This window comes from Brassica napus, chromosome C4 (assembly GCF_020379485.1).
Source record: "Brassica napus cultivar Da-Ae chromosome C4, Da-Ae, whole genome shotgun sequence".
NCBI classification, from domain to species: Eukaryota; Viridiplantae; Streptophyta; class Magnoliopsida; order Brassicales; family Brassicaceae; genus Brassica; species Brassica napus.
Window position 1 is genome coordinate 17,495,815 of NC_063447.1, and position 57,238 is coordinate 17,553,052.

At 35.0% G+C, this 57,238-nt stretch overlaps 3 protein-coding genes and 1 non-coding gene across 4 annotated transcripts; 3 read left to right on the top strand and 1 right to left on the bottom strand.

The window, feature by feature from the left end:
* Positions 1-13,808: 13,808 nt before the first annotated feature.
* On the top strand, positions 13,809-15,839 carry BNAC04G15550D. Its single transcript, XM_013845734.3, has 2 exons — positions 13,809-14,220; positions 14,943-15,839. Exons 1-2 carry the CDS (start codon positions 14,038-14,040, stop codon positions 15,618-15,620), a joined length of 861 nt encoding a protein of 286 aa, XP_013701188.2. The 5' UTR covers positions 13,809-14,037; the 3' UTR covers positions 15,621-15,839.
* A 22,814-nt stretch (positions 15,840-38,653) lies between these two features.
* On the top strand, positions 38,654-40,199 carry LOC106405341 (glutelin type-D 1). The gene is made up of 3 exons (XM_013845902.3): positions 38,654-38,941; positions 39,086-39,806; positions 39,896-40,199. Exons 1-3 carry the CDS (start codon positions 38,746-38,748, stop codon positions 40,047-40,049), a joined length of 1,071 nt encoding a protein of 356 aa, XP_013701356.1. The 5' UTR covers positions 38,654-38,745; the 3' UTR covers positions 40,050-40,199.
* Positions 40,200-40,920: 721 nt separating this feature from the next.
* LOC106405169 (dirigent protein 10-like) lies at positions 40,921-42,320 on the top strand. Its single transcript, XM_013845759.3, has one exon. The coding sequence runs from the start codon at positions 40,999-41,001 to the stop codon at positions 42,160-42,162; it is 1,164 nt and encodes a 387-aa protein (XP_013701213.2). The 5' UTR covers positions 40,921-40,998; the 3' UTR covers positions 42,163-42,320.
* Positions 42,321-55,392: 13,072 nt separating this feature from the next.
* LOC125586517 lies at positions 55,393-55,499 on the bottom strand. Its single transcript, XR_007323049.1, has one exon. It is a non-coding gene; the product is annotated as a small nucleolar RNA R71 (small nucleolar RNA).
* Between the last annotated feature and the right edge of the window lie 1,739 nt (positions 55,500-57,238).

Sequence of the window (57,238 nt, forward strand, 5' to 3'; positions counted from 1 at the left end):
AATAAATTGTTATCTAGGATATTGACGAATGGTACTAATTTAATAGTTAAGTAATTGGTGCCGTCTGGAAGATGTTATATATTGTTGTTGGCTAAAAACGCCAAAACGGTTTTTGTCTTAGGCATAGCCGGGCGTTTAAGAAAAGTTGATTAAATAATAATTGTCACTAAATTAAATAAATGTTTTGGTAAGTGAAGCAACCCAATACATTGAATCCAATGGAAGACAGAAGACAATAACTCTTTTTATAATCCGCCGGTCTTATCTCAGATCACATGCTTATCAAATTTAGTGGCTTGTCGTTTCCCATCCATGTCTACGCTGCGTGTATGCATAATGCATACATTAAATACAAACTTGAATTTTAATTTATCCATTCATTCCTGTTTTTATCACGTATTAGTTTAACATTATACCTCTACTAAAAGAAGAATAAATTTATTAAAGCAGCTTCTATTTAATTTTGTGTGAATTATCTCACAAGGCTACATTAAGAGACCGGTTTAAGTATGTTTTCATATCATACAACTAATGTTATTAACTTGGTTCTGATATTAGTGATATATACAGTAAAAACTCTATAAATTAATAATGTTTAAACTATAATAATTTATTAATTTATAGATTTATTAATTTAAATAGATTTTTTAGATTTATATTAAAATGATTTAAAAGATGAAAAATATTTTATTTCATATTATCATATTATTTAAATTATATAAATTTGTATTTCATCTATTTTAATTAAATGATTGTATATTTTATGTGTGCTGAATATGTATGATAAACTATAAATGCTTTATATTTTAATTAGATTATTATATATCTTATTATCCTATAAAATTATATCATATTTTAAGATTTTTTTTAAATTATTAATTTATGATTTATGATAAATTATATAGTAGTTATTGATTTGAATGAGATCATATATTCATATACTTAACTAAAAATAAATAAATATTATTTTTTGGTTATTTTATTGAATTATTTTATATTTTACACAGATCTAATTTAAATTATTTTTTTATTAATTTATCGTATTTATTAATTTATCAAATATTAATTTATACAGAAGCATGCCACCTCGTGGAATCTTAAAGCATGAAACAGTATAATGTTAAACTAAGTGTTATTTTACTCAGGTTGAAAGCTTTTTGTACGTAAAAATGTTCGAAAGTTTGGTATGCACGATTTTATATACGGTATAAAATGAATTTTCTAACCATTTTACGTTGTACAATATTCTTATGAGGATGCAATTAAGAACATAAATATATTATGTGGATAAATGTATAATATACCTCTGAGGTTCAAAATAAAGAACATATATATATTAAGGTGAGTTTTTTATAGGATCATGTAAACATGTAAAGAAACATGATACTAAAACTACGATCAATTAAAATTCAAAAAAATAACTACGATCAATTCTCTTTAGATTTTTTTGTACAATATTAAAAATGAACAATACTTAAATAGTGTAGGTAATATAGTAAACATCTGTTTACAGAGCAAAATGGCCGTATTAAGTGTATAAATATGATCAGATAGCTGCCGACAAAAGAAAAAAGAAACATAAATAGATAGAGGCCGAAAAAGATAAGGCTTGAGTTATACGAAATAGTTAGATGCGGAAATAGTTGGGAGTGTGAAAGAATGGCATGTTCATAAATAATGAAATTAGGCAATCTAAGGACTTTGTTCATTAATTTCGCATTTAGCTAATGTTTAGTCCTCTATATTTCCTATTTCTGTATATAAATGCGAATGTTCCAACAAATTATATTTGAAAATGTTAATAATATATGTGAAACCTCCTACATACAATGCAACGAGACAACAAAGGTTGTATCTGGCATTATTCTTATTCCTCACAGTCCCACGTTCTCCACTGTCCTTCCAATAAAAATCATAAACATTTATAATAACTTTAATTTTGTATATAGTTTTCGGTGTTTTGTATACTAAATAAATTATCCGAGTAGCTAGCTAAGTCAAGATGTTAACCAAAAACTATGAACATGTATAACATATGTACGAAAATTGTGTTGTTTGATTTGTTATTACCATATCGGGTTGATGGTAAAGACGAAATAGTAGAACATGTATACCATCTAAATATAGAAACACAACAAAAGTGTAACGACTTGCCCGTCTAATGGGCCATCTACGTCCGCTCACTCGGCTCATGGGATATGTTCCATCTGACGGTCGGTGTATTAATTTTTACAAGGCCCGAAAGTCTTGTTTACTGACCATGTAATCACTACATAATTTTTCCCCGTGTTTTGGTCTCATTTGCACAGTACCGCGAATCACTTTCCGGTAGGTCATCCATCCTTACACTACTCTAGTTCAAATACGTTTTACTCTGGAGTTTTAAACGGATATGTGACGGTAAAAAGAAATCAACTTTGGTGACTTAGGTAGCCAAATCAATCCTCTTAAGTCTTTCCATATATCACAACTCGGGATGTTACAATTTACCCCCTCTCAAAGAATGCAATGTCCTCGTTGCTCCCCACGACAGGTATCACGATGCTTCTCGGATCAGAACCGAGATAGCTAACCAGCTCTGATATCACTTGTAACGCCTCGTCCGACCACGACTAATGGGCCATCTACGCCCGCTCACTCGGCCCGCGGGCTCCATCCCATCTTACAGTCAGTGCATTAATTTTTACAAGGCCCGAAAATCTTGTTTACTGACCCTGCAATCACCACATGACTTTTTTCCGTGCTTTGGCCTTACTCACACGGTATCGTGAATTACTTCCCGATAAATCATTTATTCTTCCACTACTACAGCTCAAGCACGCTTAACTCAGGAGTTCTAAACAGATGTGTGACGAAAAAGGTAAATCAATTTTGATGATATAGATAATCAAATCAATTTTCTTAAACTTTTTCATATATCACATTTCGGGATTTTACAAAATGTTTTACCAAAATTCCTAGTAAACATATCAGTTAAACTGATAATGCCAAAAATATTTTGCAATTTAACAATTCATGTGGATGACGAAACTCATGTTGCAATCATTTCTGTAAGTTTGAACATTAAACATTGGTAATGGTACGTGTAGATATCGGTTTAGTTTCTCACATTAAGTTTTAATAACAAAATAACACTGATCATTAAAATTTGGTAAATGATGAAAATTCTCTCAAAAGTTAATGGATCTCTCAATAAGAGACTTTTACTTTCTCTCCCCTCTTTTCCTAATTTTAATTTTTTCCTAATTATTTTTATACATAAGAAAATGATAATATATTCATATATAACTAAATATCTATATTATTAAAACTGAAATACCGTTTGGTAATGTTTAGAAACAAGGATACCATTATAAATGAGAATTGTTTGAAAATATGAATAACATTATAAAAAAGAAGTATATTGTCATTTTAGTAATTTCATTAATTGTCTTTCCATATTTCAGCTAGGTTAGCAATTTCATTAATTATATTGTTTTAACAATACATCACATCATTAATTATATTACCATAGTAAAAAAGTGCAGATTTTTATTTATTAGTTAATCAACATTAAATTTGTGCAAATTATAAAATAAAAAATGTAAAATAACTGGGTTTTGCATATGGTTAAACGTTCATTTTAGTTTGTCTTACTTAATTTTTTTTTTATTTTAGTTTCAATCTGTGAAAAATTATGTAGCAAAAAACATAATTCAAAAACATGTTTTTGTGAATAAAATAATAAATTAAATCAAAATAATAAAGATGTATTACATTTATTGTCACTTAATTTTTCACTTCATATAATTATTTTACTAAATGAACAAATCTTTTTGTTTCACTTAATTTAGCCAAACACGTAGAAATAGTCATTTTTATTAGTTTATAGAATCAGCTAGGCACGAATATTGACTATTAATTTAGGTACGAGTTGTTATTTTTGGGTATCGTTTTTTAGAAATTAGTTCCCGCTTGAATATTCTAAATTTATGTGTGGGTTTTGAGTTGAGTCATTCTGGGTCAGGATGAGTTTAGTTTTGATGTATAGAAACCTAAAAATATATAACACTAATTTTGAAAACAAATATCAATGTATAAAAATGTAAGAATCAATATCCGCACGGATGCGCATATCAATCACTAGTTAATTACTTATTTAACAAGTCAAAATATGTGTATATGTAGTTCAGTTTCTCGGGCAGTTCATAAGGAAATCTAGGAGCCTCTCGTGGTTTCATAGAATATTTGATAAAACTATACGTTTTCTATCACTGTATAAAATACTAATCCAATTTCTTATCTATTTATAAAATAATACCCCTTTGTTTTGTTTTGTTCACTCTTGAATTCACGTAGAGCCAATGATTGTAACCATCGTGCAACCTCCGCTGATCAAGTATTTTAAAAGGTAGGGGCCAACTTGGTTATCTTATTTATTTTGGGAGCATCCATGCGGATACATAGCTTTTGAGTTTATCTATCAGAAGCCAGAGAAGTTCAAAAAAAAAACTATCAGAAGCCAGAGTACATAACCCTCTAACTTACTCTATTATTTTTCCTAACTTACTCTAATTAATTATAACTAAAAAGGAATTTTAAGAGTTAGTGATGTAGTTATTAAAAATTGATACTTTAGATATTACTGATTCGATGAATTTACTACTTGAAATGAAAAACTTAATGCAGTGGCGAAAAAGTCTAGCAACTTGACCTAGATCTTTCGTTTAAAATAAAATGATCTAGGCTTGGAAATATCAGTACTTATACGACCAATTAAGGGTCGGATTTGTAAGGGATGTAACTTTAAAATTTTTGATGTAGAAAAAAATCTGTAGATTTTTTGTTGTGGCTTTAGATTTTATTGCTGTAGAATTTTATGGAAAGCACTAAAAAATTGCTTTGGATATTTGGTTCTGCAGAGCACTTGTACAGCTGTAAGTTATTTCAAGAGCTGTGGTTTCAAAAGAAAAATTAAAGATTGATTTCTCTGAATTTGGTGCTTTAGAAATAAATAGGGATGTGGATAGCACCTACAGCAGCTACCAATCACCCCCTAAAACAGTTGATTTACCTATGTTGAGAATATATTTTTGTTTGCGTCAATTTTCATTTTGTTAGTGTTTGAAATTTTTAAGAATACGAAGATAATTCTTTTGACAATTTTATACTTCCAACTGGTGTAGAGTAACAATTTGATGGGTAAATATATTTTCTAGAACAGTATACATAGAACTTCGATATTAAAACTTAAACTAGATCTCGATCCGCGCAATCGCGCGGATTTTTGTTTTCATTTATTTTTATATAAATATTTTGTTTTCAATTCTAAATTGATATATATTATAATATATATATGTGTCTATCAATTTTTAAAACATAATAAGTTTACTGTATATTTTTTCATTGAATAGATTGTTTCAAACTTTCACATGTATTTGTATCTTCTTCTCAGAGCCGGCTCTAACTCATGGCAACATGGACAATTGCCATGGGTCCATAGATCCAAAATTTTTAATGTTATTTTACTAATTAAGAAGGTCTATTTTTGTTTATTAAATATCAATTAGTTGGTGAAATTATAATAAAAAACGTGAATGATTAAATAAATATAATTTAAATACAATAAGAACAAAAAATTAACTTACACCATTCTCAATTTTTCTATTAACAAAAATCTAATTTATACACAAAAACACATTTTTATTTTTATTTTCTTTGAATACCACAATTTTTTTATTTAGTTCATGGAAATGGAATAAATTAATACCTTAGGTCATTAACTTTTTTAAGACGGCACTGCTTATTCTATATATATATATTTTTTTTTTGGATTATTATTTCATTATTAAAATCGTAACTATATATATAAAGATTAGTAAAATATTGTTATATTGCCATATTCAAAGATATTGTAACATTTCACAAATTTAGAAAGTTTATAAAAATTAAACTTTTTGCTTCATAGATTTATATTATCGAGTAAATAAACTATATAAACATTTAGTTTTTTTTTTAATTTTTAAAATAAACTATATAGTTTAAAATTTGTTTTCATTGGTTTAGGGTAGTAAAGATTAATCATTGTTAGATAATATGATTTTTGTTATTTAAAAAAAAATCTTTATAATTTTAAAAGTTAACATCGACAAATATTTAAATATTTAGCATATAGAAGTATAGCATTACAACATTAAGTTATATCTATTTAATTTATACTATCTATAAATCCAATGGATCATCTATTGTTTAAAACCTATTGTTGATAGCCCAATAAAAATTTCTGGTAGGCCCAAAATTTAAATAATAAGATTAGATATTAAATGTAACATGACTTTCTATGAATAAGTCCATTAGGTCCATTTTTAAAAAATCACACATGAATCAAGGTTGTAACTTCTGTTTCAAGGGGGGGTTATTGGTAGTTAAATTTTGAAGGAGTTATAAAATTTAGAGATTCTATTGTTATTGGTTTATGTATTCTTACAATCTTGTTAGAATCCTTTGTTATTGGTTTATGGACTTTTAAATTCTATATAAAATCCTTTGTTATTCAAAAAGTTTAGTTTTTATTGATTTTTTAATTCTAGTAAACTCTCTTGTTATTGGGACATAAATTCTCTCTAGTTTTACTCATAACATTCAACTTTATAAATATCATCTATACTCATAACACTACAAGAAAACATAACCTTAACGAGGGCGGTTTTCCTCGTTATTTCGTCGTAAAAGAGGCTTTACAACGAAATAGCGAGGAAGCGCGTTTGCTCGTTACTCGTCCGTCGTAACACATATTTCCTCGCTAATTCGTCGTAACTTAGCGAGGAATATATTTCATCGTAAAGACGAAGTAGGGCGATTCGTCGTAAAGACCACGTCAATATTCCACGCAAGGACGTCGCTACAATTCCTCGTAAATACCTCGAAATGAGTTCGTCGTATCCTACATGTAAATACCTTGAAAGAGTTTCCTCGCAAAATACACGTAACAACCACGAAACAATTTCCTCGTAAAATACTCGTAAACTTTTCCTCGTTATTTCCTCGCAAATGTTTCCTCGTAAAATAGTCGATAACTGTTTCTCGTCATTTACTCGTAAGGTTTCCACGTAAAGAGGTCGTATATTAGCTACGAATTTACTTCGTTTTAATTATTTTTACAGAATTTAAAAATATAATTAAAAAATAATTAAAATTATTTAATTTAATAATAAATTAAAATTTAAAATAAAAATAAATCAATATGAAAATATTTTATATATAAATAAGTTTTGAATTTATATAATACAACAACCAAAAAAAAAAACTAAGGGTCGTTCATCGCCCGGTAGAATTCATCACTCCTCCTCTTAACATCCGCCTCGTTATGTACGTCGGATGACTCGCCTTGAATGGGATGTTGTTGTCGCATGTTCCTCAACATGGACTCTCATTCCGGATTTGTGGCCGCAATAACGTCCAAGAAGCCCTCGACTCCACCCATACGAGATTTTGTCGCGGTCAACTCGTTACGCAGCTGAGCGGACTCTCTACGCAGCTCAGTGACTTCATCATCCCGTCGCTGACCATAAGACGATGTCGCTCTTGGAACATCGTTGACGGAACCAATACCCAACGTCCGTCCCTTTTTTTTAGGGACAACCTTAAAAACAAAAAATAAATATTGTAAGTAAAAATTTAAAGTTAAATTAAATGAATAATAAAAAATTCATTTTTTTGAAAATTTACCTCCTCGTAAATCTTATCCACGTCAAGTGTGGATAAGGTGACGGGTAATCCGTCGGTAGACTGCTGGGTCAGCTGAGTCTGGCGGTCTTCAACCCGAGCAACTACGTCGTTGTAGATTTGCTCGGACTTACCATCTACAAATACGCCCGCCTTGTTCTTGTGGGTCCTCTCGTAAAGTTCCATAAAAGACGGGAGATGTCCCGTCTCTTTGGCCTAAAAAACAGTTAAGAAAGTTAGAATAAATTAATATATATATTAAAAAAATTATTTAATAAAATATTTAATTACCATTTCCAAACGGACACCGGCGTGGGGTTTTTGGCCCGTAGTGTGAAGCATCGGCCCGTTTCCGTGCTCATCGACCGTGTTACGGGAGTTAGAGCAAGCCTGGGCGATTCTAATGGAATCAGGAAGGCGCCAATAACGGATGAGGCCATCCCACACATCCGTGGTGAGCTCAGCGGGTTTGCCACGCTCATACCCCTTCACGATCCAGTCACCCTTCCAGTTGGAGACCGTGTCCAACAAGCGAACTTTCGCCTTCGCGTTAAACTTCTTCCTCACCCTCTCAGTGATCCCCAAGGCCCAAGTATATTTTTGCTGTAGGAAAAATAAATTAACAATTAGTTTTTTAGAAAGTATATATATAAATCATGAAAAAATTAAAGTATATATAATTAATTAATAGAAACTTACAGCGTAAATTTTGAACCACGTCTTTCTGACGTAGTGAGGCGTCTTACTCCAGTTTGGATGTGGCATGGAGAAGTAACCCTTGATCGTGTCGGTTACGTCTGATGCAAGACATCCGTCAACCCCCCACCTGGAAAATACAAATTTAAAATATAAATTATTTTTTAATGTTATAAAAGAAATTTTAACGAATTAAAAAAAATTAATGCAACATACCACAAAGTTCCGTCCGGTCGGTCTGGGTCGATGACTGGTAAACCTTCTCTGCCTGGCAGACTGAGAATGTCCTCTACAGTGTACTGCGAGTAAGGAGCACTCGGAGGCACCATCAAATCAGGATGAATATCGACGGCCATCGGAGGAGGCACAGGAGGAGGCATCGGAGGAGGCACATGAGGAGCCGATGGTGCAGTAGAAGAAGTAGACCCACAGACTCTCTGAGTGTACTGAGTCTCGGGGACAGTCTCCTGGCCCGAAGAACTGGGAGCGGAAGAAGAGGCCGGGTCTAAACGACTACCCGGCTCACCGAAGATCTCTCTGTAATGGGCAGTAAGTCTTCCTTTTCGAACCTGGGAAAAAAATGAAATTTTTAAAATTAACATCAACAATATATTTCCCAACATTATCCACATAATCAACACTAAACAACATAAAATCCGCAAACCTATCTAAATTCCCTATACTAACCACCTAATCTATCTTAAACTAACCAAATTAGAGAGGAATCAGAGAGGCTTACCATTGCTACGAAATGGAGAGGAAGTAGAGAGGAAGTAGAGAGGAAAGAAAGAGTGAGCGCTCGGGTGTATATATAAGATTACATATCGTCGCAAATTCCTCGTAAGTTTACGACGAAATAGCGAGCAGTTACAAAGGCCCGTCTTTTTTTTTACGAGGAAATTGCGAGGAATCACAAAGACCCGTGTTTTTTTATACGAGGTATTAACGAAGATTTACCTTACGAGGAATTAACGAGGCTTGCTTTCCTATAAATATACCCACAACTCTCACTCTCAAACCACACACAAACTCCCAAATCACACCTTATCTCAAATCACAATCCTCAAAGAAATCCTATTCAAATTATAAATATTTGAAAAAAATAGGAAAAGGAGAAGATATTAGAATTCATGTGGGCGAGACTTACGTATTATAATTGCTGGAAGTCTTGCCACATGTTAATCTGGTATTTCTCTCCTTTTCCTTTTTTTTTAAAGTTTGTACACTACGAGATATTTACGACGATTTGTACTTACGTGGAATTAACGGGTTTATGTATAAATCCGTTTACGTGGTCTTTACGACGATTTGTGCTTACGTGAAATTAACGAGTGTTTTGTTTAAATCATTTTACGTGGTAGTTACGACGATTTCATCCTACGAGGACTTTACGACGATTTGTGCTTACGTGGAATTAACGAGTGTTATGTTTAAATCCCTAGAATCCGAAACCCGAAACCCGAAACCCAAACCCTAAACCCGAAACCCCATACCCGAAACCCGAAACCCCAACCCCCAAACCCGAAACCCAAAACCCGAAACCCAAACCCCCATCTTTAATTTTCTACTTCATATATTCCAAACCCCATATTTAATTTTAAGTTTCGTCGTTATTTTTAACGAGTGTTATGGTTAAATCCCTAGAACCCCAAACCCGAAACCCGAAACCCGAAACCCGAAACTCGAATTCCAAAACCCGAAACCCCAAACCCCGAACCCCTAAACCCGAAACCCCAAACCCAAAACCAAAAACCCGAAACCCGAAACCCGAAATCCAAAACCCGAAACCCCAAAACCCGAAACCCCAAACCCCAAATCCGAAACCCGAAACCTGAAACCCCAAACCCCAAATCCCATATTCCTTATTTTCTACTTCATATATTCCAAACCCCATATTTATTTTTAGGTTTCGTCGTTATTTCCTCGTTGTATTACGTTATATTTACGACGATTTCTGAAGATAATCTGAATATCGGAACGGGAACTTGTCCATTGCTTTTAATATGTAACTCGCTTCTTGAGCAAATATCCGGAAAGTCCAACCTCGATTTTATGTTGTCTTTTGTCTTCCCTGGGACATTCAATATTGTATTCATGATGTTCTCAAAGAAATTCTTCTCTATATGCATCACATCGAGGTTGTGGCGCAAAAGAAGATCCTTCCAATATGGCAACTCCCAAAATATACTCTTCTTGTGCCTGTTGTGATGAACACCGTAAGAATCTGGCATATTACGAGGGACATGCCAATTACCACCCTAACGAACTGTTTCGTTAGCTCCGTAGTAGTCGATTTGCGCTTCAATTTGTTCTCCAGTTAGATATGGAGGAGGAGTGTCTCTCACAACCCTTTTGTGCCTAAACAAATTCTTGTTTCTTCGGTAAGGATGGCCAATGGGAAGAAATCGACGGTGACAATCAAACCAACTTGTCTTCCTACCATTTTTCAGTTGAAACGCATCTGTCGTTCCATTACAATATGGACAAGCTAATCTCCCATGTGTAGTCCATCCAGGCAACATCCCATAGGCAGGAAAATCACTTATGGTCCACAAAAGCATCGCTCGCATCGTAAAATTCGTCTTCGTTGAACAGTCATACGTCCTCACCCCTGTTGACCACAAATCCTTCAACTCTTTTATCAGTGGTTGTAGGAAAACATCCAGGGACATTTTTGGATGGTTCGGACCAGGTATTAATATGGTCAAGAATAGTAAATCCCGTTGCATGCACATCTCCGGTGGCAGGTTGTATGGAGTAAGAAAGACTGGCCACAATGAATATTGTCTCCCTGACATTCCGAACGGACTAAATCCATCTGTGCATAATCCGAGATACACATTCCGGATATTGCTAGCGAAATCTGGATGTACTTTGTTGAAATGTTTCCAGGCTCTTGCATCTGATGGATGAGTCATCTCACCATTCGTCTGAGTATGCTCGGCATGCCATCTCATCTTTCCAGCAGTCTGCTCTGATTAATACAATCTTTTCAATCTGTCTGTAATTGGTAGGTACCACATCCGTTGGTACGGTACCCTATTACGTCCCCGTCCTTGCGGCTTGAATCGTGGCTTCTTGCAGAATCGACATTCTTCTAGCTTCTCATCATCTCTCCAATAGATCATGCAGTTGTCGATGCAAACATCTATCATCTCCGAAGGCAACCCAAGACTATAAACCAGTTTCTGAATCTCATAATAAGAATCAGCAGACACATTGTCTTCCGGCAAATACTCTTTAAACAAGTCCGCCCATTCGTTCATGCAACTTTCAGGTAGATTGTGATCAGTTTTAATATTCATCATTCTAGCAGCTAACGACAATTTAGAGAGACCTTCTCTACAACCACTGTAAAGTGGTTGATTCGCCGCGTTTAACATTTCGTAAAACTTTTTTGCATCTATATTAGGTTCTTCATCTTCATCATGAGCTACGAATGCATCAGCTACCATATCATGAACCCTATCATAATCTACCATCTCCTCCTGATGGTAACTATGTTCATTATGCAAATGATGATCAACCGGTTCTTTTTCCTGAAAATTGCTATTACTACTACTAGCTTCGTTCTGATCATAATTAAAACCTTCTCCATGTTGAAACCATATATAGTAATTTGCCGTGAAACCTCTATTTATTAAATGCTTCCAAACATTTTCACGGTTTGCCAGTTTCGAATTGTTGCATTTCCGACAAGGACAGAACATCTTACCACTTTCTTGGGCGAGCGGTGTTGAATCTGCTTGATGCATAAATGTCTCCAGACCCGCAAGGTATTCTTTCGTCACTCTCCCGTTAGCATCTCTATGCATATACATCCACTTCCGCAACTCGTAAATAGTCCCGGAGCCAGCCATTTTTTTTCTTTCACGTTTTTTGTTGTTGGTGTGTTTAAAATGATGTTCAAACATCCATATTTATAGGAAAAATCGAATCTGGTAGTTGTAATTTTCCTATGAATTTACGACGAAAATTAATTAGGTGGGCAAAAAAAACGTGTAACACCTATAAAGTTGGTGGATTCAAAAATTTCCTCGCTAAATACACGTAAACTATTTCCTCGTAAATACCACGCTAAGTTTACGTCGTATTTACGAGGAAATAGTTTATCCTCGTAAAATACTCGTAAAGTTACATCCACTTTACGACGAAACAGTTTTGTCGTTACATTGCGAGGAAATAACGATGACTTTAGTTTTTCACGTAAATTCCTCGTAAACTCGACGCAAATTTACGAGGATTGTTTTTCCTCGTTAAATTTCGTCGTTAAGCATGTGTTTTCTTGTAGTGTAAGATTCTTAGAATCTATGTAACAAAAAACATAAATATACAAACACAAAAAGTTGTGTATTACATTTTTGTTGTCATGTGAAAGATAATTGTAAAAAGAAATTTAAAGATAAAAAATTTATTAAAGATAACATAATCAAGAATCATGAAAAAAATCATAGGTTGACCTTAGAAAATTTTAAACAAAAATCAAACTAGACAAATTCAAATATTAAACAATAAAGAAATTATTTTAATATCAAATAACTATATTTCTTGAAATAAAAAAAAATTAATTATTTTTATTGAAAGAAAAATCTGGAAAGAAAAACATATATGGAAATTCATACTATTCAATCATAATCAATGACAATTTATGTAATACATATGGCAAGAATTCATCAAATCTACTTAACTCTTAAAAATCTTTGAATTTTAAAAAATTTCAGATTCCACTCAAATTTCATTTCCAATAGGCCCCCTAATATATAAGATACTTACCAATGTTTGCTTAAGTTTAGCAATAATGACCACTAAAACGCGTTCGAAAGTTAGCATTTAAAACGCGTAAGTTAAGCGTATTATTGTACAAAAACACAAATCCTGCCGTTAGAAATTCCATTTCAGTCTTCTGTCATGTAAATCGCCAACTTGGTGTGTTACTCGTTAATACAAAATAATGCTTGCATTGTATGGAAATACATAAATACAACAAACATTTTATTGAAACTAATTTAAAGCCATACGAAGCGGGAGGCATTAAGTTCAAAGTAACAGAATAATAAAACAAAAACTAATGACAATGGAAGTTGCTGACTTAAGATTTCATACATGTCAATCAATCAGAGAGTGCTGTAATAACATATATCATATATGACATAGTATAATATATATATAATCGTTGACACTGTATATAAAAATTAATCTCTCTTAAAAGATAATAGATTTGTTCTTTTAAAGTATATTTCTTGAAATTTAAATAAACATCAATATAAATAATTAAACATCATTAATGTCCACGTTATGTACAAAAATGCCATGCATGATATATAGGTATAAAAATGGTAAAAAAACTGTCATGCATGGTTATATGTTTACATGTTGTGTATAAATTGTCATGCATGATAGTCAAGAAAAAGAAAAAGAAATATTAAGAAACTAAAAACGGTAAAAGTAAGAATAACGAATTATTTCAAGGAAGAGACAAAGTCCCCGGCTGAAGTGGGAGAGGTTTTAGGAAAGAAAGCTCAGTGCTGCTCAGAGAGAAAGGACAAATATGGAATCTAACCAAGTTTTCGAGTCAAACAAAATTAATCATTTTCCTTTTTTATTATTTTGTTTTTATTTTTTTGCGTATGACATGACATGAACGCCCATCTCCTTGTCCTCTCTTGCTGTGGGTTCTTCTTCTCAGCTATAAGAATACCCACAACATTTCCCCTGCAACGCCCTCTCTCTACTCTCTCCCCTTTCTCTCGCTCCAAGAATCTAGACAAGAACAGACAAAACAATATGGAAGAGTTGGGTTCTATTTGGTTTTACCAAGAGGTTTGTTCTCTTAATAATTTGCATGAAGATTATGTTCATGTCTTCGCATTTTTATGTATGAGCAATTCTAGAGTTCTATACCTTTTGAATTTGGCTTCGTCCTTCCGAATTATTGTGTGTCTGTGTAATTAAGATGTGATTAAGATAGTTAATTGGAGTTTTTGGTTTATAATAATTCACATTTGGTGTTTTTGAGTATTGTATCTTCTTCTTCTTTTTTCTTTCCGACATTTCACTTTTATTTCCGACATTATAAAAACTCTAAGATCTATGAAAATCTATAAGAACAAACCATTTCACCTACAATAATGTGACTTGTTGTACTTTTCTGCCATTTAACTCAAAATACTATTTTTCTTTTGTCTTTTTTTTTTAATTATTATTATTTTAAAATTTTAATTATTTTCAAGCCCTGACGTTTATATATATTTATGATTAATGTATGTTTGGTTTACATTTAGTAACGTTTTGAGTGAATTCTTGACCCCATGAACGCAAGGTTGTTATCTCACATCATTAGGAAAAAAAAAAGCCATTGCATTTAATAGTTTATCATCTTTTTCAATATACTATATATTTTTTTTTTTGGAGCAAATTCAGTATACTATTTTCTAGATGTTGATTTCTTCAATGATTCGGTTCGTTTTTTATTAACTAATTTCTGACTTTTAGTATTTTTTTTCATATAATAACTACTTTTAACATTTTGATATTTATTACAGAGTATGGATGAATTAAGACAAAAGCTTCAATACACTTCCTTTGAGCTTGAAGCTGTGAAAACAAAAGCCAATGAAGAATCAAAGCTTCATCAAGAAGAAGTGAACAGTCTTCTTCGTCTCCTCAAACTCGCTCGTCAAGAAAGAGACGAAGCTAAAGATCAATTACAGAAACTCCTCGCGATTAAAACTAACTCGAGCATCACTGAGTCAAACTCGCACGGCTCTTCACCGGTTGACTCGTTCCTCGAACCGGTTTCGTCTTCCGAATTCTCCAACTTCAACATTTTACTGGAACCGGTTCACCAAATGAAACTCAGTAACCGACCCGTTAACCGGGTCTATAATTCTCAGCAGAGACCGGTTAAGGTTGATCCAGCTGAAGCTTTGATGAATGAGATCATAAAAGGCAAAACTTTACCGGAGAAAGGGAAGTTTCTTCAGACTCTGATGGAGTCAGGACCGTTGCTTCAGACACTTCTTGTCGCCGGTCCTCTTCCAAGGTGGCGTAATCCTCCGCCGCTTCAACAGAGTTTCAGGGTCCCGCCGGTTTCGAACTCGTATGATATCTTGAAAGGTTGTTCAACGAAGACAACGACGTCAATGCTCAACTTCAGAAGTTGTTCTGTTCCTGGAATTGCTACTGGATTGGAATTTGCTAAGAGACAAAGATTTCATTAGTATTTTTCTTCTTGCTCTGCTTTGTTTTGGTTATTGAGTTAGCCGCCTGGGATTATATTATTTGTAAAGATTTTATAAATGGGGTTATGAGAGTTTGTGTGTAAATTGAAGTATAAACGATTTGAGATTCATGGATTTATGTATTCATGAATCTTTATTTCAAGCAATTACCATACATTGTCCTGATTCTTGAATCTCTATAAATTTTGCTTTAATCTATATTTTAGTATATAGACGATGTAAGTTTTTAAAAATAAAATTGACTCGATCTATGTTCTCAAAATACATTTATGGGTAAGAAATCTATCTGAGGTAGAATAGTGAAATAATGGATGACATGTCAAAATTGATGTGCATTACGTAAATAAAATTAAAATTATGTGAGAATTACATAATATGTAAGAAAGTTTTTCGAGTCTCTAAAAATATCGACCGTGGCCGGATAACGTACTGATGTCAATCAACCACATATTGAATAGAAGAAGGTGACTTGTGATTTGTGAAGTGGAGGCGGTCAGAGAGTTACAAACTTGCAATAATATTTTTATGAATAAACATTAGTTTCAGTGCTTATGTTTTAATTTGGAAACTAGATTCCGCGCGGATGTTTGTTTTCATTTTTCTATACATAAATTATTGTTTTAGAACATAAGTGTATATATTTTTAACGTTAACCATATGCTTAAATATTTATATAACTATTTCAAATACAATAATTTTATAATTTACATGTTATAATTAATCAATTTTTTAAAACCGTATGAATTTGTCAATTCTTATTATATTTTTATCTTATTGTATTTGCATTTAGTTATTAAGGAAATTAATATATTTATGAGAAAACATATTTGAAAATTATTTTTTATTTAATTTATGTTAAATTCTGACCCGTCTTTCAAAGCTGAATTTGTTTTTACCAATATTTTTTATGCTTATTCATTTTGATAATATATTATTGTCTATACAAAAGTCTAAGATGTGTTAATTTTTAGACATTTATTATATAGTTTGCTAATTTTAAGCCATTCTATCATCATATTATATTTTAAAATAAACAGTTTATATTTATGAAAATAAAATTTATAAATTTATCAATTGAATATACTTTTATCATATTTATTTAAGTATAATAATTGTATTTTAACATGATCAAGACTATAAAGTAGATAAAGTAGGATATAATTTATTTATTTTTCATTTTATAAATGATAAATTAAAATAAATTAAGTTATTGTTAAAATATTTTTACACAGATCTATTAGAATTTTAAAATATAATATATAAATGAAAATATATCATATTATGAAAATATAATATATATTATATTATATTTAAAATGAAAATATATTATGATTAAAGTAGTTACAAAGATTTTATATTATTAGCTTTAAAGAAATACATGTTAATTTTCTTACATATATTATATAGTTTGCTAATGTTAATCCATTTTACCAACGTATTAGATTTTACTTTTGAACATATATATTTTATACTTACGAAAATAAAATTTATAGTTTTATAATTTTAATACAATTTTATTATATTTACCTCAATATATTAATTTTCTTTTAATATGATTGATTATGATTATATAATAGATAAAATATTATCACTACAAGAAAACGTGCCCATAACAACGAACATTTACGACGAAAATATTTCGTCGTAAATTTACATGATGTTTACAACGCAATTACGAGGAATCCAACTTTCGTCGTAAACGCCATGTAAATTTACGACGAATATATTTCGTCGTAAACTCCTTGTAAGTTTACGACGAATGTACGTGGAAAGAAAAATACGTCGTAATCATTACATCGACATTACAACGGAACATGTTACCGTTATATTTAGGCGAAAACGTGTATTCAATGTGCTTTAACTTACCTAATTTCGTCGTAAATTCGTTGTAAATAATATGTTAAAACCATGTAAAATCCATGTAAAATATTCCTTGTAAAATCGTTGTTATATTTCAACTACCCAACTCGAAAATTTCTATATATATATGTCATTTCCCACAATTCTCTTCCTCACAACACACAAATGGGAGAAAAAAAATCAGAAAAAAAAATCAGAAAAAAAGATTTCAAAAAAAAATCTAAGAAAAAAATGGCCGGTGACGGTAGTATTTACGAGTTACGGAGTTGGATGTATTTGCACAAAAATTCCGACGGGAGGGTGACGAACACATTTCTGAGCGGGCTAGAGACATTCATACACCAGGCGGGCTGTACACCGATCACACCGGAAATCGGTAAGATGTTCTGCCCCTGTCGGAAATGCAAGAATTCAAAATTTGCACGTAGTGAAACTGTATGGAAGCATTTAGTAAACAGAGGATTTACACCACAGTACTACATTTGGTATCAACATGGAGAGGGTTATGGGGGAAATGAAGCTAGTAGTAGTAATAATAATTTTGAGGATGGTCATCATAGTGAAGAACCGAATCATTTGCATAATGAATATAATTATCATCAAGATCATGAGCAGATGGTAGATCATGATAGGGTTCAAGATATGATTAGTGATGCATTTTTAGAAACAACTACAACAATAGCTGATGGAACTGGAAATGTAGAAGAACCTAATTTGGATGCAAAAAGGTTTTATGAAATGCTAGATGCTGCAAATCAACCAATCTACACTGGTTGTAGAGAAGGTCTCTCTAAATTGTCTCTAGCAGCTAGGATGATGAATATTAAAACGGATCATAATTTACCTGAGAATTGCATGGATGCATGGGCGGAGTTGTTTAAAGAGTATTTGCCAGAAGACAACGTGTCTGCTGAATCTTATTATGAGATTCAGAAATTGGTTTATAGTCTTGGGTTGCCTTCGGAGATGATTGATGTTTGCATCGACAACTGCATGATCTACTGGAAAGAAGATGACAAGTTAGAAGAGTGTCGATTCTGCAAAAAACCACGATTCAAACCGCAAGGCCGTGGGAGGAATAGGGTACCGTACCAAAGGATGTGGTACCTACCAATTACAGACAGATTGAAAAGATTATATCAATCTGAGAGGACTGCTGCGTCGATGAGGTGGCATGCGGAACATGTCCAGAGAGATGGTGAGGTTGCACATCCATCAGACGCAAGAGCGTGGAAACATTTCAACAAGGTACACGCAGATTTTGCTACAAATATTCGGAATGTCTATCTTGGGTTATGCACCGATGGATTTAGTCCATTTGGAATGTCTGGTAGACAATATTCTTTGTGGCCAGTCATTCTTACGCCGTACAATTTACCGCCGGATATGTGCATGGAACAAGAATTTCTATTTTTGACCATATTAATCCCTGGGCCGAAGCATCCAAAACGGTCTCTTGATGTTTTTCTTCAACCGTTGATAGAAGAGCTAAAGCAATTGTGGTCAGAAGGGGTGAGGACGTACGATTGTTCCTTGAAAAACAATTTTACGATGCGAGCAGTTCTGCTGTGGACGATAAGTGATTTCCCTGCTTATGGGATGTTGTCTGGCTGGACAACACATGGAAGATTATCTTGTCCATATTGTCTTGGATCGACGGATGCTTTTCAACTGAAGAATGGTAGGAAGAGTTGTTGGTTTGACTGTCATCGTCGCTTTCTTCCACTTGCCCATCCGTACAGAAGAAATAAGACATTGTTTCGGCACAAAAAAATTGTCAGAGACGGTCCTCCTCCATATCTCACCGGCCAGCAGATCGAAGCAGACATTGATTATTACGGAGCTCAGGAAACAGTTAAAGTTGGAGGAAATTGGCATGTTCCTGGAAATATGCCTGATGGGTATGGTGTGTCTCACAATTGGCATAAGAAGAGTATATTTTGGGAGCTACCCTATTGGAAGGATCTTCTCTTACGCCACAATCTGGATGTCATGCATATTGAGAAGAACTTTTTTGAGAACATCATGAATACATTACTTAACGTCCCTGGGAAGACAAAAGATAACAAAAAGTCAAGGATGGACTTACCTGATATTTGCTCAAGAAGTGAGTTACATATCAAGAGCAATGGAAACGTTCCTGTTCCCATCTTCCGGTTGTCATCAGAAGCCAAAACAACCTTGTTTGACTGGGTTGCATCAGAAGTTAAGTTTCCTGATGGTTATGTTTCAAATCTGTCAAGATGTGTTGAACGAGGTCAAAAGTTCTCCGGAATGAAGAGTCATGATTGTCATGTGTTTATGCAACGACTACTTCCATTTGCTTTTGCCGAGCTCCTTCCAGCAAATGTCCATGAAGCACTTGCAGGTAATTATAAAACGTTAATATATATACATATGTTATGAAATGTTATTAATTTGATTACTTTTGCAATATACAGCCATCGGCGCTTTTTTCAGAGATCTCAGCACACGTACGTTCAAGGAAGAAGTCATCGAACAACTTCATCATAACATTCCGATCATATTGTGCAACCTGGAGAAGATATTTCCTCCTTCATTTTTTGACGTCATGGAGCATCTAGTTGTCCACCTACCGTATGAAGCATTGCTTCGTGGACCTGTTCACAACGGATGGATGTATCCGTATGAGCGACAGATGAAACATTTGAAGGGGAAAGCAAGAAATCTTGCAAAGGTGGAAGGTTCAATAGTTGCGGGAAGTTTGACAGCCGAAACATCTAACTTCACATCATACTACTTTGCTCCAACTGTTCGTACGAGGAAAAGAGTTCCTAGAAGATATGATGATGGTGGAGTACCGACATCATATCCAATTGATGGTGTTCCTGACATTTTCTGCGAAATTGCACGGTTTGGTGGTAAAACGAAAGAAGTATGGTGGTCATGTGAAGAGGATAAACATAGTGCCCACACTTATATTCTGCTCAACTGCGAGGATGCAGTGACCCGTTACTTTGAAAGGTAAATATTTTTGTGAATGTTAATTATATGAATTGCAGTTAATTATGTATGACTTGATTATTTGTTTAATTTGCAGCATGTTTGTATCTCAAGTTGAAGAAGCAATACCAGGAATATCTGCAACTGATGTGGACACACGTAAAGATAAGCACTTTGTCAAGTGGTTAAAATCACAGGTACGTAATATATCTCATACATTGATTAATTAAGTAAGTGTTTTGATACTTCAATATTAATTAAGAATAACTGCTTTTTGCAGGTTGATTATGACGATCCTTATTATCCCGTATGGTTTCACGAATTGGTTCAAGGTCCAGTTGCAAAGGTCACCACATCACCTATGTATTTCACACGAGGATTTACCTTTCACACATACGAGTATGGGAGACATCGGGCAACGAGTAACTACGGAATATGTGTGAAAGGTGAAACAGACTTTTACGGGATCTTGCAGGAGATTATTGAAGTGGAATTTCCGGGGTTATTGAAGCTAAAATGCGTCCTCTTCAAATGTGAATGGTTCGATCCTGTTGTGAACCGAGGGATTCGGTATAAAAAATTTGGTGTTGTGGATGTCAATTTTGGGAGAAGATACAACAAATTTGAGCCTTTCATTTTAGCTTCACAAGCCGAGCAAGTTAGCTTCCTTCCTTATCCTCGGCTTCGAACTTCCGGGATAAACTGGTTAGCTGCTATCAAAATTACACCTCGTGGACGCATTGTCGCTGGAGAAGAACCGCCCTTGCAAGAAGAAGACGCTATCAATGAAGTTGAGGTACCAGAACAACCAACTGATGAAATCCTTTTGATCGACCCGCAAAACTTTCAATATGAAGATATTCCCGAAGATGCGACAGATGAAGCACGTGAAGACGAGTTCGAGAGAAGCGACGATGATGATTGTAATGATAGTGATGAGAACGAAAACGATTTAGAGTGATGTAATATTGATGAGAACGAAAACGATTTAGAGTGATGTAATATATGTCTCTGATGTTGTATTTCTCTATTGTAACGTATGTTTAAAGAAATATTGTTTTTTTTACCATCCTAATGTATGTGTAACAAATGTTGTTTTATATAATATGTATTTGTGTTAATTTAAAAAAAAATTATTTGGAGTTTTAGGGTTTTAGAGTTTAAGTTGGAGAAAGAGCACAAAGTAGTAGATGAGAGATATGATGTTAGATGATATGTGACTTTGGGGTTAAAGGGATTTCATTCTCGGTGTTTAGGGTTAAGCGTTGTAAAATCGTCATAAATAGTTATCTATTCCACGTAATTTTGTCGTAAATGGAAAAACGCGGGCCTGGTAACTTCGTCGTAAACGTGGGCCTGGTAAATTCGTCGTAAATCGAAAAATGCGGGCCTGGTAACTTCGTCGTAAATGAAAAAACGCGGGCCTGGTAACTTCGTCGTAATATTACGTCGCGTTTACGACGAAACCTTTTCTATATATTGGGACGCCGAGACGAGGCTGCCTCGTCCATTCCTCCCAAACTCCTCTTCTCTCCCTCTAAGGTACATTCTCTTTCCTCCTTTTTTTTTTTTTTTTTAAGTTAGTTTCGGTTATTAATTAGTTAGGTAATTAGTTTAGGTGATTATTTAGATAATTTGTTTATGTGATTAGTTAGATGACGGAATACTATAGTTTAGGTGATTAGTTAGGTAACGGAATAATTTTTTAATTATGTCGTCATAATTGATTAAATTTATTTAAATTGTTTTTAGATGGCTCCTAGAAGGAAACCAGCAGCACCTACTTATGCCCAGTTGTTTGGCGATGGTTCCGGTACATCTTCTTCCGGTCCATCGTCTTCCGATGCAGTTCCAGACTCTCAGACTTCTCAGAGAGTTTTTTCGAGTCCTCCTCTTCCACCGCAGATGCCTCCACCTCCTCCTCCAGCGGCTGCACCTGAGCCTGTCCCAGAAGGTGCAGTTCACCCGGATTTGCGTGTGCCTTCATATGCTCCCTTCGCGAGATATACGGTGGAGGATTTGCTTGCCCAGCCTGGACGGGAGGGTTTGGATGTTCTAGACCCCGATAGACCCCGAGGAACTTATTGGTAAGTTATTAATTTTTATTACTTTAAAATTTAATTAATTTTTATTTTCTAACGGTTAAATTATTTTTTTTCCAGGTTTGGGGCTAACAACCGTGTTAGCCGGAGTGTTTCGGCGACGATTAAGGGTTACTACGACGAGGCATACCCAAACTGGAGCAAGACACCAAATCACGTTAAGATCACGTGGTTTAAATGTTTTGCAGTAAGATTTTAAAATTTAATTAAATTTTTACTTTTAAATATATATATATATATATATATATATATATTTTTAATATTTATTATTAATTGTAATTTTTTAAAAAATTTTATGTTTCAGCAAAAGTGGCATTGGTCTTTGGGAATCACCGAGAGGGTGAAGGCGGAATTCGTTGCAAAGGCAAAGATACGCCTCTACAACACAGTCTCTGATTGGAAGGACAAGTGGGAGATCTACAGGGAGTTTTTGTGGATCCTGCATCTGAGAAACTCTTCCGAACAGTGGCTGGTCGGATTGAAGAACGGGAGACGCAACTAACCCAGGAGTCTCCCGATGGATTACCAGTCACATTGTCCACCGAATAGGTCGACAGAATCTTCGAAGAGGTAACTTAAAATTTTTGTTTACATTATTTTAAATATTTTAACATAATTAACTATATTAATATATGTTTTGATTTTATAGGTGGCTCCTAAAAAGAAGGGACGGATAGTCGGTATAGCCTCTGTTAACGAAGTTGCAAGGGCAACTTCGTCATACACTTCGAGACGGGATGAAGAGACTGCTCAGATGAAAGCTCGAATGGATAGCCAGCAGGTTCGTTTAGACTCTCTTGAGGATTTGCTAGACGTGATGGCCGTGGGAAACCCGGTTATGCAGAGAATGTTGAGTGAGAGACGAGCCGCTCTTGGAATGCCACCACGAGATCCCCAAGAGTCCGATCCAACCCGTCAACAGCCGAGCAACCCCACCAACTACTTCGAGAATATGTAGTTTTTTTTATTTTTCTGTTTGTATTATGAATTTAAATATTATTGTATGACTTTTTAAAATATGTTTGCCAATTTCATATTTCGTTTTAAAATTTAAATTATTTTAAATTCTGAATATTAAATATAAATTAAAATCTATTATATACTAATTAATAATAATATAATAAGAAACGATGTAAACTCCTCGTAAACATTACATGGAGTTTACATCGAATGTTTACGAGTGATTAACATCGAAATATTTACGAGGGTTTTACATCGAAATGTTTACGAGTGATTTACAACGAAAGTATTTACGTGTGCTTTACATCGAAATAATTACGTGGGCTTTACGACGAATATTTACGTGGCTTTTACGACGAATCATTTCCCTGCGCTTTACGAGGAATATATTTCGTCGTAAACGTAACGAGTCGTTTACGACGAAACCTCCGTTACGTCGGACGTTTAACAACGAAACGTCTTTCGACGTTAATTCTTCGTAACACCCGGTTTACGACAAATTTACAACGAATACTGCCCTAGTAAAAAATATGTTTTCTTGTAGTGTATAGAATATTTTATTTTCATTTTATAAACGATAACTGAATATATTAATGTATAATAATATTTCAAACTAATTTTGAAATTAGTATAAGTATTTAAATATAATTTCGAAAATGAAGATCTTGTAAAAATCTTTTAAAACAGATTTGTTAAAATTTTAAATTAAAATAAAAAGATATCAAAAGATATTATGATTAAAGTATTTTAAAAATTTTATGTATTATTAGTCTTAATAAAATACATTTAATAAGATTTCTAAGTGATGGTGTAAATTAAAAAATCACACATGAAAGAAGTCATGAGTTCTATTTTAATATATAAGAAGATATGACATTGTTTCCTAAATAATATTTTGTTTAATATAAACACAAACGTCAAATGTAAAGTACTTTCCGTTCATTTTCGATTAGTAAAATATAAACGTCTGTCTAAAGACTCTAAACTACCTATTATAACAAAATATAAACATCAATATGTATATAACTTAATTATGATGGAAATATACAAATTAGTACCTATTTTTAGCTTGGAGATCAGTTGTGTGCCTAACTCTTAGGAGTTGTTAAGTATAAAGATCAAAGATCATAAACGTGGGAGAAACAAATCAGAGATAGAGGAGACTTGGTCTTGTGTTTGGAAAAATAATAAGTAAAGACAATACTGTTTATGGGTTGGATTGTGACCAGTGTTTGTGGTGGCTTTTGGTATTGTTCATATGACATATACAAGTTAGGCGAAAGACATGTTTTGTTTCCTTAGTTGCATCTGGCATGAGCGGCCATCAACCACTAGTTTGAAAGAAGATGCATTGCTCTATGGGAGACAAACCATGACAGAGGAGACTTGATTTTTGGTAAAGAAAAACTAAGTAATGACAATACTGTTTTATGGGTTGGACTATGACCAGTGATTGAGGTGGCTTTTGGTCTTGTTCATGTATACAAGTTAGGCGCACGACATGTTCTGTTTCCTCAGTTGCATCTGCCATGGACGGCCATCACCTTCAACTAGTTTGAAAGAAGATGCATTGTTTTGTGACTTCGGTGTCAAGCCACTGTTACATAAGTTGAAAATTAAAATGTTTGGCTTTTGAGGACTGAGAAAATAGGTTTGTTGTCCCTTGGTCATTGCACAGAACTTCTTGATGTTACTTTGTAGAGAAAGTGGGGGCAATAGACATAAATCCGTAAGCTTATATAGTCCACAATTCTGTGGGCCTTGGATTCTGCTACAGATAGCTCAATTATAGCTTTCTCAGCCTTTTAATTTTAAGTGGGCTTTTATAGGCTATCTAAAACAAAAAGTATTTTAATACCATTTCCCATCTTATTCCACATGAAAATTTCAACTAATATTTACAGACTCAAGATTTCTGGGTATCTGTATATGTGAAGATTTGGAACAAAAAAAGCAAGAATTAATTGGTGAAGGGCCATAGACGTGTTGCTGTAACTAGTTTGGTCTGTTACATTGGTGGCAGTTGTTGAAGACTATGAGACATATTTCAAGTTTCTGAGATGGTACAACCAAATTTTATAATACTTAACTCTGAATAATGTATATTTATTATATTAAAACTGTAAAATTCTTTTGTAACACTATTAACACTGTAGTTAATGATATAATTTTATAACATATTAAAAATACCACGAATCAAAACTTATTGCTTTAATTTGTTTAATTCATCTAACAAGATTACAACAATGCATCTAAACTTAGAGGGGTTATTGGATAGGGGGTTTCACAAGTTTTATGGGATTTCAGATTTGATAGAATTTGGATGGGATTTAAAGATTTTGGTTGGGATTTTGAGTATTTGGTGGGAATTTAAAAAGGTGATTTTGGTAGAATTAAAAAATAAAATAACAAAATAACCTAAAAGCTTTCCAAAAAAAAAGCGAGCGTCACTCTCTACTTCTATAGTTATCTCGTGCAACATCTTCATTCTTCATTGCACAAACAAATTCTGTGACGTGGTTCAAATTGTTTACTTGTTCAAAAATTTTTACAGCTGATTGTAGAAATGCGTGCCACCTGTATAATAGATCCACGATAACATTAAAGTCGATTCTATGACGTCTTACCAAAGTTTAATGCATCTTTAAACCGCTGCTGAGCTAAAGCATTCGAAATGGAAGACAATACCAGCTTTCTGGGATAAATGCATTAGAGATTCCCCCCCCTAGCTCATAATTTCCTCGTCTCGCCTTCTACCATCAATGACAAAGTACAAATTTCCAAGTGCCACTTCTCCTTGCAGTACATCCTCAATAAAGAGAAAATCCTGTTTGGTTAAGAATAATCAGATGGTTTATATACCACTTCATTGGCCAACTCTGAATAAAATGAGAAACTGCTGCAGTTATTACACAGGCTCTTCCCAATGATGTAAAGTCTACCCATTTCATCAAGCCCACATATCAAAGGTTTGAACACCCCACCAGCATCAACCTGCGTCACCCTCACACAAGGACAAGTCGATGGAAAAATATACTATCATCACTGAACTTCTAAACAAAGTTGGCCTCAAAGTTAGCTAGCTCAGACTTGAATGTTACATGTACGTGTGCACAACGTATCAGAGTGAGATGTACCTTGAATTTTTTTCTTTTCTCTGGTTGTAACTTGTATGAAAACAAAACCCAATTTGGCTTTAACAGTATATACAAAACAAACGACCACTTGAACCACTTGATTCATTAAAATCAAAAGATTAACTATTAACGAAGAGGTCAAAATTGAAGATGATTGATTTAGAATTAAAATATCAATACAGTGTTAGAGCGGACAAACCTAGTTCTCCTATTTTAACTTCATCTTTATGGTCTTCCCGATCCACCTCTTGAACTCGTCGATCGGATTCTTCTCCGATCATATTGTTCTCCTTTTCAAGCAGCTTTTTAATCACCATACCAGCAATTCTCAACTGATTCAATTACTTCTCTTTTTTGTATCGCCATTAAGGTCTAAACGAGAAAAATCAAAGAACTGTTCTGTTTTATCAAAAACCATCTCATTAGGTAGTATTTGTCACAGTTGTATTTTAACTACAAATTACTTCTCAAACCATCTCAAATCACTTTTGATAAAATACATTGATGAAATTCTTATTTTCCAATAAGGGAGGATTTTGTGGAATTTGTATGAATAACCAATCCAATAAGCTTGGATTTAGTAGAGTTTCTATAAATACTATTCAAGAAAAAATGAAATTCTTTCAAATTCCCAATTCAATAAGCTCCTCTTAATCTATTACAACGATGAAAAATACGATTACATAGACGATTCTATAGCCGAAAATTTTACCACCTTATGAGAATACACGTCCGTTTGCGCTACTCCGATCCGTCCTATGAAATCCATGTTCGATGATATACCATACACCATTTTAAAGATCTCTTGTAACTCTTTTTTTTTTCCATAATCTGCATAATATGCATTTCTGGAGTTTGAACGCCAGACCTCTCGGTGTAGAACCATTTATAAAATCTTACTCATATGATAATTTAATATATACGTTTTAAAATTTCACAAAATATCAAAATGCTTCAGTTATTTTTCTTTATCCACTTTTTGGCTCTAACTCTAAACGGTTGTTGCTTAAGTTTTGGTTGTGAAAGGTCACTGTTTCTTGTTGGACTTGGATGTGTTTGGGCAATCTTTGCCATGTTTACTTCTGTGTGGAGATCTATGTTATGTCAAATCATCATTTCTGGTGGAATGTTTATATGATAGGGAAACAGTTCTTCTTTCGGATTGTTAAGCTTTCTTACTCATCTTTATGACTTGGGTTGTTGGTGTACGAACGCTTTTGAAGTTCCCTTAGTTATCGGCTCAGACCGGTTCTGTGTTGCTAGACCAGCAGTGGGCTTTGTCGCCCTTGCTAATGAAGCTGAAACCCTGATTATTATTCCCACCTCATGACATCATCTCCTTAGCAGTTATGAGTATTGAAGCAGCGTGTATGCTTTTTCTTTTACTTCATTATGGATTAGAAAATGTAGTGGAATTGAAGAAGATTTCATTACAACTTATATTTTGAAGTGAAAATAATGTATGATTGGAGATGCTTTTACATACTCTGAAGGAGTTAAATAGGATCAGTCAGTTAATTTTTCCAATTGAATAATGTTTATGAAAGAAAATCGGTTTTAAATTTGAATTTGAGGCTTCGTAATTCTAGATAACCAAAAACGAGAGTTAAATAGATCATACTTTAAGGCATTAAACAGTTTCTATAAGATAACCAACAACGTAGTAATGACATCATAACATAAATCAGAATTGAACCAAAAAAAGAAGGGAAAATTGTTTTTTTAAAGCAAAAAAATGATAACTATGTCATTTTAGACTAATATCTATTTTGTGTCATTTTTGCCTATAATATCCTTTAATATTTTTGAAAATAAATTTAATAAATAGTTTTACAAACAAAAAAAAATTGAAAAAATAGTAACTATTGATAAAATATATATATGAACTTAGTGGTATTTTTTTCAGTTCTAGAAATGTTTAACTCATAATTTTCAGATTATGTTCTAAATAAAGTAGAAATGACATTCTACGAAGTAGAAAACGAAATCCACTTTTTTTCATTGAATCTACAATGTTTAGAATACGTGATCTACGTAAATAAGAGTATTCTAAAAATATTTAGAATACACATTCCGCGCTTAACCTACCGATATAGAATCTTTAGAAATCAAAATTTACACATTAATATAATCTAAAACACGTAGAAATCGACTTCTAAAGATTTACTGTAAATCTAAAACATGTAGAAATCAAAATCTACATATTACTATAATTCTAAAAACCTATAGAAACCGATTTCTACAGATTAGCTGTATTCTACGGATAAGAAATCAGTTCCTAAAAACATGGAAAAAAAATATTTGGGAATATTCACTTTCATATTTAAAAAAAAAAATATTTAAAAAAGAAAACAAAAAAATCAAAAAAAAAACGTGGTAACCTTTTTCTCACGCCGTTTTCTATATTCCATTGATTGTTCACAAAATTTTCACAAAATTTTTCACATTATCTTCCAAATCAGTGTGAAATTGAGTGAGTTAGAGTTTATGAGCTTGAGACTTTGATTTTCTCTCTTTTTGTTCGTGAAGGAGATGAGAAATTATGGGTTTCATCCGAAAGAAATCGAGTTTAAAGAGTTGAAATCGTGTTTGATCGGTTCAAATCAAGTGGGAATCAAGCCGGATATAACCAAAGAAAACCAGGAAATCAATTCGGAGTATTTACCTGGGCACGGGATCAATCAGTCTATAATTCGAGATCGGTCGATATGTATGAAATTGACCTTTGCTGATCAAGTGAAATGGACCAGGTCGATCAGTATATACTCCGCGTTTTTTGTTCTGCATAATGATCAGGATCGATCGATCCGTTCGACCTTGTAATTTCAGATCGATCGATCCCGCTTGATCGAACTCATTATTTATTATATTTAAAAATTACAATTTTAAGGGCATTATTGCCATTTTAAAAATAATTAGTCTAATGGGACATAAAATATACGAGATTAGTCTAAAGAGACATATTTATCATTTTATTTGCTCTAAAAAAACAATTTTCCTAAAAAAGAAAACATAAATCAGAAAATGTTTGGATTGTGAAAGGCATTATAATCAGCAAAGCGGTAAAGAATTAAAGACAAGTAAGATTTGATTTTTATTTTAAATCAAACATGATAAGTCGATAAGAATTATCTGGATAGACATTTATCTGATTATCCAAAATAATAGCACAGTGGATTACGTCAAACATGCCAAAAACTTCAATCTTTTGCAAATTTTGAACCAAATTTATTCTAATACGTTTTAATATGAATTAAATGATTAATTATATGGACTTTTATCTTTGAGACTTTGACAATAAAAAATAAATGCAGTCTTATCACTAAGTTGATGCTATTAATCCTTTTTTATTTATACTAGATTTTTTAACCGCGCTACACGCAGATAAGATATTATATGTATTTCTCAATTCTAAAAAAATAATGTATAATATTGTAATATATTATTTAAAGAATATAAAATAAGACTACATAACATAAATATATTTTTTAAATTTTATTTGTGGAAATCATTATGTTGTTTGATTGTTGTACTTGATTCACATATTTGCATAGATATTTGTGATAGATGAATAACTATATTTTTATTATCAGTAAATAATATAAGAAAATGAAATTAGTTACATTTTAAACAAAATTTTCTCATGTTGGGGACTCGGTTATAGACATATCATATTCGAATGAGACATTTTTACATTTATCAATCTTCTAACAATCAAGAAACAAATCTGAATAGCAAAACAATATCTCATACGATCTCTTTGTGGAATAATTGTTCTGAAGAAATTGAATTTATGCATAAAAAAAGACTGGAAATGAATGTGCAGATGTGTTATCTAAGTCAGCTTTACAAAGTATTATTCATAGTTCATATATCATTTATGTCCATCCTATTTTTTTGTCCATCATTTCTTAAACATCTTGAAATAACTGATGCTAATTAATAATAAATTTTTGGCTGGAAAAAAATATCAAATTTATCTAATTATCGCTTAATTTGTCTAACTGATATATGTATTTCTCAATTCTAAAAAAATAATGTATAATATTGTATTACATTATTTAAAGAATATAAAATAAGACTACATAACATAAATATATTTTTTAAATTTTCTTTGTGGAAATCATTTTGTTGTTTGATTGTTGTACTTGATTCACATATTTGCATAGATATTTGTGATAGATGAATAACTATATTTTTATTATCAGTAAATAATATATATTTATTATATAATATAATAAAAATTAAATTAATATTTGTGATAGATGAATAACTATATTTTTATTATCGGTAAATAATATATATTTATTATATAATATAATAAAAATGAAATTATTTACTTTTTAAACAAACTTGTCTCATGTTGGGGACTCGGTTATAGACATATCATATTCGAAGAAGACATTTTTACAGTTATCAATCTTCTTAACAATCAAGAAACAAATCTGAATATTAAAACAATATCTCATACGATCTCTTTGTGGAATAACTGCTCTGAAAAAATTGAATTTATGCATCAAAAATGACTGGAAATGGATGTGCAGATGTGTATCTAAGTCAGCTTTACAAATTACTATTCATAGTTCATATATCATTTCTGTACATCCTATTTTTTTGTCCATCATTTCTTTCACATCTTGAAATAACTGATGCTAATTAATAATAAACTTTTGGGTGGCAAAAAAATCAAATTTGTCTAATTATCGCTTAATTTGTCTAACCGATATATGAATTTCTCAATTCTAAGAAAATAATGTATAAAATTGTATTACATTATATAAAGAATATAAAATAAGACTACATAACATAAATATATTTTTTAAATTTTCTTTGTGGAAATCATTATGTTGTTTGATTATTGTATTTGATTCACATATTTGCATAGATATTTGTGATAGATGAATAACCATATTTTTATTATCAGTAAATAATATATATTTATTATATAATATAAGAAAATAAAATTATTTACTTTTAAAAAAAATTTGTCTCATGTTGGGGACTCGGTTATAGACATATCATATTCGAAGGAAACATTTTTACAGTTATCAATCTTCTTAACAGTCAAGAAACAAATCTGAATATCAAAACAATATCTCATACGATCTCTTTGTGGAATAACTGCTTTGAAGAAATTGAATTTAGGCATAAAAAAGGCTGAAAATGGATGTGCAGATGTGTTATCTATGTCAGCTTTACAAAGTACTATTCATAATTCATATATCATTTATGCCCATCCTATTTTTTTGTCCATCCTTTCTTAAACATCTTGAAATAACTGATGCTAATTAATAATAAACTTTTGGCAGGCAAACAAAATCAAATTTGTCTAATTATCGCTTAAATATTTTATTAATATTGTCTAAGAAACTTTCAAGTGATATCATAGTTTAGTTTTTATTAGTTTTTTTTGTTAATTTTTCGAGTTTTTTGCATTTAAGATTTTTTTCCATATTAAGCCCCTATTTCTTTCACAGAATTGATATATATATATATATGCCACAAAAATTACCATCAAATCAGTTTTACTTATTTATTATTTTGTTTTTAATGAAAATACACTTTTTAAATAATTTAATTTAAAATAAAATTATATATTAATTTGTTGTATTCTAACAATTTGATTGATTTAATTAGTTTGTTTTGGTGGATAACTTAAAAAAATTTCATATGAATTGGGGAAAGCAAGTTTATGTTGTTATATTATATTTATTTGTGTATATTGAATCTATATATAATGCTAGTGTAATAAAAAAAGAACATTATTTTTTTGGTAACTTAAAAAATATACATTATTACAATTTGAAATTAATCAAAATTGAATAAAATGGTAATTAAATATTTGTAAATCTAATTTTTTTTTTTATCTTGTTTAGTTGGATTCTCATGAAAATAAATCGATAGGTTAAACAAATGTTTCAAATTTTTTTGTGTTATTGTTTTGTCTATAAATTACAAAATTTATTGAATTGATATATTTAATTATTGCACCCTTAAATAATATTTTATTAAGACATTAGAGAACTATGTTTTGAGTTGTTTTGTCAAAATTGTACAAAAATCTATGCTTTTTCAAATTTGTCACGAAAATTTACATGTTAAACTTACTTTTACAAAATTCTTACATTTGTCACGAAAACAAAAATCTATGCTTTTTCATATTTGTCAATGTTCTCACATTTTCAAAGAATATATTAGCTTAGTCACTTACTTATTTTTTCTTACAAAACAAAGTATCAGAGTCTTGAAAGTTGAATTCATATTATTGTAACTGTAGATAAGAGTTTCTGATTACATACTTAGTGATTCTTGTATATGTGTCCAAGAAAGTTTCAAAGGCTTAGTGGTAACTGTCCTATATTTATGTCATAGTAACCCAGGTTCGATCATTTCCTTCGCATTGTTTTTTCATTTTTTACGAAAAAATAAATGAGATGACGTGGCAACTTCGGGCTCTCTGATTGATTGATTTTTCTATCCTACGTGGACACTCTCTCCATGGATTATATTTGCCTTTTAGTATTGTATATGTTGATTCTTACATTTGTCACGAAAACAAAAATCTATGATTTTTCATATTTGTCAATGTTCTCACACTTTCAAAGAATATATTAGCTTAGTCACTTACTTATTTTTTTTTACAAAACAAAGTATCGGAGTCTTGAAAGTTGAATTCATATTATTGTAACTGTAGATAAGAGTTTCTGATTACATACTTAGTGATTCTTGTATATGTGTCCAAGAAAGTTTCAATGGCTTAGTGGTAACTGCCCTATATTTATGTCATACTAACCCAAGTTCGATCATCTCCTTCGCATTGTTTTTTCATTTTTTACGAAAAAATAAATGAGATGACGTGGCAACTTCGGGCTCTCTGATTGGTTGATTTTTCTATCCTACGTGGACACCCTCTCCATGGCTTATATTTGTCTTTTAGTATTGTATTGATTAACTGGATTTTATTATTCTTGAATAAATTTGAATAGCAATTAAGAAAACCCAAAATTTTAAATTTAAAACACCCAAAAAAAATTACAGGATCTATTTATATAAAAAGGAAAACATTGTTTAATAATTAACATTACAATATAAACTTTTAGAAAGTTATCATATACGGTTGTAGGAAGTGACTTTAGCTTTAATTTTTATCTACATACTTAAATACTACCAATCATGTTTTATCCTAGTTTTTAAAGTTACAAACAAAAAATTAAAGTTACAGCAAAAACACACAAAAAATGGTTGTAAAAATCTTATTTTCTAAAGCCTCATCTTTTTAGCTGTAGAAAATTTTAAAGGTACATCCCTTAAAGCTAAATCCAAAAATTCTACAGACTAAATTCTAAAGTAAATTTTCTACAGCTACAACCCAACCAACCACCCCAAAAATAATAAGTATGTTTTAACTTGTTATAAACCATTTAGTGATCGACCCATTTATCAGCCCGTGTAGCAAGACGGACCAAGCCCATCCGCAGGATCATACTGGCGCCTATCTACTCTTGTGTTTATCTACAATATAGTTGGTGTTTATCTTACGTATTGCTAGTCATTATCTAGTTAAGGATAAGTACGATCTCATGTCGATCCAGTACTTAGACCGTCATTACCATATGTATATAAAGACCAGTTGGTCGACCTAATAATACACACAAGTTCCCCTCTTCATTCACAACACGTTATCAGCACGACCTTGTCTCTAAACCCTTCCAAAAATCCACCACCCATAAATCAGAAACCAAACGATCTCTTGCTATTTTCCGGCGACTCCTAAAGCTCTTCCAGTCGCCTCCTTTTCTCTCTGTCAGCAACCAGCAGCAGCTTTCTCTCCTCACAGACCGTTCAACTCATCACAAAAGGTTCAGGTATCTTCAGAAAACTCAAAACAAAACAAAAAAGGATTTAAACTCTCAGCCGCATACATACAACTACATCTAGCCGTATGTCTTTGCAGAATAAAATCTAAAACCCTAATCTATTTTCAAAGCTTAAATCTCGTCTTGTTTCACCTTGTTTAAGCTTGTTTGATTTTTTTTTAATCTTCCTGATGTGAGTTAATTGCTAGAACCTTTTAGGTTGACAATTACACCAATTTTTTTTACATATCCGACTGCTGCATCAACTTAATCTGATTGTTTGCTTGCATTAGAAACTTGTTCTTGAATGGTTAAAGTCTTTCTCTGATATGTTGAAATCGACTAGAACCTGTCTCAAATTTGAAAGAATTTTTTTAATATTTTTAAGATAAATCCGATTTTTCTTATAGATAAATCTGAAATTTTTAAAGATAAATCCGATTTTTTTTTGATAAATCCGACTGAAAACAATATATTATATATTTTAATTCGATTTTCCTATTTTTTTAAAAAAAAATTATATCTTTATCTTAAATAAAAAAAAATAGGATTTTCAGCATTTATCAGAAAAATATCGATTTATTTTTTTTCCTAATTCTACTAGGAATAGGAATTGCTAGTTTTTATCTGAAAATAAATAAATTTTGGATTATTACTGATATACTAGCATTATCAAATCATTATATTTAATCTGATAAATATCGAAAACAAATAAAAGTAAGAAATGATTGCATTTTTTTGAAAATGTATACTAATCTGATTTCATGCATGGATTTAACTTTATCTCGATTTTGTATAGGTTTAACTTTACCTTCCTGCATATCACATGAAATCATCTGATTAGGATAGATCATTCACACTGATTAGTTTACTTTCATGTCGAAAATTGATAAAACTGATCAGATTTCATGCAATGGATTTAACTTTATCCTAGATGTATAGGTTTAACTTTACCTTCCTGCATATACATGAAATCGTTTGGATCATTGAAAAAAAATATTGTTATTTACTTGCATTGCTTGTACCCGACTGAAAGAGTATGTGAATGATCCGATTATTTTCTTACTAATGGGGACATGCAGTACTACATGCAGCTGAGCTAATTCGCATCAGGCCATCTAGTGAGCACAAATACTCGCCATCCCAACTACTAACGGGTCATGAGCCAGATATATCCCATCTAAGAGTTTTTGGATGTGTCGTCCAAGTGCCTATAGCACCACCATAGAGAACAAAGATGGGACCTCAGAGGAGGATGGGAGTATATGTTGGATACGATTCCCCTTCTATTATTAAGTACCTAGAGCCAACAACAGGTGATTTGTTTAAGGCCAGGTTCGCGGATTGTCATTTTGATGAATCTCAGTATCCAGCATTAGGGGGAGATTATGGTAAGCTGGTATAGGATATAAAATGGAATCAAACATCCTTAACATGGCAGGATCCTCGGACTAGAGATTGTGATCTAGAAGTCCGGAAGATTATACATCTTCAAGAGCTAGCTAACAGATTGCCAGATTTCTTTGCTGACCCAAATAGAGTAACCAAGTCATACATACCAGCTGCAAATGCACCAATAAGACTTGATGTCCGTGATGGACATAATCAGGCTGCTACTACGTCTAAACCACAATTGAAACGTGGTAGACCAGTAGGTTCCAAAGACAAAGAAGTTCGGAAAAGAAAGAGTGCAAAGAAATCCGACAAAGTGGAAACTCTAGACATGGAAAAGGAAACTCATGTACCACCAAAAGATACTTGGGACGCTAAGAATCAAGGTAATGAAGTTCCTGACAATAATGAGATCTCAATAAATTATGTCATGTCTGGAAGGAAATGGAACAGAAAACATGTCGACATGCATGAATGATATATTTGCTTATAATGTAGCAGTCGAATTGATGGATAATAAGGATCCAGAACCCACATCTATACTAGAATGTATGCAACGACCAGTTTGGTTGAAATGGAAAGAAGCCATTAATGTGGAGTTAGAATCACTGAAAAAGAGAGGAGTGTTTGGACAGATCATCCGGACACCTCACAACATAAAACCAGTGGGATACAAATGGGTTTTTGTGAGAAAAAGAAATGAGAAAGGAGAAGTTGTGAGATATAAAGCACGACTTGTTGCACAAGGATTCTCACAAAGATCAGAAATAGATTATGAGGAAACTTATTCCCCTGTGGTGGATGCTACGACCTTAAGATTTCTAATAAGTCTGGCTGTAAGAGAAGGTCTTGATATGCGGTTAATGGATGTTGTAACTACCTACTTATATGGTCCACTGGATAATGAGATATACATGAAAATTCCAGATGGTATTGAATTGAAAAACAAAGAGAGTTCTCGAGAACAACATTGTATCAGATTGAACAAGTCTCTTTATGGATTAAAGCAATCAGGTCGAATGTGGTACAATAGACTGTCCGAATATCTCCTGAAAGAAGGATACAAAAACGACCAGATCTGCCCATGCATATTCATAAAGAAGTTCAATAAGGGTTTTGTAATCATTGCAGTATATGTAGATGATTTAAATATCCTAGGAACCTCTGGAGAAATTTCCCAAACTGTTGAATATCTCAAGAAAGAATTCGAGATGAAAGATCTTGGAAAAACAAAGTTTTGTTTAGGATTGCAACTTGAGTATATGAAAGATGGAATTCTTGTGCATCAAAAGGCATATACAGAAAAAGTACTCAAAAGATTTAATATGGACTAGTCTCACCCATTGACTAGCCCCATGGTCGTGAGAAGTCTTGGTCCGGACACTGACCCATTTGGTCCGAAGAAGAAAAATGAGGAAGTCCTTGGTCCCGAAGTGCCTTATCTCAGTGCCATAGGAGCTCTGATGTATTTAGCTGGCCACACACGACCAGACATCAGCTTTGTTGTGAACTTACTTTCTAGGTTCAGCTCATGTCCGACCCAAAGGCACTGGAACGGGATTAAACATATACTTCGTTACCTACAAGGAACGAAAGACTTGGGTCTTATGTTTACTGACAAATCTAAGGAAGATTTAGTTGGTTTTGCTGATGCAGGTTATCTCTCAGATCCACATTATGCTAGATCTCAGACTGGTTATGTTTTTACACACGGTGGGACAGCTATATCCTGGCGGTCCATGAAGCAGACCATGGCAGCCACATCCTCTAACCACGCAGAAATATTAGCCATGCATGAAGCCAGCCGTGAGAGTGTATGGATGAGATCCATGACACAGCATATTCGTACCACTTGTGGTATGATCAAAGGAAAGGATCCACCGACCATCCTATACGAGGATAACACAGCATGCATCGCACAGCTTAAGGATGGATACATTAAAGGAGATAGGACGAAACATATTCTTCCTAAGTTCTTCTCCACATACGAGCTTCAGAAGGCAGGAGAGGTCCAAGTATTGCAAGTCCGTTCGAGTGAGAATTCAGCCGACCTCTTCACCAAGTCACTACCAACCTCAACGTTCAAGAAGCTCATATGGAAGATAGGCATGCGTCGACTGAAGGATCTTCGGTGATGCATTCATCAGGGGGTGTTCATGTGTTGTACTCTTTTTCCTGTTTTGTTTTCCCTTTTACCACATTGGGTTTTGGGTTTGTCAAGAGAGGTTTTAATGAGGCAACATCCAAAGCATGGATGAACCTTGACCGGATGTGTCGATCAAGGGAGAGTGTTATAAACCATTTAGTGATCGACCCATTTATCAGCCCGTGTAGCAAGACGGGCCAAGCCCATCCGCAGGATCATACTGGCGCCTATCTACTCTTGTGTTTATCTACATTATAGTTGGTGTTTATCTTACGTATTGCTAGTCATTATCTAGTTAATAAGTACGATCTCATGTCGATCCAGTACTTAGACCGTCATTACCATATGTATATAACGACCAGTTGGTCGACCTAATAATACACACAAGTTCCCCTCTTCATTCACAACATAACTTGATTTATATTGAAACTAGTCGAAAATAAGGTAAATAATCGCTAAAAACACTCAAATTAAAATTATTAATTATTATCTATACTTATCCAAGTTGATCAGCGTATTTATCCTTAGTCAAATATACGCTTCCAAGAAACTCTCAGTTTGTAACCGAATAGATATTCTCAAGCCATTATAAATACGTTCTCTCTATCAATGACTTCTCACATCAAAAGTTTCTACATCTCTCTCCTTTAATCATTCTTTCACCGTTTTCAGTTTAGCGTTTTAACAATGGAGTTGGATCTTTCACCTAGACTACCGAAGAAAGTGTACGGAGGAGACGGAGGTTCGTACTTTGCATGGTGCTCTGAAGAGCTACCCATGCTACGTGATGGCAACATTGGAGCCGCTAAGCTTGCTCTCGAGAAGTATGGCTTAGCTCTTCCTCGCTACTCTGATTCCTCCAAGGTCGCTTACGTTCTTCAAGGTCCGTTTCTTCTTAGATCTTTCCGTTGATAACGTCACTCTCTTGTTTTATGCAAAGTTTTCAACTTTATTGTGATTCATATGTTTTTATTTAACGGTTCCATAAACTGATATTAAAGTACTGTCTCTTTGTAACATTTGTCAGGATCTGGAACAGCTGGAATTGTTCTCCCTGAAAAGGAGGAGAAAGTGATTGAAATCAAGAAAGGAGATTCCATAGCTATACCTTTCGGTGTGGTGACATGGTGGTTCAACAATGAAGACGCTGAGCTGGTCATCCTCTTCCTTGGTGAGACTCACAAGGGTCACAAGGCAGGAGAGTTCACCGAGTTTTACTTAACCGGTTCCAACGGAATCTTCACCGGTTTCTCAACCGAGTTTGTAGGCAGAGCATGGGATCTCGATGAGACCACAGTGAAGAAGCTTGTCGGGTCTCAGACAGGAAACGGGATCGTCAAAGTTGATGGGAGTTTGAAAATGCCTTCACCTAGAAAAGGTGACAGGGAAGGGTTTGTGTTGAACTGCTTGGAGGCTCCTCTTGATGTTGATATCAAGGATGGAGGAAGAGTTGTCGTGTTGAACACAAAGAATCTTCCATTGGTTGGTGAAGTTGGATTTGGTGCTGATCTTGTGAGGATCGATGGACATTCCATGTGTTCTCCTGGATTCTCTTGTGACTCTGCTCTTCAAGTTACTTACATCGTTGGTGGTAGCGGTCGTGTTCAGGTGGTTGGAGCTGATGGGAAGAGAGTTCTTGAGACTCATGTGAAAGCTGGTGCTTTGTTCATTGTTCCTAGGTTCTTTGTTGTGTCCAAGATTGCTGATTCTGATGGGTTGTCTTGGTTCTCCATTGTGACCACTCCTGAGTATGATCTTTTTCTTCTATTTTTTTTATAATATTTTTTGGTTTATTGAAAGAAGCGTGCGTAACAAGTTTCTCTGAATCTTTTGGCAGTCCCATTTTCACTCACTTGGCGGGGAAGACATCTGCGTGGAAGGCATTGTCGCCGGAGGTTCTGCAGGCGGCATTTAAGGTTGCTCCGGAGGTGGAGAAGGCTTTCCGATCTAAGAGGACTTCTGATGCCATTTTCTTCCCTCCTCCCAACTAGATTATGAACTAAGCTTTGGTGGTTTTAGTTTGGTTTGTGGTTTAAGCAAAGTGTGTTTTATTTATTTTCTGTTGGTTACTATGGACTATGGTGCTCTCTTCTCCGTGTTACGAATTGAATAAATAAGAAAGGATGAAAAACTTCGTTTAATTGATGATTCTCAGATACTTGTGAATCGATATTGTCTTTATTTCAACCAAAACTAGTAGTTACGGTCCATGAACAACTAGGTTGTTTCCACTCCTCTGGTCTCGATATACTTGTAGAATAACTCGTCCACTCCGTTAAAGATGACGAAATAAAAAACATTATGATAATTATATCTGATATATAGTTTTTTTTTCACAAAGGTTATTAACTTATACCAGGAATCGAGATAATGGAACCGGAGAGCACTGTACTCTCTTAACCAGGATTTCGGTCTAATTCAATTATAATTATACTCTTTTAAGGGTTCCTTTGTTAAAGTTAATAAAGTATGCGTGAGATCGAGAGAATGGTCTCTCACGCTATAATCACGAAAGATTCTGAAGCATACGATCATTCGGGAAAGTGTTTACGGGAAGAACATGCAGCCAGTGATCGTATGCAGAAACGGTAATCTGGGCATGTCAAGCAGTGCGAACATTTCATGGTGAGATCGTTAAGTTTAATTACTATATTATAGAGTTAAAGAGCTTTAGTCTTTGGGTAATTTGACGAATTAATATTCAAATCTTGTGAAAAAGGTAATAAATTATTTTTAAATTGTTTTTGTATGTTTCTGCTCCAGAACCAAACCACCAGATAATGGAAAATAGCTATAACACCTGCTCCATCTCATCAACTCCATCTTCTTTTAACTATTTTACTTAATATATTCATTCTTGTCTATATATATACTTCCAGAATTTGCTTATCACTTAATTAAAACAACAATCTTGGCTTCTCTGATCATCTTTCTTGTTCAATGGCAGGTCAAAAGGTACTCTCTTTCTTGGTTATAGCTCTCTTTGTTACTTTCTCAGCTGCTGCTCGGTTTCTTGATGAAGAAGATACATTCCCAGCAACAACCACCCCGGGCTCAGGTCCCTTCCCTGGTCCTTTACCAGCGTCTGGCTCAAATTCTGCCGGAACTGGCTCAGGCTCTGCAGGAACCGGTTTCGGTGCAGGAATAGGAGGATCAGTACCATCAAGTGGTTCAGGTCCTTTGACTACTACTGGTTCTGGTCCTCTACCAATCCCTGGCTCTGTTCCTGGTCCTTTACCGGTTGGTGGCGGTCCAGGTTCCTTGCCTGGCATTGGTCCGGGTCCTTTACCAGCCGCTGGTTCAGCCACCGGTCCTGGTGTAGGTACCGGCCAAGCCCTTGGTGCAGGTGTAGGTACCGGGCAAGCTCTTGGTGGTGGTAGTGGTATTGTAGGTCCTGACCACACATTAGTGTTCTTTATGCACGACATACTCGGCGGTTCGAACCCCACGGCCAGAGCCGTAACCGGAGTCGTCGCAAACCCGGCTTTAAGTGGTCAACTCCCATTCGCTAAACCCAATGGCGCAAACCTTCCCATAACCAACGGAGTTCCATCTAACAACAACAACAACGGAATCATCAACAACAACAACGTCCCCCTTCTCGTCGGACTCGGCGGAACCACAGCCAACATTCTCCAAAACAACGGAAATAACGGAAACAACAACCTTTTAAACGGTCTGCCCGTTGCTAACGGCGGTCAGCTCCCGAGCGGTTCTGCTCTACAGATGCTTATGTTCGGAACGATGACTGTGATCGACGATGAACTAACCGAAGGGCATGAACTCGGGTCTGGTCTGCTCGGGAAAGCGCAGGGGTACTACGTGTCGAGTGCGGTTGATGGAACGAGCCAGACGATGGCGTTTACTGCCATGTTTGAGAACGGTGGTTATGAAGACAGTATAAGCTTCTTTGGTGTTCATAGGACAGCGGCTTCGGAATCGCATTTAGGAGTTATGGGAGGCACCGGGAAGTATGTGAACGCCAGAGGATTTGCGATTGTGAAGACGTTTACAGGATCTAGCGGGACGCAGCAGCAGCAGCCGCATCAGTTCACTGATGGACTTGAGACTGTTCTCCAGTGTACTGTTTATCTATCTTACTAGTTTTGCTTTGTTTTCCTCTTCTTATGTTTGGAGTTTGGGAATGTTTGGTTGGTGCATGTGGTTTTATATCAGTTGTAATCTAAATGTGAAAGAGTTGTGTAAACTGGACTTTGTATTATGCTTTTTTTTTGTCTGTGAAGTTGAAGATTTCATTTTCATCTGTTTTGCATTTTCAAGACAACTCTCTTTATGCAAACGAGAGAAAAGACTACAGAGTTTTTTTTTTAAAAAAAAAATTTAAAAAGGTTCAGCCTTACAAAAAAAAGTAAAAAGTAAAAGAAGGTTGAATTTAGGAAGCGCATATTTACTCTGGAAAATAAGTCTCGCAGTGTAAGCCTAGGGGTTAACACTGTACAGCCAATTGTCGTTGGAATAGATTACAATAATTTTGAGGATAATCAAAATGCACCTTCGAGAGTGTGGACAACAGTATTAGGCACTTTCACTTTCTTCAAAATACTACAGACACTAACAGTCTGTTCCAGTTCAAGAAGCCAATTAAATAAGTGTATTTTTTTAAGAGAAACTTATGTAACATATACCACCTTATGCAAGAAGAAGAGTCTCCCTTAGTATTAATAAAAGGAATTGCAGTAATGTTGGTAAATTGAATTTGCTAGTAACTCTTTATATTTGTTTTTGTTGAGATATTTAAAGGTATCTTTTGTTATGCAAATTGTATGTTAGTTTTGTGCTTCAGTTACGTTTAATCAAACACGAAACTGCTTGAATCAAATCAACTATACAACGATGGTAACAGAGAAGTATTCTCGTAACAAAGCAGTAATAAACAAAACAAGAGAAAGAGACAACAATAGCTCCAAGCTGGTTTAATGATGGGGTTGGTGTTTGAAAGTCTGTAACCAGTTGTTGAGGCGTTCTATTGCTGACAAGTCCACTTTCTTTGGAAAATTAGGGTAAGTAACAACTTTAGGTACTGGTCCCATCATCACTCGAAGTTTAAGCCCAGCTTCACAATAACCAGATTGTGAAGTTATGAAATAATGAACTCATGGTTCCGTAAGCTTAACAAGATCGTGTCCTGTCTTGTGCACAGCTATAGGAGACGTTGGATCACATGTCATGAATTCTAAGTCACCGTTGATTTGGTAGACGTCGTTGACTTCGTTGGCGTATTCGAAAATCAGAGTATCTCCAACATGAAACTGTTTCTCCTCACTCCACCTGTTATAGAAGTCACTATCATAGACGTTCCATCCCTCTGAGTCTCCGACCGTGTTGGTGGAGGAACCGGACGTGAGGGGTCATGGATGACAAGAACTTCGAGTTTATGTCCCAATACGCACTGAGCTTAGAAACAACGCAATTATGTAAGATAAGTTATCCTGATAAGCTATGAAAGCTAGTATAAACATCCAAGAAATTTGAGCTAATTGATGAAAGTCAATCACAATCTCGACACTAAGACATTCTACAATGAATCGATATTACTCCAATTTAGTATTGCTACTAGTGAAATGTAGATTAAAAAACAAAAAGATATTCTTTGACCGAAAAGGAGAAAGCAGGCTCCGTGTAACATTATAAGTGATTATCAATTTCATAATATAAACACCCCAGCTTTTATATCCACGTTCTAAAAATCGGCGGCCTAGGCGGCCGCGGCGCTACGCGTCACTTTTCCACCCCGATTTATACTAAATCGGTTAAAAAAATCGGATATCCGATTTTCTCCGTCTAGACCGCCTAAATGACCGCCTAGCCGTCTAGGCGGCCGTCTAATCTATTTTTTTTTAATAATATTTTTATTTATTTATTTGATCTAAAATTTTATAAATATTATTTATATTCATAATTTTGATGAAAATTACACTATATTAAGTTTACATATTCTATTTGTGTGTTTTATACAATCTTAAACATAAAAATGTATTAATGTTATAAACAATTAAAGATGAACATGTTTTATAACATAGTAAACAATCTAAAAATTCCACCCCGCATAATTTCCGATTAATCCCCGATTTTCTCTTTAGACGTTAGGCCCAACCCGACCGCCCGACTAACTCATAGCACGTTCCCGAACAGGGATATCCACTATGCCACCACTTTTCAAAGACCGTTGTTGGTTATTTGATTAGTTGGTTACATATTTATCTGATTCCTTAACTAATGAGTTAATGGAAAAGCTGGAAAAGCTTTAGTAGCAAAGTAATTAAAGTCTTTTGCAAAAAAACAAAGTAATTAAAGTAAAGATGCATAGTCTAAGAGTCGCTTCCTTATCGTAAAGCAACCAACTAAACTCAAACTCATGCTATCTCAATTCCTGATCACAATTCACAACCTATACATTTATTTATTTAAATCATTTTATTTCTCCCGACTCTGTTGTCTCCCTTTTTTTTCCAACTAGTTTTATTAAAAAGCCAAGCCCAAGAAACATATCCAGTACAAAATCCACACTGTTAAAACGAAAAGATAAAAGCACAAAAATAACGGGCACACAAGCGGAAAGAAAATGGACCAGGCCCAAACTTCTAAAGATCAACTTTACCGTCCCAAACGTTGACCCCTTCGAACACACATGTCTAGATCTCAAATCCAGAAGACACACGTCACTTGATCTCTTCATCTTCTCAAACGCCGGCGACCTCAACGGTGTTTCACCGGATTCACCCCAGCACCATCATCATTCATCGATTCCGGAACACACCGGAACCCATGACCTCTAACCATCTTCACCGCAACCGCCTTAACTCATGTGTATTCTTTATCGGAGAGAATCAATCGCCAGAACGAGATCTCATCCGTCACCGTTCGAGCACACACCAGAGCAAAAACATCGCGCAGACCATAACCACCTTTCACCGGAGAGCTTCTCTCGTCCTACGAAGAGAGCTCATCCACCGAATCCCAACCGACGCCGCATGAACAAAAAAACGAAACCACACCCTAAAACAGATCTAGGGCACCAAAAGCCAAAGAGGCAAGGCAAGGAAAACCTTCACCCCTCGGTAGCAAAGCCGGAAACGATTGGATCTATAGAAGCCTCCACCTTCCTGGACTCTTAGCCGGCGGCGCGGAGCTGAGGGAGCCTCCACCCCCCCCCCCCCCCCGGAAGCTTAGTCGGCGACTATGGAGCTATAAAAGCCTCCATATCCCGTAGCAAACGCTGAACTCAAAAGCTGGCTGTCACATCGATCCACCGTCCTACATCTTCACCGCGAGGCCAGAGAAAGAGGAGTTACCGCCGTTCAAAGCACACCACGAGCGGGGCCTTTCCCGGAGCAAAACCCTAGCCCAGATCCGCAAGTATATCGGAGAGAGACCACAGATCGGAGCACACAGTCAGAGGACTGAACTTAAATGACCAAAAGGGAGCCACCGGCGCCTGCACGCGCTCGGACGCACCACCGGACGCCGGGGCTGCCTTCACACGCGTTCTCTCTCTTCTCTCTCTTCTAGTTCCTCTTTTCCCAAGTAAACACCACTCTGTTTTCTCCCTTGTCTTTGAAGTTTTGGCAAACGATTACATTCCACATCTTTATCGTTACGCGTGTTTTTATATCTTTATATTTTGTTTGTAGATGTGACATTTATGATTTTTTTGGTTCTACTTTCTGTGTTATCTAACTTAAACATCACAATGTGACAAATGTCAGTCGTCAAATTTGATATAGCAAAAGAGACGCCAAATTAAGTTTGGTACCAATGTGAATGAAAGATTTTAAATATTTTTAAATTAATCAGAGAAATATATTTGGTATCCTATTTAACAAGTAGATGTACAGTTGCATTAGATTGCCGTTTTACAAAAGTAGATGAAATACATTGAAGTCTAGTTTCCCAAATTCTGTGTTGTCAATTAGCTTGTTGTTGTTATATATTTGGAAAATCCTTGTAGAATCTTAATAAGAATACATCTAAAAAATCGTTATTCATTTTTATAGTTTTGTTTTATCTAACCAGACTATGATCATAATCTTCTTAAGAAGAAATGTATCTTTCGCTTTGATAGGTGACTGCCAGATAAACTAGAGAGGTTAGACAAAATTTGCTGGAGTGGTGAAAAGAGTCATCACAACGAGTGGTTTAAGTCGAAACAGTCATCGTAAGTCCTAAACCGGAAGTAAGTCTAGGTCTTGCTCTAAACTCATAACATTGGTCTTGAACATCTCTAGTCATAGTATCAAAATACTGATACAAAATTCCAAAATATGTATTTTTGTTGGTACTTAAACGTTTATGAGGTTATACGAACGGAGAGCATTCATACACTCTCATATAATGCAAATATAAATACTGCGAGCCGCTGAGCGTCAGAAATGAGATGACAACTCATACTTTATCTCTCTACGAATAACTGCTCTATGTGTAAAATCTTAATTCAAAGTAATTTTATTAAAATCCAAAAATAACCTATAAGGCTAATTCTCTAAAGCAACAAAAGTCCAACATAAAATGTAATTGGCAGCATCATGCTCAAAAACATTAACAAAATATGAAATTAGGATGTAAAAAGTCCCAAAATTTCCGATGAAGAACATGTCGTACAATCCTTAACTCCAAAAGGAATTACGAATGACTTGATCCCTTCAAAAATGGTACATAGGTAGCTTCATAAAGCGCATACCCGATTCAATCACACTCAAATCAAGTCAAGAAAGGTTGGGCCATGAGCAGGGAAAATTCGGCCTTAGAAGCAACCGCGCTCAAAACTATCCAATACCGAAAGGAGATACTCAGCCATTGGTTCCACTTAAACTCTTATCATCATCAGAATCATATATAATTCTAACGAGTTGGAGGGCTAACTGTTGGGGTCAAAATCAGTTCCAGCGAAATCAATAACTAATATCACTCAAGAATTATATCCCTCACAAGAATGAGTCGCAAATGTTAAGAGAACAATTCCACATACCACGTTCCAATTTGAACAAAGATACGCAGAAAAATTAAACTCCATATAGCTCTTCCCGGAAAAGAAATATTTTTTTTCTCTAAACAAGAATTATCCAAAAAAAATTCTTTCGAAAGGTTTTTACGAAACAGTTTTACATAACAATCTTCTGTAAAACTAATTTAAATTTTTTTCAGAAAAACTTTTGTAAAACAAACCAAAACATATTTTACAAAATAATCTTCCGTAAAACTAACTTCAGAAAAATTTTCTAGAAAAAGTTTTGTAAAACAAATCAAAACAAGTTTTAGGAAACAAAATTCTCTAAACTAACTTCGGAAAGTTCTTATGAATTTTTTTTTGTAAAACCAATCAAAACAGTTCGGAAATTAAGTAAGATTATACGGAATCATCAAACGGAGAATGGAAAAGGCGTAACAAAGGTGAGGAGTGAGCATCGTCACCCAAGCCTCCTCTCTCTTCCCCAAGCATTGCCAAGCTCTCCTCGAGCTCTATGAGTATCGCCAAGCTCTCTCCCTATATCCTTGAGCATCTCCAAGCTCAACTCGACCTCTACGAGCATTTTCAAGCTCTCTTTCTCTCTCCTTGAGCAGCACCCAAGATCCCTTTGAGAAGAATGAGCATTGCCCAAGCCTCATCTCTCTTCCCTAAGCATCGCGTGAGCTCTTTTCGAGAAGAGTGAGCGTCGCCCAAGGTGTACTCTTTCTCCTCAGCATCGCCTAAGATCCCCTTGAGAAGAGTGAGCATCGCCCAATCCTCATCTCTCTTCCCCAAGCAACGACCAAGCTCCCTTGAGAAGAGTTAGCATCGCCCAAGCCTATTTCCTCTCTCTCGAGGATCACCAAGCTCTCCTCAAGAAGAATTATCATCGTACAAGCCTCCTCTCTCTTCCCTGAGCATCGCCTTGTTCATCATGTTCTCACTTGAATCATTCGAAAATGAGAAATCCTTTGTTTTCCATAAAATTTAGCCAAACGACAAGTAAAAACGGTTAAGTTAAACACCAATTTGTTTTCAACGAAACAAAATTATTTTCATCATTTAGTAAACTAACGGCACAAAAACCACAACTCAGAGCAAATTGACGATATTTCCGTGAAAAGTCGTAAAAACGGATAACTCGTATAACCGTCCAAGACACAAAACAACCCATTTACGACTTAGCATTGATATTCCTTGGATTTTACCCACCTTTACCCATGATTTATATATTTTCTTAGAGTATTTTATATGCATTTCGGAGTCTTTTGAGTAATTACAGGTGTATGTACCTATTGGAGAAAAGTGGTGATTTTGGGGCAATTTGAAGCTTTTATGAAAGCATTGCTGAAACATGAAGACAGAGTCGATTATTGAAGAAAACATCGATCGACGGATCAATATTAACGTCGATCGACGGCGAGCCATCTGTGAAGCCAATTTAAGTAAATTACCAGTTTTACCCAGAAGTTCCAAGATTTGCACCATAAGTACATGGCCGCATGTTAGACCATTTATTAGGGTTTTTCATGTTTTACTTAGAGACAGACTTTTAGAGAGAGATAGTTTTGGAGGCAGACATTTCTACACTTAGGAAGATAGCGTAGGATTGGAGAAAAAATATGAATTTCATAAACAGAGTAAATCTTAAAATCCCTTGTTTTATTACTCTACTTTGTTTACTTTTCATGTTTATATTATTAAGTATTATTCAGACCATCATAATGTTTCTTGCAAATATGTTTGAGTAGTCTTACTGTTAGATTTCGGGTTCTTCAAAAGTTGACCTATGTATTGCTAAAATGAATATTAATTAGGAAATTAAATAGTTCTTCATCTAGTTGTTCTTACTGCTAAGTCTAGGCTTGATAACACTAAACTTAGATCTTAGGATTAATTGGCGCAAGCAGAAGCTTGGTTAATTACCTGAAACTAAACTAGTACACTACAAGAAAACAGCGACATACTGAGGGAAAAAATCGTCGGTATGTCGTCGGAATAACGTTATTCCGACGACATACCGACGAAACACGTCCTCGGAAATAACTCCTCGGAAATTCATTTTTCCTCGGAAATTCCTCAGAATTTTCCGACGGAATTCCGAGGAAACAAATTTCCGAGGAAATTCCGAGGACCACCAGTTCGTCGGAAAGCTCCTCGGAATATACCGAGGGAGAACTTCGTCGGGATATTTCGATGGACTTTCCGATGGTCCAATCCTCGGAAGTTCCGACGAAATATTCCTCAGAATTTTCATCGGAAAATTCCGAGGAACGGGTCCCTCGGGAAATTTCGAGGAACGTGGTCCCTCGGAATATTCCGAGGAACATGTCCCTCGGTATATTCCGAGGAACATGTCCCTCGGTATATTCCGAGGAACAGGGTCCCTCGGTATATTCCGAGGAAGATGTCCCTCGGTATATTCCGAGGGTTCATTTCCTCGGAATGTAAAAAATATTAATATTTTTTAAAAAAATAAAATTTTTGAAATTTAAATTCTAAAATATAAAATTAAAATTAAAATTGAAATCATATTAATTAATATTCAAAGTTTCACAAATAAAAATAAAACATTCCGAGTTTTTGGAAAAAAAAAACTACGGGTCTGGCACGTTCGGGTACATCCTCTGCATCATCTCCATCATTTGCTGGTTCAGCCTCCTCTGTGCCTCATAGCCCGCCTGTTGAGCCGCCATCTGGGTCTCCAACAAAGATATGCGATCATCCTTGTCCTTCAACTGAGCCGTAAGTACTTCTGGATCAACAAAGGGCGGTGGTGCAGAAGAAGGAGGAACCGACTGGGTGCGACGACCCAAACCGACCAAACGTCCCTTCTTCTTTGGAACCGACTGAAATAGAAAATAGCCAAATTTACAAATTTAAATCAAGAAATAAATAAATTGAACTTTAAAAAAAAAGAACTTACGGATTCAATGATTTCGTTGTTTCGAAACCGGGATAAGTTGGTCGAAGCCGTCGAAGCGTCATCCTCGGTTTGAAGCTGAGACACTTCGTCTTGCACCTGAGTTTGGACCAGGCTGACCACTTCCCTCACAAGACCGTCATCAATCTGGCCGGTCTTCTTGTTGGTATACGCTCTCTTCATTAGGGCGAGATCATCAACCGGCTCGCCAACATTTTCTTCCGCCTTGAAAAAAAACATAAATTAAAGAAACATTAGAAATTAAAAGAAATGGACAAAAAATAAAATTTCAAAACTTAAATAATTGAAGAAAAAGCGGCTGAACTTACCATGCGATCTCCCAGAGAGGCAATAGATTGAGCACCCAAGTTATGCTTGAAGACGCCCTTCCCTTTACGGTCGCTCCTGCGATTGGTGGAGTTGGTGGAAGAAGTTTCTTTCGTCTCTTCCTTATCCCAATGCGCACACAACTCCGTCCAGACCGTGTTGTTTATCGATTTTGGGACCTTTTAATAAAAAAAAAAGAAAATAGTTTAATAAATTAAATAAATACTTTAATAAATTAAAAAATTGTTTAATAAATTAAATCGAACCTTATTGATTTCCCACTTCTTCTTCCACTCGTGGATCTGCTTCCCGTAGTTTTCCATAACTTTATGGACGAAGTGGTGATAGATAAAGAGCGTCTCATCGGAATTCCAGGTGAATTCTTGCTGAAAAAAAAACACAATTAGTAGAAAATTTATATTAAAGATTAAAAATATAGGTAAAAAATTAGACTACTTACCGAAAACTGACGAAACCACAGATGCTGCTTGTCGGTATGGAAGTCAGTGAAAGTCGGATGTCCCTTGTCGAGGACCGAGTACATCATACGGTTGATCCATGCGCTGATCCCGTTCCCGGATCGGTTGAACCTAATAAAAAGAACAAACGCTTAATAATGAATCAAATTTTAATGAAAAAAAAATGTTTAATTACCATGTTTGACCCCGTCCTTGTGGATACGGAGTGAGATAGGGAAGATGGTCACGACCGGGCTGTCGAACCAACTCCGCAACACTCATCACGCCAGGAGGACCCGGACGAGCAGGAGCGGGTGCAGCAGCGGGAGCGAGAGGAGCAGGAGCGGGTGCAGCAGAGGGAGATGTATGGTAGGAGCTGTGGGGCGAAGGGGAATCCTGAAAATGGCTGGAATCCCGAGACTGGCTCCCCGTAGTCTCGCCGTACCACCACGACCACGACGCTGTCGAGGCCGGGTCTGATCATCATGCGACCTGTAAATTATAAAAAAAATATTTAATAAATATAGAAATATATAAATTAATTTTTTTTTAAAAAAAAAAAAAATCCCAAATAATAGTTTTTAATCACAAAAAAAGATTTATAGACATTAAAAATGTTTAATAAATATATAAAAATAGTTCTAATAAGTAAAAAATAGTTTTAATAAATAAAAAATAGTTTAATAATTACAAAAAATAGTTTTAATAATATTAAAAATGTTTAATACATATAGAAATTTATATAATATAAATATAAAAAAATTATTTTTTTTTTTTTAAATTCCAAATAATAGTTTTTAATCACAAAAAAGTTTTATGGACATTAAAAATGTTTAATAAATATATAAAAATAGTTCTAATAAATAAAAAAATAGTTTTAATAAATAAAAAATAGTTTAATAATTACAAAAAATAGTTTGAATAATATTAAAAATGTTTAATAAATATAGAAATTTATATAATATAAATATAAAAAAAATTAATTTTTTTTTAAAATCCCAAATAATAGTTTTTAATCACAAAATTTTTTAAAGATATTAAAAATGTTTTGTAAAATCCAAAAAATTGAATTTATATACAAAAAACGTTTTGTAAAATCCAAAAAATGAATTTATATACAAAAATCGTTTTGCAAAATACAAAAATCGAATTTATACACAAAAATCGAATTTATAAATACAAAAAAAAATAAAAAATTTATAAAAAAATTCTAAATCAATTCAACAAAACAAATTATTCAACCAAATCACAATTCTAAACCTATTATACAGCCAAATCACAATCCTAATCAATCACCCTAACAAAAATCTATCAAATCTACACAAAAACCTAATAAATAGAACCTAAGAGAGTGGGATAGAGTCCTTACATGATTTGTGTAAGAGAAAGGGGAGATCGCCGGAGATATCGTCGGAGAGAAGGGGTAAATCACCGGAGAAGAGGGAGAGGAGGCGCAGAGGAAGAAGAGAGAAATGGGGAAGAAGAGGCGGCTCGTGGTTATAAAACCTAGGGTCCGACGGATAGTATCCGTCGGAATTCCGTCAGAATTCTAATTTCAATTTTCGCGAAATATTTGCCCGGTTAAATGAAAATATTCTGAGAAAATTCCGACGGATACTTAAATATCCCTCGGAATTCCGTCGGAATATTCCGAGGGAATTCCGAGGAACTAGTGTTTGGAGTTTCAAAACATCAATTTTTTTTTGCCGTATTTCATTTCTTATACAATTGTAATGCATACCATTGAGGATTCTTTGTATAGATGATCATAAACCATGAAATAACAAATTTCAAAACGAATTGAAAGAATTCCCTTTACCGTTCATTAAAGTGTATAAGTGTTTCTCTTACGTTGTGGGGATTTCGTTCATACAATCGGAAAAATGTTTATTATAGGGTAAGTTGATATCTTCTCAATTTGAATGTTTAGATTGATTTTTGAGATGATGATAAAGAGGGTAGAACTTGTGATCATTTATAACAAAATGGGGTAGAATGATGAGAATGAATCTATGTATGCATGAGTTGCTTCTAATCTTAGATAAATTTTGCATAATGATCAAGCTCCTTGTTTTGAGTGATAACCACCCTTAAATAAAAACATTTGAACCCATCTCTTCATTCATATTAGACCATTGCATACCTAGCCAAATGATTGAGATCATGTGCCCATTTGTGAGACTTCACCTTGTGTGTGTGTGTGTGAATCAATCTGAGAGCTGATTGAAGGGACTTGTTGGTAAAGAGTATTGCAACTTGAGTAGAGGAAAAAGAGTATGGATAGGCCTAGAGAAACTAGAGTATAACAAGGAGAATGCTCATGCTATTTGCTATGTTTCTTTAGGATGTTAAGTTGAGTGCTAGGAAGTGTTACTTTTGGCTATGAGTTCCCACCTTCAAACCTCTCTCTCTTATGAGTTCTTACAAGGTCACTTGAGGACAAGTAAGATACAAGTTTGGGGGAGTTGATATCTTCTCAATTTGCATTGTTTTAACCATTCATTCTTGCATATGTTGACCATTTAGGATAGCATTTAGATATGTTTAGGTTGCATTGCATTACATATGTCCTTATCAGGTGATGGAGATTTCAAATGGTGACTTTGGAGCATTTAGAGATGGTTTGGAGGCAAAAGGGGTGATTCTCGAGAAGGAGACGCATTGATCAAGTGTCCCAGCGGCATAAGGACGTCCCAGCGGCCTTTTGGCCCCTCAAGAAGCCGCTGCAAGCGCTGAGAAACGGAGACTAAGTGTGGGAGCGGCCCTACGCAGCGGTGTACCGAAGCCGATGGAGACGCTCGAGAGATGAAGACTCAAGAAATGGAGACCAAGTGCGGGAGCGGCCTGACGCAGCGGTGTGACGAGACCGCTGGGAAAATACCCTGTTCCCTGCCGCGTTCGTACTTGTCGCAGCGGTGTGATGACGAAGCAAGGAAGCCGCTGCGAGTGTCCCAGCGGCTAGGCGGAGCGGTTTCACGTGGCCGCTGCGAGTCAAGAAAGCCAACATTTTCCGTGTTTGACCAGATAATTACCAATTTGTGTTTTGGTTAACCCAGGTTTGTTGGGTTAAACCAGGTTCGACTTTAAGCTACTATAAAGGTCCTTCAGACCTAATTGTAGGATTTTATCTTGTTTTCTATCTAATCAAAAGCCACTTTTGGGTGAAAGATTTAATCTTGATCATAATTTCTTATCTTTGCTTGATTATCTTGCTCTCTAATCATGTTTAACCTTGAATCATCCATGGTTTTGAGGTTATTCATGTCTATTAGTGAGTAGACTAATCTTGGATTCATGGGCTAGGGTGATTAAGGGTGATTAGAGAAGATCTAGGGTGTTTAGTGTTAGATCCACTTGTTTCCTTGCTTGTTGAGGGTTCTCAATGCTATTTTAGTCTTGATCATACTAAAATAGATCTCTAGGCATTTCCTACCCACAAGATGTATGATGAAATGCCTAAACCAACTCTTCAATGCTTTTAGCTTGCTTTACCTAAGGGATTAGTTGCTAAAGGAGTTAAGATTGCTATTAGACTTGTTCTCCATGTTTGCTTTAGTAACATTCAACCTAAGGGATTAGATGCTTGAGTTGCTTTAGCAAAAGAACATTCATCTAGGGATAGAGCTTGTTTAGCTTAGTGTCTAGGCATAAGGAAAGTGTTTGATTGCTAGCTTGCCAACCTTAGATTGGATCTACATCACCCAAGATCAAATGCCTAGTCCCATGAGTCCTCTTGCTTCATATTGAGAAAAGAAAGATCATTACTTTATTGCATTAGCTTATTAGTTCTTAGTTCATACCATCTTTAAAACCGGATTGCACTTAGCTTAAGCATGAACTTGCATTCCCTTTGCTTTAGAATCACCTAGGATTGGTTCGACAATCTTTTATATTATAACATTTGATTAGGAGCCTTGAAAACTCCTAACATCAAATTGGCGCCGTTGCCAAATTCTAAGTTGATTGTGACATTGGAATTTAGTCATTTGCTTGAGACTAAGTCAATTTTTATTTAATTGTGTTATTGCTTTTCTTTCTTTTTTCTCCCTTTGCATTTCAGGTGTATGAACACAAGGAGCAGAGGTCCAACAAACCTAGTTCCAAGAGTTGAAGACATTAGAGCACTTGAGAGGGAGATTGCAAGACAGAGAAGAGAAGTAGAGCAACAAGCTCACTTGCAAAGGTTGGGGTTTGATATGGAGAATCTGCCTCAAGATGGTGATGCCCAAGGAGGCATTGATCCAAGAGCTGATCACTTTCGACCACAGCGCCAGCCACAACACCCACCACGCCAAGCTCGCGCCATTGGAGCCTATGATCAACCTCACATTAATGGTCATAGGTTGGGAATCAGAGCACCACCAGTGGAGAACAACAACTTCGAGATTAAGTCAGGACTGCTCAACACCATAGGGAACAACAAGTATCATGGTCTTGCTACTGAAGACCCTTTTGATCACTTGTACAAGTTTGATAAGTATTGTGGCTTGTCCAAGACAAATGGTGTTTCTGAAGATGCTTTCAAGTTGAAGCTATTCCCTTTCTCTTTGGGAGACAAGGCACACCAATGGGAGAAGACTCTTCTAAGTGACACTGTCACCACTTGGGAAGAGTGTAAGAGAGCTTTCCTAGACAAGTTCTTATCTACTTCAAGGACAGCTAAGATCAGGAACGAAATCTCTGGGTTTCAACAGAAAGGTCTAGAGAGCTTCAGTGAAGCATGGGAGAGGTTCAAGGGCTATTGGGCTCAATGCCCTCATCATGGTTTCAGCAAGGAGAGTTTGCTTAGCACCTTCTATAGAGGAGCTCTACCACAGTGCAGAAACAGGCTTGATACTGCCAGCAATGGTTTCTTCTTGGGAAGAACTGAGGAAGAAGCAGTGGAACTGGTAGATAACATGGCCAAGAGTGACTCAGTCTACAGTGAGGAGCATGATAGGGTCAACAGAAGTGATGATCAGCATACAAAGAAAGAGCTGAAGTCTCTCCAAGCCAAGTTGGATCTACTTCTTGCAGAAAAGGCTAAGCAGGAGAAGATGAACTTTGTTGGTGACCAGAAAAAAGAGGCACCTCCAGTGATCAATGAGGTTGATGGTTTAGAAGGCCAGGAGGAGTTGTGCTTCATTAATGCCAATAGCACATGGTACAGGAAAGAGCCTAATTTTTAGTACCAAAACAACTCTCAGCAAAGACCTTACTACAACAATCAATAAGGAGGTTACCAAGCCAGGCAGAACTATCCTCAAGCCAACCAATCTCCTCAGACTCAAGGAAGTTCTTCTCAAGCTCAAGCTCTAGATTCAAGTGTGGATTCTATGTTCAAGCAACTCTTGGAATTTCAGGCCAAAAATGAGAAGACCATGATTTCTGAGTTCAAGAACATCCATGCAAAGATTGATGGGAACTATGCTGACCTCAACAACAAGTACATGCAACTTGCTTCTCATCTCAATGCTTTGGAGAGTCAAGTTGCTTCTATGCCTTCATCCTCCAAGCAGCCAATGGGGTCTCTACCAGGGAAACCAGAAAAGAACCCCAAGGAGTCTTGCAATGTTGTCTTCTCCACTACTTCTCCAGAGATTGAGCTGAGTGATCATGAGAAAGAGGAGGATGAGATTGAGCGACTGGTATTTGGAACTGAGTTTGGGGAAGTTGAGAGATTTGTTGTGGCCACAGCTGAAGCACAGATTGTGAAGGACGCTGTCAGGAAGATTAAAGCAACGAATCCGCAAAGAGCTGAGCACAAGGCTGAGAAACAAGTTGAGAAAAGAGCTGACAACAAGCTAAAAAAGGTTAAGCTAAAGGAAGCCACTGAGGTTGAGCTATCACCCTATGATAAGCCCCCTTTTCCCCAAAGAGTTCTCACCAAAGCTCAGAAGAAGGTGCTCTCCAAGTTCAGGAAAGATCTTAGTGATGTTGGGGTCAGGCTTCCAGAAATCTCGGGTATGCGTGAAGCTCATGTCCAGATGATGCTCATCAACGACATTCTAGACCACCAAGCTGAAGTGGCCGAGCTTTTGGACATCTCCATTCCGAAGATTGATCCACCAATCCCTCCAAAGTCCCTCCCTAAGCTTGAGTCTCAAGGGATGTTCACCTTACCTTGCTACCTTGGTAAGCTCACTTTTGATGATGCTCTTGTTGATTCTGGTGCAAGTGTGAATGTGATCTCAATGGAGATGATAAAGAGTCTAGGGATTGAGAGCATGGAGCCAAACAAATCTTCACTACTGTTTGGAGATTCCTCTTCTAAAACTCCTATTGGTCTCATCAAGGACTTTCCTTTGAAGATTGGAGCATGCACCATTCCTATAGACCTTACTGTTCTGAAGATGGCAACTGAGAAAAGAGTCTTATTGATCCTTGGCACTCCATTCCTCACAACAATGGGAGCTTGCATAGACTTTGCCAACAAGAAGGTCACACTCCTAAATGTGAACAAAGCTGTCTCCTATCCACTACAATCCCCAAAGATGAATGCTGAGTATTGTGGAACAATCACCTATG

Coding starts and splice junctions, on each gene's coding strand:
- BNAC04G15550D (XM_013845734.3), top strand. CDS start 14,038: ATGAACGCCCATCTCCTTGTCCTCTCTTGCTGTGGGTTCTTCTTCTCA. Junction 14,221..14,942: donor CTATTTGGTTTTACCAAGAG/GTTTGTTCTCTT, acceptor TATTTATTACAG/AGTATGGATGAATTAAGACA.
- LOC106405341 (XM_013845902.3), top strand. CDS start 38,746: ATGGAGTTGGATCTTTCACCTAGACTACCGAAGAAAGTGTACGGAGGA. Junction 38,942..39,085: donor GGTCGCTTACGTTCTTCAAG/GTCCGTTTCTTC, acceptor AACATTTGTCAG/GATCTGGAACAGCTGGAATT. Junction 39,807..39,895: donor TCCATTGTGACCACTCCTGA/GTATGATCTTTT, acceptor ATCTTTTGGCAG/TCCCATTTTCACTCACTTGG.
- LOC106405169 (XM_013845759.3), top strand. CDS start 40,999: ATGGCAGGTCAAAAGGTACTCTCTTTCTTGGTTATAGCTCTCTTTGTT.